The following is a 72,089-nucleotide window of genomic DNA, read 5'->3' as shown; positions in this document are numbered from 1 at the left end:
TCAATGAGTTCACCTAAGAAGGTGCCATTGGCTATTACTCTGTAATTAGCTGAATCAGCCTGGTCGAGTCAATGTTTCTTCAAAATAGGTGTAGTAGATAACATGTTTTCAAATCCCTTGGAAATTTGCCAGTTCATAGGTAAGGGTTTATAATATGTCTCGGTGACATTGCAGGATAGTAATCAAGTGGAGCAGATTTGAAGATGTTTGGCAGCGAAGGATCACAGGAAAACTAACCATGTATGTGGTTTGAATTAGAATGGTGGTTTTGTTTGGAATTTGTAGACTGAATCAGCACAGTATGGTGAAGGACAGCCTTTGTGCTTAGCTTTCAAGAAGAAGTAAACCTCGAGGTTAGCAAATTTCCTGATGAAGTGGTTTGCTAAAAGCGATTTAGGTTTATTGAGGTACTAGTAAAGTTGCATATTTTATCAACAATTTTAAAGAGCCGTTTGTTTGGACATGTATATTCCAACAAGTTGAAACACATGTGATTGGACCACTTTACACTGTCTTAAAAAGTTTGGTAGATTCTATTTTGCCTTTGTAGCTGGTTCTTTTTGAGGGATCTGGTTTCTGATTTTCATAATTTTACATCTGAGTTGAACCAGCTAGCCTTTCTGTTAGGACATTGGTGTACGGTTTTTCAAATGGATCGCCATTTTAGAAGCTCCTGTTATCCTTGTGTAGAATTGTTTAGAGACATTTCCAGGCATGAATTTAGGCAAGTAGGAGGGGTTCTTGGAATGATTTTACATGACGTTTCGTCAAGGACTTGTAGCCATGTTTTTTTTGAGCCTGTGGAAGGTCTGGTTACCATGCGAATGTTCGGTGAAACATGCATGATGTGAGAATCACTCTATGAAGTCCAACCAGCTGGTGAGATCCTATAGTTTCCACGGCTACTTGTGAGTCATAATAATGTCTACTATCAAGTCCAGGAGAGTGCCTACGAAATCAGCTTATATGGGGGAGATTGACAGATGAATAGAAATGAGGCTAAGAAGGAGTAGATGGAGATCAGTAAACTAGCATTGATTCTCATTCTGAGACAGTGAAGTCCTTGATTTTGGATGCAAACAGGCCCTGGTTGTGGACCATTCTAGTTCACTGCCAGTGTTCCTATGAGGTTAATTTCTGAAGGCTGCTAGAAATTCATTGGGTGTTGCTTCATGTAGTACAGGACCTTTAGCTTCGCTTAGCCAAGTGATGAAAAGGATGTCAAGTTTGCAGTCTGCTAGTAGGTCGTAAATAAGATTCCACTTTTTTAATTTGATGGGCATGCAAGACAGGAGTTTAATGGTGTGTTGGCTGTTGTTACGGATATCTGTCTAAACTCATCCCACTAGATTTGAGCCAGCCTGAGACCGTCACAATAACCTGCAGCTTTCCTGTAACTGTTGGGACTCTTAGGGCAAGGCTGGCTCCACCAGACCTGCCTGCCAGCTGTGATAAGAACAGAAAGTTGGCCACCCAAGCCAACCTTAGACTCTGCTCTGGCAGAGTCTCCGCGCCACCCCAGATCTCATTAAAGCCACAGAAAACCCACTGGGCTCTATTCACAACGGTAAATTTACAGGTGTAGGTTTACTCATGTGGAAATTTAGTCTTGCACTTTTTCAGTATTCACCATTTCTGAGTATAGATTTGCACAGTAAGTGGAGACTTACAAGTCTCCATGTCCTCAGTTTAGGAGGTGAACACATCGACAGCACTAACAAGTATAAAGTTACTGTTTGAAGTTTTCACACGTAGGCAGAGATCTCCACCTCCGGTCCAGTATTCTCTCTGGGGCAAAGCATAGGGAATAAAAAAATAATTAAAATAATTAAAATATTTCAATGTAAAATACAATGAAAGGTAATTTAAAATAAGGGTTATTGACCAAAAAAAAATAAAGTAAAACACTACAGCACATTAACTCATTAAATTAAATGTTTATTAAATACTTTTTTTAATATATCAATTACATTTATAAATATAACTTAAATCAACATTAAAACAACACCCCTATTAGCATGTTAATATTTGTTACATTTAATTAATAGTTATGTGTTTTGTTTTAATGAAAAAATAATTTTAGATTTTTAAGAAACATTTCAAAGTTTATTTTAATTCTTTTTAAAATAAGTTAATGGTAAATTTTTTAAATGATACAATACGTACGTTTTCATTTAAGATATCTTTTCAGCACAAAATGCAATCTTTAGTGTTGTATTGAGGCACATATGCAGTCTGCTAGCATGACTGGGAGTGATATCGATAGAAGGGTGTGTGTACGTGTTATGTGGTGTACAGGGGTAGTGCCCCTCAGAACCTGGGTGTACAAGAATGCGGTGAATGTTGGTTCTGTCAGGTACTACAGGAGGTGGGCATGAAACAAGGGAAGTGAAAGAAAACGGCATCCCGTGGAGAAAACCATGCTCAAAGACGGGAGGGGGGCTGAGATGGTCTTTTCTTGTTTTTTTAAAAAAAAAGTTCCGGGGGGGCGGAGGGCGGGAACCGTTGCTGTCGCACGTTTACAGTACATTGACGGGGGGAGGGGGGCGGGGGGGTGGAGGGGGGGACAGGGCCGGGCGGGAGGCCATGTAGCACAGACAATCTTAGCCTGGTGGCAGCACTCTTTTTCTTCTCACCTCTTTCCTATATCCACACACAACTCCCCATCCCATCCCACACCCCAGGGGGGCACCAATGACGGGAGTCAGTTAGCAAGTGAGCAAAAAACTAAGAGAAGAAACATAGATCCCTTGCAAGCAACAGCGACAGAACTATCACACCATGACGACACCTGACATTAGGGGCCAAGCGCAGATAGTCTCGGACATAAAAATAGTGTCACTCAATGTCAAGGGCCTCAACCACCCCGTCAAACGACGGAAAACACTAGACTACCTAAATAGACTGAAGGCTGATATATACGTCCTCCAAGAAACTAGAGTGTCCTTAGAGGACGCTAACAGGCTCAAAGCCAACTGGATAGGCGAGGTGCTATGCTCACCGGCAGTCAACAAAAAGGGAGGGGTCATCACCATAATCAGTAAGAAAGGGAATTTCCAGGTACACAACAATGTCGCAGACAATAAAGGGAGGAGGCTGCTCACATCTATCAAAAGGGGCGACGAAACAATACACATAGCAAACATCTACGGGCCAAGAGCGGTGGACAAGGAATTCTGGGAGGAGCTAGAGAGTGAGCTAAGCAGGATCCCACTGGGCGAGCTACTAATCACGGCAGGAGACATGAACCTAGTGATGGATAATGCCACAGACAGACACCCACACAGACCCAGCCACACCTCACAAGAACAGAACACACTCAAAAACCTATGCACCAAACTCGCACTAGCGGACCCGTGGAAGTTACAAAACCCTAGTGCCAGAGAATACACCTTCTATTCGCACCCCCACAACTCATATAGCAGGATAGACTACATACTCATGTCCGCCACACACACACACCTGACAGACAAAACAGAGATAGGACCCATAACAGTCTCAGACCATGCACACATATCCCTCTCCTTAAGTGGCAAACACAACGAAACACCAAGCAGGAGATGGCGCCTCAACAGTGGCATACTCGAGAACCCCGCTAACATTATAGAAATAGAGGTAGCGATCAAAGAATATCTCCAGTACAACGATACAGCAGACACAGAGGCAGCAACACTATGGGACGCGCTTAAAGCAACAATAAGAGGGAAACTCATGAATATCAAAGCACGCATGAACAGAGGTAGGAACAAAAAAATCAAAGAACTGGAGGAGCAGATTAAGGAGTTAGAAAGGAACCACACGGCCAACTTAATGGACAGGAACACACTCACAACACTCACAAAGAAAAAATATGAGCTAAACAGAATCCTAAGCGAGAGAGCATCCACTTGGATCAATAAATATAAATCCATAAACTTATGCTCGGCTAATAAAGCAGGGAAAGCCTTGGCGGGCTACCTGAAAGCCAAGCAAAGGCAGCACTCAGTCGCGGCAATTACAGACGCTGACGGCAAGACACACACAGCGAATAAACAAATCCTCGAAACATTCAGGAAGTTCTACAAAGACCTATACACTGGCGATACATCGCTGGGGGCAGACGGCGGGGCAAGCCTGCTAGAGAAGCTCGACTTACCCAAAATGAGCGACGAACAGAGAGAGGCCCTAGATCAAAACATTACCAAGGCGGAGGTAGGGAGGGCCATAGACTCACTAAAACCAAACAAGGCCCCAGGTCCGGACGGCTTCACAGCTACCTTCTATAAACAATTCCAACCGTTACTCAAAGACACGCTAGTCAGAATATTCCAAGCGTGTGCGGAGAAAGGCAATATGACAGACTCAATGGCAGAGGCAAACATTATCGTTATCCCCAAGGAAGGGAAAGACCCCCAGTTCCCACACAACTACAGACCAATTTCTTTAATTAACGTGGACTGCAAAATCTACGCTAAAATCATAGCAGCAAGACTAAACGCACATCTCCCCTCTCTCATACACAAATCTCAGGTGGGCTACCTGGAAAACAGACTCTCGCAGGACAACACCAGACTGCTATGCCATCTAATCAACCGCACAGCCAACAGTGAGGAAAAGGCTGTCATGATCGCATTGGATGCAGAAAAAGCCTTCGATAGAGTCTCATGGCCCTTCCTTAACCAATGCATGCTCAAGTTTGGACTTGGTGAGAAATATAAGGGCATGGTCATGGCCCTCTACAAAAACCCCCGGGCCCGAGTGGTGGTGAACGCAGCTACATCGGACACACTCGCACTAGGTAGAGGGACAAGGCAGGGATGCCCCCTCTCACCGGGACTATTCCTGCTGACCCTAGAACCACTCCTCCACATGATCAGGTCAAACCCCCGGATCAAGGGGGTGCAGATAGAAGGTCAAGCTTTCAAACTAGCTGCATACGCGGATGACATTCTGATCACCACAAACAACCCACAAGAGTCAATTGAGGCACTCGTGCAAACAATAGAAGAATATGCACATGTCTCAGGATACAAACTTAATAGGGAGAAATCCGAATGCAAACCTATGAACTGCCACACCACCAAGGCTGTCCTGGGCACGTCCGGCCTGGCATGGCAAACGAAACCCCTGAAATACCTAGGCCTCCTCTTCGGTAGGGACCTAAGATCAACACTAGACCACAATGAAGAAGCGATGTTAAAAAAAATTAAGTCCAAGCTAGACACGTGGGGCCCCAAATTCATAAGCTGGTGGGGAAGAATTGAGACAATAAAGATGATGGTCACCCCCATGCTAAACTACCTGCTCTCCATGCTGCCTCTCACACTCACAACAGATTTCCACAAACACATAGACAAAAGCATCAACACGTTCCTCTGGGGAGGGAAAAAACCAAGAATCAGCTTAGCGAAACTCAGACTTAAAAAAGAACAGGGCGGACTGAACCTCACAAACTACAAGGCCTTCCAGACGGCATGCCTTGCCAAACAGGGTATCCACTGGATAGCCCCCACACCAGAATACATGCCGGTATGGCTGGACCTGGAACGGAGTATTTTAGGTGGTGCAGACCCAATTATGGCCCTCACGGCACACAAGCACCCAGAGGCCAAAAACGCAATAATCCGCAACACAAAGACAGCACTGCTGAAAGTAGACAGGGAAATGGCAGTAAGTATCAAAGGCACCAAATGGGAATCACTGTGGCATAACACCAAAGTCACATACAAGGGAAAAACACTAGACAGCAAAGAATGGTATAGCAGAGGCATCACAACGCCGTCACAACTAGAAGCAGGTAACAATCCACTCACCTACAAGGCACTACAGCAAACAACCTCCCTACCAAACAAGGAGTTCTACGAATTCCTAAAAATCAAAGCAGCTATCACCAAAGCAAACCTCTCGAAACTGACACCCACCATCATACAATACGCACAAAACTTAAACAAGACAGGCCACCAAACAGCGCAAATTTACAAGCTAATCACTCCACGCACCACAACTCTAAACAATAAGACACTGGCCTTTTGGGAGGAGACCATACATAGACCGCTAAACGAGGATGAAAGAGCCAGACTATGGACGACAGCGTCCAAAAACAAAATCACGCCACAACTAGCACAAACAAAATACTGGTTACTCCACAGGCTGCACTGGACACCAGCGAAACTAGGGAGAGTGGGAGCTAGCGAGAGCAACACATGCTGGAACTGTCAGAGGGCAACAGGAGATCTTTCTCACATGTTATACGAATGTCCCAAAGTCAAAACATTCTGGAACAAGGTCTATAACGTCATAGACACAGTCACAGGAAGTAACACACATAGAGGACTAGCGGGGATAGCCACTGCCTTCCTAGCAACAGAACTTCAGTCCAAAGAAATGCGAGACCTGGTCGATTTACTTCTGACGGCTGCGGTGAAAACGATCTTGGGTAACTGGAAGGACACCAGCAAAGCCACCTTCAAACGCTGGTTCAATTGGGTAACCTTCCTCCGGGGGGCAGACAACATCACTGCCAAGCAAACAAGCACTGGCGTTGCCAATAGGTCTCGCAGTAGGAAAGTTGGAGCTATTGGTTTTGTAAATGACAAAGCCCTTTATGTTTTTTAAATGAAAACAAAAATAAAAGGCATTGTTATTTGCAATTGTAATAGCTCCAACTTTCCTAATGCGAGACCTATTGGCAACGCCAGTGCTTGCAATGCAATAGGTCTCGCATTAGGAAAGTGTGAGCCATTGGTATTGTAAATGACACTTTTTTTTTTAATATGTGTCAGCTTTGAAAATATATAAATTAATAGCATTGTTATTCACAAAGCCAATAGCTTACAATTTCCTAATGCGAGTCCTATTGGCTATGGCAATGCTTGTTGGTAGCAAGCAAGGACAGTACTGTTGTGGTGCTGAGTGATGTGGTGGTGCCGCTGAGTGATGTGGTGGTGCCCCCGAGTGATGTGGTGGTGCCCCCGAGTGATGTGGTGGTGCCCCCGAGTGATGTGGTGCTGCCCCCGAGTGATGTGGTGCTGCCCCCGAGTGATGTGGTGGTGCTCCCGATTGATGTGGTGCTGCCCCCGAGTGATGTGGTGGTGTCCCCGAGTGATGTGGTGGTGCCCCTGAGTGATGGAGGGTGGAGTTGGAGGGTGGAGTTGGAGGGTGGAGTTGGAGGGTGGAGTTGTCGTTGGAGGGTGGAGTTGGAGTTGGTGGGGGGAGTTGGAGTTGGAGGGGGGAGTTGGAGTTGGAAGGGGGAGTTGGAGTTGGAAGGGGGAGTTGGAGGGTAGAATTGGAGGGTAGAGTTGGAGGGTGGAGGGTGGAGTTGGAGTCGGAGGGTGGAGTTGGAGTTGGAGGGTGGAGTTGGAGGGTGAAGTTGGAGTTGGAGGGGGGAGTTGGAGTTGGAGGGGGGAGTTGGAGTTGGAAGGGTGAGTTGGAGGGTAGAGTTGGAGGGTGGAGGGTGGAGTTGGAGTTGGAGGGTGGAGTTGGAGTTGGAGGGTGGAGTAGGAGTTGGAGGGGGGAGTTGGAGGGTGGAGTTGGAGGGTGGAGTTGGAGTTGGAAGGGGGAGTTGGAGGGTAGAGTTGGAGGGTGGAGTTGGAGTTGGAGGGTGGAGTTGGAGTTGGAGGGTGGAGTTGGAGGGTGGAGTTGGAGTTGGAGGGTGGAGTTGGAGTTGGAGTTGGAGTTGGAGGGTGGAGTTGGAGGGTGGAGTTGGAGGGTGGAGTTGGAGGGTGGAGTTGGAGGGTGGAGTTGGAATTGGAGGGTGGAGTTGGAGTTGGAGGGTGGAGTTGGAGGGTAGAGTTGGAGGGTGGAGGGTAGAGGGTAGAGTTGGAGAGTGGAGGGTGGAGGTGGAGTTGGAGGGTGGAGTTGGAGGGTGGAGTTGGAGGGTGGAGTTGGAGTTGAAGGGTGGAGTTGGAGGGTGGAGTTGGAGTTGGAGGGTGGAGTTGGAGGGTGGAGTTGGAGGGTGGAGTTGGTGTTGGAGGGTGGAGTTGGATGATGGAGTTGGAGGGTGGAGTTGGTGTTGGAGGGTGGAGTTGGAGGGTGGGGTTGTAGTTGGAGGGTGGAGTTGGAGGGTGGTGTTGGTTGAATTTTGTTATGGTCCTAGTCTGCTACTAACAGCAAGAGGAACCCAAGATTGTATTGAAAACGAAATTTACATTTGTATTATAATGATACAATACATTGCAAAGTGCACATTTCGTGCCAACTTAATCTTCCTGCTTTGCTGCCTCATAGCCCTGCCTCTTACAGAAAAGCGCTAGCGGCTGTAAGGAGATCGTGCCTCGCTGCCTCTTCAAGAAGCACTAGCTCTGATCTGTTGACTGTGAATGGACGGTGCTTTGTCACTTCCCAACGTCTCCTCCTTACGCGCTCCTTCGACCCCTGGAAAGCAGCGCCTTTCTCGTTCATGTGCCTGCGAACAAGCGCTAGCTCTGTTCTTTCACTTGAAAGTGAATGGACCTCGCTGCCTCCTGATACCTAATGCTGCGGTCAATCTTCACTTCTAGCGCCTTGAAAGCAGCGCCTTCCATGTGCGTGCTAACAAAGGCTAGTTCTGTCTGTTACTTGTAAGTGAATAGGACCTCTCTACCTCCTGACATCTCATGCTCGCCCATTTTACTGTCAGAGCCTTGAAACTAGCGCCTTTGCGATCCAATTGTAATGAACGAACAGTAGCTGTAATCTGTCAGTGTGTGAGTAAACCGTGTCTTGCTTCCTCCCTTCACCACCCCCTATGGTCGGAGGTCTGTAAATGGAGAGGAACTCAGCGCTGCGCCATAACTTTTCTCGAAGCCCGCATCCACAGCGCCTTAAAAATAACCCCTTTCCAGTTTGTGATCATGCGAAGAAGCGCTAGGTGTGATCTGTTGGTTGTAAATAAATATGCCGTCTCTTCCTACTACCTCCAAAGCCCACCTCCCCTGCCAATGGCAGCTGAAAGCAGTGCCTTTCCTGTACAGATTCTTCTGAGCACGAGCTAGATCCGATATGTCAGCGGGCAGGGTACTGTTCATAGCGCTACCTCTCTACCCGCTACCTCTGGTCCGAGGTTGTAAGTGGGTGTAGTACCTCGCGGCCTCCTAACACCTTATTCCTACCCAATGCCAATGCTTAACGGCTTGAAAGTAGCTCCTTTACGGTCCATTTTTTGTGACCAAACGCCATCTCTGTTCTTGTGGCTGTAAGTGGTTAACTCCCCAACACATCTTAGCGCTATTGCTTGCGAAAACCTCTAGCGTGGACCTGTCAAAGACCACCTCCGCGCCTTTAAAGTAGCTCCTTTCTAGTACATGTTTTTTCTTGAAGAAGCGGTAGCACTGATCTGTCGATCGGAAGTGTATAGCGCCTTTCAGCCTCTTGTGAAGAAGCGCCAGCACTGATCTGTGGATTATACGTGGATATCGCCTTGCAGCCGCCCTGCTCATTATTGTTATTATCCATACATTCCTCTACCTGTCTATGCCAGCAACCCACCATTCATGTATTCCTTCATTCAGGGAGTGTATGTATAATTGGAGCGTAGCGCGTCCCTTCTGAACTTATCAGAAAATCCTATTTCATACGTTTTAAATTAAGGTCCCCTTTCTAAATTCATGTATGTTCAAATTTTGTATTGCTCTATATGTGATGTTGAGCTATGTGGGGCGAGAGAGAGAGAGGGGGTAGAGGGAGTGGGGTGTGTGGCGAGATAGGAAAGAGGGCGATGGCGTGAGAGACAGGGCAAGACAGTCAGATAGAAACACGGGAGAGGTAAAGCGGGACGAGGCAGAGAAAGCAGATGCCTTTGTGAGAGAGAGAGAGGTGCTGTTCCTTAGTTATGCGTTGGCTGCGTCTATTCTTCTGGGACCCCGGAGCATATGCCTGTAAATCTCTCACGCTCTTATTACCTGTCAGACATTGGCTTATCTGGCATTGTGAAGATGGAAGGTAAACGCTACGGCGGTAGGACACTTGCGAGGGCATACGCCACCTACGAGGGTTACTATTACTTTTTTTTTGGCTGACCAAATATCGATGCTACAACAAACACGGCCGCGAAAGTGAAAGCGACCACGATACTGAACAGTAGTCCTGCACAGCCATCTGCTGAGCGAGAGCACGCACTTCTAACAAGAGGAGGGAAAGAATCAAATAGATAGAGCAAAGAAGGACAGCAAGAGAAAGACAAGAGGCCTCGAGAAGGAGACGAGAGAGGGGGAGGAGTGAATAGGGAGGAAACGAAAGAGCGAGAGAACCAGGAGGAAGAGAGATAATAACAAGCAGAAACACGAGAGACGGCCTGCGGCCGTCAAAGTGAAGTGGACACGGCGGGCAGGGGAGGGGGCGGAGCGGGGAGAGCGGCATGAGGGTGTGAAGCAGCCGGGGCCTGAGACGAGGCCGCCTTGCCTTTGATGTGGTAATGCGAGGCAAGCGGCTGGTGGCATTGTGCACGCGCTTTCACGTGCACTGGAAGAAATCGCCTGGGAATCGCCTGATCTCGGTAAGCTCTGTTTAAGCCGCAATAGATCGAGCTCCCGCTCTCAATGCGCATGCGCATTGAGATAGGTCGCTCGACCTAAAAACGGCGAACCACACTGCCAAAGACAACATGTGGGAAGCTCTCGACACCTATATGGAGCAGTGACCCCCCCCCCTCCTTTTTCTTTCTCTCTTCCTTTCTTCTCTCTCTCTTGGCCCCACCAGGCCGCAACATTGCAAGAACAGTACAAGTACTACGAATGTTTTGCCTTTGTATATGGAAAAATTTACTTTCAATAAAATATTTTGAGATAAAAAAAAAGAAAAAGGTTAGTGGCATGCTACTGCATTGCACACACCAAACCACAAACTCAGTGAGTGATAGTGGAAGATATGCATCATATTTGGACCGGCAAGCAACAATTGCACTGTCAGCTCGCCTTTCTTGATAATATGCCCCCAAGTTAGGTTCCAATTCAAACTGCACAGCCACATCCGTGCCGATTGCGACTATATCTATGAACATGAATTGTTAGACTAACTCATGAGGAAATGGAAATGTGCATGTTTTATTCCAAAATGGTGTGAACTATTATGATGGCAATCACTGATTATGCGCAAGTATTTTATGGGACATTGGGGAGTTTGGGAACAAATATTATCAAGTGGGACAGGTTGTCTGGGGAAAGTTAGTATTTGTCTCCCGATAATGCCTAACACTTCAAGTTCGTTGTTGAGCGCATTTTTTTTTCACAAACCCATAAGTTGAATGAGAAAAGTTTGCTGGGAAATGTAGTAGTGACTTATTTGTAGTGAAAATAAGGATTAAAGACACATTTTTGAAGTCCATTGTCGAGTCTGGTTGGTTGTTTAACGAGCACACATGATAGATCACCTGCGGGGAGTTATGAGGGGTGATTAATAACCAAGCAGGTTCACAAGAGCCGGTTCAGCTTGTGCCGTGGCACTCCTGAGAAACAGTAAAGAGATGATATAGGAGGTACCATGGTTCTGGAAACAAGCTGGACACTGTGTGAGGCTGGGTCCTCAACAAAGAGTATAGTTACATACGTGTCACGGTGAGCTCACTGATAACTACGGTAAAGGGGAAGGTGGTGAAACTGTGAGGGTAGACTCGGGGAGGTTGTCATTTTGGCAAGGGTAAATTTTAACTGGGGACATGTGTTGGTTTAAAAAGTTCTGGGTATTATATAAGAGTTTGAGTCTATGAACAACCCACGATATAGAAATATAGCTGGGCAGAGACGTGTTGTTTTGGTATGCAGCATTTACTAGTTTAATGTATTTGGAGCACAGCAGATGGATCAGGGTTATTAACTGAGATAGATGTGCAATAATATATCCTGATGGTGGTGTTTATGAATTTGTGTATTTTAGATATGCCTGACGAAGGGATAATTCCGAGAATGCATTGGGTAATTTTAAATAAACTTGTGACATTTGGAAACATTCACGTTTACTGCGCTTTTCTAAAACTTTTCGCATGGTATTAGAATAAATAAAATGAAAAGAAGCAATTGGAGAAACATGAAAAAGAAAGGGAGTAAATTGATGGTCAAAGAGAAGATTTAAAATGAGAATTTGATTTATTGGATTCATTCAGGCACGGATGTGGCTGTGCAGTTTGAAATGGAACCTAACTTGGTTCCTTCATGTTCGTTGAGTCTGCAGTGCAGTTGGGCAGAGCGCGGAGCAAGCTTGCACGCCTAGAGCAGTCCTGTAGAAGTCAAGCATAAAAAGCAAGGAGTACACTGGTGTGCATTTCACCACTTCTTATGTATATTGTACTCCTTTAAGCATGCCTGGTTGTCGATTTATCCAGTGTGGATCCATCCTCAATATTGAACTGCATGGGTCTTCTTCTTTCTTGATTTAGAAATTGATACACACAATTATTGTGACATTCTGATCCAGATTACTCTGGTTAGGTAAGACATTATTGTTTTCTGTGTATGTTTAGGATATGATATCATTGACTGTGTACTCCACTCTGTAGATTGCTACCAGTAATTTGTCCTGATGAAGACCATAGGTGATTATTCGTAAGGGTGGGGAAACATTGACATTCAATGGACTACCCTTATCTTTCATTAAAAAACGTTCAAACTCTAATGCCCATATCATTGGGTGTGTCATTGATATGTTCATGTATCCTATGGGTAATGACTCAGTGTGTATGTTGTATGGCTCAATGTACTGCACTTGCACTGTGCAGTCACTTGACGAACCTACGTTTGATTGCATTCTGATGATCAGTTTATATCCTGGCAATAGATTATTGAAATACATATCAATCATCATTATTTATGTTGCTAATTGTCCTCCTTTCTACCTGACATATATTCATATGTGTTGAGATTGACCTATTGGGAGACATAGTCCTCCAAACAATTGCTGGCAGAACACTTTTAAATATGTAGGGCTATGTCTGTAACATCAGCTGACTTGCAACTATTTGTATTTTTTAAGGGCAGGTTTAGTAGTTCTACCCAGAATTGAACTAAGAACCACAATAAGTTCTGGCAAAAATGTTCAAATCAATCCTTCCACGGGGTCTAGCGGATCACTCGCCGGTGGCCCTCACCTTACAGGTGGGTCGGGCGCGTCAGTCTTTTCGGTGGCGCCTCTCGGCCTGGAACCTACAGAAAGGTAACTATAGGGAGCATATGGAGGGTGCGATTGATCAATACCCGACACTTAACATAGGTTCAGCGGATGGGGCTGAGTCTCTGTGGGAAGCAATGAAGCCCACAATACGTGGTGTGGATATTTCTTCTGCACGGCAGCTTGCAGAGCGCGTAGGGAAACCCTTGTACAACATGAGGCTAAGATTCTCAATCTGGAGAACCACAGTAGGGATGGCGGGGGCAAGCAGGTCCGTCAAGAATTGCTGTTGGCACAACAGGAATATACAGATCTCCTGCTGGATGAGGCCCGCCAGGCTTGGTTAGCGACCCGTAGCAGGATTTACCAGTGGGGAGATAAATCCAATAAGCTGCTCCACAGATTGTGTCAGGGGACACTATACCCCCAGGCCCTCCCTGGTGTTGTGGGCCCAGTTGGGGTGCCCCTTACAGATTCCTCTGCAATCGAGGAAAGCTTTGCTGCGTATTATGCAGAGTTATATGCCCCCACAGAATGTTTGCATGCAGAGGTGATAGGCTGCTTCGTGGATGATCTCCCGCCTAAGGCATTATCTGACGAGGCGAGTGCGGCGCTGGATCTCCCACTCACGGAGGAAGTATTGGGTGCCGCTTTAGGGGACATGCATACGGAAAAGGCCCCAGGGCTGAATGGCTTTCCATGTGAATTCTTTTAACGATATTTTTTGCAGCTAGGGCCCCATTGCATTAGGGTGGTGGAGGGGGCTAAGGAGCGGGACCTTATGGCTCGAGATTGGAGACCCACAGAAGTGGTGGTGTGTCCACAAGCCTGGTAGAACTGCCGATCAACAAGCGTCATACCCCCCTATTTCTCTCCTGAAAGTGGAGGCCCCCAGCGGGCGGCTTGTCACAACATTCGTCGTGCACATGTTGCTGTTGCGACCCTTCAGGGGTTAGGAGAACGAGCAGCGTTGTTACTGGCAGATATGGATAGGGCATTTTACTCCCTTAGTTAGGTATACCTATTCGCGCTCCTACGTAGGCTGAATATTGGATCTCACTTCCTGTCCTATCTGACATTGCTCTATACTGACCTCACCACGTCTGTGCGTGGCGGGCTCTATCTCCTCCAGGTTTTCTATTGGACGAGGCACCAGGCAGGGTTGCCCATTGTCTCCATACCTGTTCGCATTAGCTATGTAACCCTTAGCTTCCTGGGTGCGGATCAATGCTCAAGTGAGTGGGTTTTGAATGGGCACATGGACTGTCGGACCGAATTGCTGTATACGCCGACGATGTGCTATTCTTCCTCACCAATTTAGATAGGACGGGATCAAGGCTGCTTCGCAACATGCATATTTTCTGAGAGAACTCTGGCTTGTACATGAACTCTCGAAAATCTACTCTCTGGGTTCTCGGGGATGTGGCGGGTCTTGGTTCCTGGGCATCCTCCATTCAGGTAGTTTCTGGGGGAATGAAATAAAAATTTGGCTCCAGAATGAGACCGTGTGCGGGAAGATCTTAAGACTTGGTCTCATATGCCTTCATCTATATATGGCAGGTCGGCCATCTTCAAGATGGTCTCGCTTCCACGCCTACTCTATCATCTGCAAAATCATCTCTATCCGATCCCTCCCAGATGGTTCCGACAGGTAACATATACAAACGCCATCTTATGCTGCTAGGGTTCACTTTGGCTAAAAGAGATATTGCCAGGGCTTGGAAGGCACCGGTGGCGCCCTCAGTGTTGCATGGAAGAACAGAATGTACTTCTGCATGGGTTTGGAGATGCCCATCTTCACGGCAAGGGGGTGCCCGCTTAAACACTTTAAAATCTGGAAGCGTTGGGCGGAATAACTGTGGATTGGAGCTGGAGCCCGTTTCGATGGCGGGACCCCCTTGACCCGGCTTAACTGTCTACTTGGCTGGTACAGGACATAGTCTCTTGTGCGACGACAGACCATGCTTTTCGTAAACGATGCCTTTGCTTTTAATGTGCTGCTCTGGAGTGAACGTTAGTGTGATGGTGGTGGGTTTGTGGGGTTATGGTTCTTCTGTTGATCACTTATTTGTATTGCTCTCTATTTCTCCTTGCTTTGCTCATGTAAACAGTCAAAGTCAGAATGATGTACGTTCCTTATGCAGAAGTTTCTGGGGTACAGAGCTCTGCTCTATATGTGCGATTTGACAAATAAAATCTGTTTAAAAAATTTTTTTCAAACCAGCCACGCACTCTTGTTGGTCAAAACTAGAAAGGAGAAAAGGGGCTTTTCATGACTGGGTCATAGCAGCATATCCAGCTCTGAAAGCAGCCCTCTAGTCTGCGGTCCAATGCGGAAATGCCATTGTGATAGAATAGGCAGTGCTGCCCTGGTCCTATGTGGTAGCAGAAAAATGGTTCTCGCTGCTACTCAGGGCTGCCAGTGGAGGCAGATGGAACGTCACAGCTAGACAGCCTTTTACCATTTGAAACCTCCCCTGAACACCCTGTCACCAGCATGTTCCCATTTATCTGATACGCGATGAGGATGCCCACCAAACAGTTCTGTCACAGGATGTCCTACCGTCCATTGCCAGTACATCTTGTGGCTGGAAATTATCACCCTCTTTAAATTTCGCCTTGGGTGAAGTTGGTCAAAGTGAGGAAACGTTCCACTTCTGAGCACCACTACCAAGGACCTGAACTTGCCTACAATAAATGCTCACCTTGCAATGTTTTACTCTGTTTGCAATGTGTGTACTTACTTGGTGTCCTTTGAATCCCATAAATCACTTAAGTATTAGCTTACTAGTAGATAAACACCCTAATGCTGCTCTTTGAGGGGTTGAGTGACTCATCGATCAAAATTGGAGTGTGTGTACGTGTGTGTGTTTGGGGGGGTTGTTTGTGGGTTCTGTGTGTATATGTGGTGAGTGTGGGGGCTGGTGTATGTGTAACTGTACAAGCCTGAGTTACATTTCTGTGAATGTGTTACCTACTCCAGGGCCATCATTCTCGCGCAAGGACGTATCCTTGGGTTACAATGGTTCCTATCTGAGTGTGTCGCTTTCTATAGAAGACTCTCTTCATCTAGTTAGTATAGACACTCATCTATTTAAGCTCTTCTTCCCTTTCCCCATATCCCATCTACTAGAAGAACCTTTTATGAAGAATTGGTTTTCTGATTGTCTGGCTTGGCGCTGGTATCAACTTCCAAATGATGTTTAGCAGTCAGTGTTCAGTATAGGCTGATTTGGAAGGACGTGTACCTCCGGTGTGGTCTAGAGCTTGCTACAGTCTCCCAATAAATTAATATATATTGCGTTCCTTGGTTCAGCACTCTGAAACATTTTTTATCTTAAACTTGGTCTGTTGGAGCTGTGCGGTTGCTTCCTATATCTTGGAGTGTCCAGCAAACAATCCCTCCAGCTAGAAACAGCGTGAACCACCTGGAGGAGTAGAGGGAACCACAGTAAGAGGGGCACTAAGAATCCCAGAATCACCTGGTTTCTCTGTGCAGGGATGATGCTTGAATGGGGACAAGGAATGTTGGTGGTTCATTATCCTTCTGGGAGGACATATGGAGACATTGAAACAACTGCCTAAACATAAAAGGTCATGGCCGAAAGGCTCTCCCTTAGCACTGAATGATCAGTAAGCACCTTTGCCACAGTATCCAGAAAATGTGTCTTAAAGAGGTTACATGTGCTTATTGGGACACACTGGAAAGACACATATTGGCCAATAACTTGTGATGCTCCAGATATAAACCTCAGGTTCTTGAAATATATATATATATATATATATTGGAGATGATAGATATTTAAGACACAGGCCTGTGAAGATACTAGTACTAGGAGGGTACCGAATGGAAAAAAGTAATTCTTATCAGCCAGTTCAGGGTCGCTGTTACTTTAGGCTCCTGGTCGCCCACTGATTGAGCTCCACTGACCAGACACCACAGCTCTTTCATCAACTTTATCTTCCTAGTAGGTTGACACACAGAACATGTTGACACAAACTCATTCACGGGATACCAACCATGTAAAGCACCTTGATATCAGGCACTTAAAGAGAGTTTTCATCAATTTGTCTACTGTTGTAATGTTAATAGATCTGAGTCCTACTGAGGTGCTCGGAATTGAGCGCACAGACTACACTGATTTCTGTTTAGCCACGGAAAAGACACTGGATTGTTTTGAAGCCATATCTCAAAAGCTCTAAATGAAGGCAACAGTATCGGAACGCTGGAACAGCGAAGAGAAATCATAGTACCAAACACTGATACTGTCCAGTACTGTCCACCTATCTAAGGACCTTCATAGAAGGCTTGATATTCATAGTTGGTGGTGAGGACCTACATCACAGACTTCAAGAAACACATTTACGATTTTTGGTACAGTCCCAGTATATGCCTATTGAGGGTGTCAACATGGACACAGTGCGAAGAATATGGGATGCCTTAATGAGAATGATTAATTTATTTCAAAAACTGATGCAGCACTGCAGCATTTTACAATTGGTGAAGGACAATGTATACAATGAAATAGACTACGCAGAACCCTGCAACGCACAAAAGGTACTTTTGCTGGTCCCACAAATGTCTTAAACATTGACCATTTTAGTGCAGCAGAACAGACCGAGGCATAATAACAAGCTTTATACAACTATTTGGAGTGACTTGAAAAAAAATGGAATTAAAGGTGAAACAGAAAGGGAAATTTGATTTTGAAACATCATTTACTACCATCGAATGGACGAGGCATTATCATTGATTCGTAAAGCTTCTTAGCAATGCTAGATTTAGGTGACATTACATAGGACTAATGCAACCCCTCTCAATGTTACATAAGTTAAACCCAATCAAGGACTATATCCACCCAAAGTGTAGATCTAGTGATATTTTGTTTGCCAGATAAAGAACAAGAAGTAGATCGCCGGATCAACGGCACTGAGGAATGCACACTGGCTGAGTAAATTGTATGAAGACGTATACAACTGATGGGTGATTGTCCAAACGTTTGACAGTTTTAAAGGAATTTGTTAATCAACAAGCATTAATAGAGTGTAGTAGATGTTGTAGTATTTCTTCTTTGTTACATCCTCGTGCCGTGTTGTGGCACCAGGATGTTTTCTTACATTCTTCATCATTCGTAATTGGTTCTTTGTTCTGTGGCGGAATGCTGCATGTCAGGATTCTAGCAACGTTATTCCGTTGGTAGAGATCCTGGTATGCGGTGTGAGGTCCAGTTGTGGGTGCAGCATACTCTGAATTAAACAGCTGGAATTAGCTACAAAACTGTGTTCCGGCTCTTATTACATTTGGCGACAAGGAACTTACCCTTCAGCTGCACCCACCAACGTAATTTTCGCGTGCATTTACATTTTCATGTAATAACTACCCCTTTCCATCTAGATAGATTCATGTTCTATTCTAGCTTAGCATCAGCCAATTAAATGGTTCAGTTGTTATTGGTTTTCAGACATTTATTGTCACCTCCTTCCTCTCCTCTGCAACTATCCCCTTCTTCTAAATTTCATCTTTCCCTAGAGGTGGGGCATCTCCACATAAGATCAGATTTCACCACATGTGGTCTATATCGAGAATGATACCTTATAATATGGGTCAATGTATTAAACATGATAAAACTATGAGATAGTTTTTCACTCTCCGAAGGCAAGCACAGAACTAAAGGTCACCAGTGGTTATCTATGAAATAGACATAAAAATGTATATAACAATAGAAAATGTGCCGTTATGAACAAACAAGAATAATGTGATTGGTATAAACCGTGCCAGAATAAATCTAGCTTCTTACCGTATCCATGTGTATATGTATAAAAAAATTTATTCCATTAAGGTGACCTAGACCTAGGTTTTTAAGAACTAGATATGTATACTGCAATATTATAATTTAGGTTGTGACAAAAAAATTTTTTTTGTTTTCTAGTGTGTATTTATTATTTTTTTGTCCTGTTGCAAATGACGGACTCCTGAGGAAGGCAATAGCCGAAACGCGCGTTGAGTTTACATCTACCGCTTTGCTAACTTCATCAGCCCACCAATTACAATCAATAGTCATTTGATGTTCTCTTCTGTTTTTGCATATATCTTTTGCACTGTGATATTATTTGTTCCTTATGTATTTGTTTTTCATGTATTTCACATTTGTATTACATGTTTAACTATATAAGATTATCCACTCAAAACAAAAAGATAAAAAAACAAATAAATTCTTAAAAAATATGTTTTGATATTTGAATCAGTTTTGGTCTCAGTCCATCACAGTTTCATGTCACTTTGTATGTAAATTGAAGTGTGTTTCCTAGGTTTTTGGCACTTAACTTAACAGTTTTCACTACTTTCCTTTTCAAAATGAAACATCATTTACTACCATCGAATGGACGAGGCATTATCATTGATTCGTAAAGCTTCTTAGCAATGCTAGATTTAGGTGACATTACATAGGACTAATGCAACCCCTCTCAATGTTACATAAGTTAAACCCAATCAAGGACTATATCCACCCAAAGTGTAGATCTAGTGATATTTTGTTTGCCAGATAAAGAACAAGAAGTAGATCGCCGGATCAACGGCACTGAGGAATGCACACTGGCCGAGTAAAATTGTATGAAGACGTATACAACTGATGGGTGATTGTCCAAACGTTTGACAGTTTTAAAGGAATTTGTTAATCAACAAGCATTAATAGAGTGTACTAGATGTTGTAGTATTTCTTCTTTGTTACATCCTCGTGCCGTGTTGTGGCACCAGGATGTTTTCTTACATTCTTCATCATTCGTAATTGGTTCTTTGTTCTGTGGCGGAATGCTGCATGTCAGGATTCTAGCAACGTTATTCTGTTGGTAGAGATCCTGGTATGCGGTGTGAGGTCCAGTTGTGGGTGCAGCATACTCTGAATTAAACAGCTGGAATTAGCTACAAAACTGTGTTCCGGCTCTTATTACATTTGGCGACAAGGACCTTACCCTTCAGCTGCACCCACCAACGTCATTTTCGCGTGCATTTACAGATTTCTTCTTGATTTCCGAACTAACGGAAGACTTTCACCCGCCTGATTTGTTGGCCTTCCTCCTGCTCCAGCCTGTTGTGTTTGTATTTCCTGGGGCTTTAAAGGAAGTTTCCGCTGTTTTTCTTCGGTGGCTGCATCATGATACTACGTCATTTTACGCCCTTTACGACCGTCGTATCCAGGTGACGCTTCTGTGGCGGTGATCCTACGTCACGATACTACGTCACTCTACGCCCTTGGTAACCGGTGTATCCTGGTGCCGCTTAGACGCCTGTTCACGTTGCTGCGACGCAAGCGTGCCTGCGTCAAGCGTACAAGGTGGCCATCTTGGCGTGTTTGGTTTCCAGGGTTACACGCCACTTTTAGGTGATTTCTTCACTCCGGAGCGGATTTCTTCGGATCGAAGGTACTTTTAAACCCGCTTTTCTTCACGAGCAGACTTCTTCCAATTCAAGGTACTATTTAGCCCGCATTTCTCTCACGGTGACGGGCACACCTTTCACTTTATGTTTTTAGCCTGCATTTCTCTCACGGTGACGGGCACACCTTTCACCTTATTTACCTGTGATCTCTTCGTTTGTGTTTCATGCCCGCACTTTTCCGGTGACAGGTACACCTATTGCATTCTGGAATTGCACTGTGGTATTTCATTTATTCCAATTTTACATTTGTACTCTAAATGCATTTTTCTTCTATTTGTTTTGATTTTGATATAATTGTCTAGTTTATTTTGCTAGTATTTTTCCAGCCTTTGCTTTTACTCTTGGATATTTTGAGACATGGCTTCTTCTCAACAGTTTACCCAACCACCTCCTTTCTTGCAACGTCCTGGTAAGCCCAGCATTCCTTGGCGGCAATGGGTAAAGGCCTTTGAAAATCATATTGTGGCCATTGATGCTGTTGATTTTTCTTCTGAACGCAAAGTTGCAATCTTTTATGGTTGCCTTGGTCTTGCAGCTCAACATGTTTTTGAGAACCTACCTAAGTTTCCTACTCCTCCTGGTGAAAGTGGTGATGCTGATCATTGGAACTCATACAAAGAGGCTTTGTCACGTCTCGCTAGACATTATGACCAAAAACCTAATATAATTCTAGAACGGCATAATTTTTTCAAAAGGAAACAGCGAGAAGGTGAGTCTGTGGAGGAATATATCGCGGAATTGCGTGTGTTAGCATCGACTTGTGAATTTGAAGCAGATCCTGAAATTTATATTCGAGATCAATTTGTGTTTGCTTGCTTTTCTAGGAAGATTCAGGAACGACTGCTTAGTTGTAGGAAACAGTCTCTTCAAGATACAATTGACATTGCCAAGCGTATAGAAAGATCCATTGTTACATCTAAAGTTCTTCAGCAAGAACACCCTTTGAATATGGTTAAGGTCCCCTACACACGATCTTAACTCTGTTAATGTTGTTTCCACTCAGAGATCTACTAAACAATTTGTAAAGAAAAGTACTTATTGTTTTAGATGTGGTTCTAAATCACATTTAAGCAATTACCCCAGTTGTCCTGCAATTGGCAAAAAATGTATTCTTTGCAAGAAGATTGGTCACTTTCAAGGCTTTTGTAGGTCTTCTACGAAAACCACCAGAGTCAATAGCATTGACTTTTCTGACTCAGTTAATGATTGCTTTGACCATTTTCAGGACATGGTTGTTTCGATTGGATGTAATTCCATCTCTACTTCCCAATGTGTCAAGGGTCCTTTGGGTACTGCATTCTTTGGTCATATTGAAATTCCTATCATGGCTGATTCTGGTTCTCCATTGACCATTCTTTCTGATGTCATGTTTCATGACGAATGGCATGGTTCTATTTCCTTATCTCCAACGGATGTCAACCCAAAGGCTTTTGGCGAGATTGACATTGACATGCTAGGTTTCTTTAATTACAGGCTTGAATGTCTTGGAAGATCTATTTTCACGAAGATTTATGTTGCTCTCAAAGGACGCAACATCATAGGTTGGCAGGATCTCGCGAAAATGGGTTTCGTCTTATACCAGGTTCTGATAATCCCATTTCTTTAGGTGATCCTCCTCAAGGTTATGTTCCTGCTGGCTCTAGAGGTGATGTTTTACCCAATACAGAGAGTTTATCCCTCATGGATCATTCAGCAGAAATTGAAAAGGTTTTGAATACATTTCCAAATTTGTTTTCTAAAAAGTTGGGTACTGTTAAAGGTTTCCAACATCCAATTAGATTGAAATCTGATGCCCAGCCCATTGTTCATAAAGTTCGTCCGGTTCCTGTCAGTGCCAAGGATGAGCTTAAGTCTGTTCTTAAAACTTTATGTGTAGAGGGTGTTATTGCTCCTTCTGACTCTTCCGAATGGGTTTCTCCCATCGTGATTGTTCGAAAAAAGAATGGGGAGGTCAGGTTATGCGCGGATTTGCGCACTTTGAACAAGAACATTCTCATCGATTGCCACCCCCTTCCCAAAATTCACGAACTGCTTGCTAATTTGGGAGGGGCAAAGTTTTTTTCACTTATTGACCTTTGGTCAGCTTATCACCAGGTTCCCCTGACAGTTGATTCTCAAGAATTCACCACATCCGTTACGCCTTTTGGTGTTTTCAAATACCTTAAGTTACCCTTTGGCCTGGCTTCGGCAGCCATCGTTTTTCAGAAGATTATGGATAATCGTTTTAAAAACATGTCAGGGGTTCAGGTGTATCAAGATGACATCTTGGTGTATGCTGATGATTGGGAATCTCATTTGAACAATTTACATTCGGTGCTCTGCAGGCTGAATGATGCAGGTATTACGATCAGACTTGATAAATGCAAATTTGGCACATTTGGAATATTTGGGTCATACGATTTCCTCTGAGGGTATCAAGCCAAAAGTTTCCTTGATTAAAGCCATTAGTCATGCTACCCCTCCCAAAGATAAAGACTCTCTGTGATCTTTTCTTGGGCTTGCAGAATATTACGCACGTTTCGTGAAAGGGTATGCTCTGACAGTGGAACCTTTGCAGGCCCTTTTACGCAAAGGTTCCAGGTTTAACTGGTCCGAAGAAGTTGCTTCTTTTTTTGCCCAGGTAAAGAATCTCATCATCAATGCACCTGCTCTTCACCCTTTTCATGACTCTTCTAAATGTTTTATTATGGTGGACGCAAGTCTCACTGGTTTGGGTTCAGTTCTTGGTCAGTGGGTTTCAGACAAGGAACACACCATAGCTTTTTCTTCGAGAATATTGAAGCCTTCTGAAACTCACTATAGCACTATTGAACGTGAGGCTCTTGCCTGCGTCTGGGCTATCGAGAAGTTCAGGAATTATATTTGGGGTCGTGAATTCGAACTTTTCACAGATCATAAGCCTCTTACTCAACTGTTAGCTGGTAATGGTTTGGGTAAAACCTCAGCGAGGTTAGTTAGGCTTCTTTCCAAACTTCAAGAGTTTCATTTTGTCATAAAGCATATTTCTGGGGGAAGCAATTTCAGAGCTGACTGCCTTTTGCGAATGGCTTTGCATGATTCTTCAGAAAATGAGAGTTCAGTGGGCACAGAATGTGTTATTGCAACTCTTGATGCCATTAATTCTGTCTCTAGCATCACTGAGGAGTCCTGGTTAAGTGCACAGGCGAAGGATAAGAATCTCAAACTAGTTTCGAGTTATATTATTAAAGGTTGGCCTGAGGTTAGGAAACTTCCTAATGAGTTGAAAGCTTTTGCAATGATGGCTTCGGAACTATCCCTTGTCAACAATATGATCATGAGACATGATTTGTTCGTTCCACCTTCTGATATCAGGAATGAAATTATTAAATTTGCCCATCAGGGTCATTTAGGGATATCCAAAACTTCTCAACTCATTAAGACTTATTATTGGTGGCCATCTTTGGATTCTCAAGTGAAATTTTATATTGACTCTTGTCCTGAGTGTTTATTGTCGGACAAAAAATGGAAACTCATTAACACTCCCTTACACCCAGTATCTTTTCCTGCTAAGCCTTGGGACAAAGTTGGTTTGGATTTCTCTGGACCCTATGACTTATTACCTCATGATCTGAGGTACATCATTTTTCTGATTGACTACCACTCTAAGTGGATTTATCACATGTTTTGTGATGCCCCCACTTCTTCTAATGCCATAAAATGTTTGAGAAAAGTATTTTCTGTAGAAGGATTTCCTTCTGTGTTAGTGTCAGACAATGGCACCCATTTTATTTCCCAAAAATTCACTTCATTTCTTTCTGATTGTGACATGAAACACTTTAGAGTTGCTCTTTATTCTCCAACCTCTAATGGCCTTGTTGAGAGAGCTAACAGACTTGTGAAAGATGCAATTCAAGCTGCTGTTTCCTCCCGACATGAAGTTGATGTGTTTTTGGAATCCAAACTTTGGTCATACAATATTTCTCCACATTGCACTACAGGTGTTTCCCCATTTTCCTTGTTGAGAGGCAGAACTCCTCATACTAATTTATTTCCGAATTGGTAATAAGCAGTCCTATATGAAATCTTTTCATGACGCCGGCAGACGTTTCAGTTCCACATTGCTCAAGGTTGGGAATTGGTTCTCATTAAAAATCCCAAAAAGGTTATTAAGGGATTTTCAAAATTCTCTCCACCTGTACAAGTTACTGGTGTCAGCAGAAGTTCAGCTCTTCTTCGGAACAGGGGCTGGTGGAATCAAAGATCACTTGTCTTGCTCTCTGACTCCCAAGCTGATTCTTTGATTAAGCACTATAGTCGTGATTTAGAAGATTCTGATTGGATTCATTTTGTTCATGACACTATTCCTGGTTATGTAAATGCTTCTTCTGTTCCTGTTTCAGATTCCACTCAGGAAGGTGTTTCTGACACCATTTCTGTTGCAACGAATAATAGTGCTCAAGTTCCTTCAACTGATTTGAAAATTCGAAGCAGAAGGTTACCTTCAAGATTTAATGATTATGTGATGTCTTAATATCTGGTATTTGTGATTTTACAATTTTGTTCGTTTGAAATGTTATTTAATTGTACTCAACACAATTGTTTTCTTTTCATTATAAGGGGGAAGGTGTTGTAGTAGATGTTGTAGTATTTCTTCTTTGTTACATCCTCGTGCCGTGTTGTGGCATGAGGATGTTTTTTTACATTCTGCATCCATTCTGCATCATTCGTAATGTGTTCTTTGTTCTGTGGCGGAACGCTGCATGTCAGGATTCTAGCAACGCTATTCTGTTGGTGGAGATCCTGGTATGCGGTGTGAGGTCCGGTTGTGGGTGCAGCATACTCTGAATTAAACAGCTGGAATTATCTACAAAACTGTGTTCCGGCTCTTATTACATAGAGCCTGACATAACTGTCTTCAGAGCCACGAGACCAGAGGAACAGACAACAATGTTCTCATAAGAAGATGGAATATGGGGGTGGGCAGACTAAGCCGGAATACCTTCAGCCATTGGAATCAGGTGCAGTATTCCCAGCTCCTATGGAAATTACCTCATTCCAAAGGGGAAAATATGGGACCACTAGGTGCTCCTGTATCCCAATATTATATATACATACGATACCAGTTATTTTGTGAGTGGGAATGTGGCAATACCATTGTTGTATTCCAAGAAATCCACGCCTTAGTCTTCACAAAGCACAGGAAATTTCGGTCAGTTACTTTAAAGGTCCTTTTCTCCTCACAAACACACACCTTCAGGTGTCAGAAGACTTTAATGTGCAAATATTAACCTGTGACAATTTCAGATCAAGAGCAGAAGTTAGTTATGTTGGGAGTCTATGGGGCACACAGGAGTGGTGAAACTATACCTAGGCCCAGATTTACGAGATTTTCACACAGCGCAGTGCAGCAGCAAATGCTGCAAAGCGCTCCATGAGAAGGGAAGCGCAGAAGAGCGCCAGATTTACAGAAATAGCACTCTCCTCCCCCCTCATTAGCGCCAGTGCAGAAATGTGCTGCAGTGTACCACGGACACACCTTGGCACCATAGGACAAAATACTAATCCTAGACTAATTTTAAACCTTTTCCCACTTTGTGTGCTGCACAGTGCAGCACACATGCAAAGTCGAAAAACAAAAGGAGAAATAAAAGCATTTTTCCATGATACTCTTCCGTGTGGTATAAGTAGGTTCCAGTAGCACCATACGCATGGGACCCACGTCTGGGCACACCCTTGGCCACTGAGGGCACTGCATAAAAACATGCCAAGGTGATGGGAGGAATGCTTACAAGAAGTATAAGGCGGGCCTTTGTCTAGAGTGGTATGGTGGGCAAAACGTGATGGACTGGAACGCAGCAGCGAGTGATTGCCAGTACTGGTATTAATTGAAGCATCTATCCATCACCTTGTTTCAGTTTATGTTTTAAGTGTAATGGTATGCCAAATATAGGTCCTGATCTCGCTGTGCCATAGGGCTCAAACTATACCTCACTTATGAGAGCTAACTAGGTCGAAACTAGTCTGCTGTTGCTTGTGATCCCTCTGGAGGGGGCCTTGCCTGGCAGTTCAGGATGGACTGTTCCCATGAGGAGCAGGGTCGGTACTGACTTGGATAAGGTGGGCCTTTGTCTAGAGTGCCATGGTGGGGAAAAACAATGGAATGGAATGCGGCCTAAGTGACGGTCCGTGCCTGAGATTAATCCAAGCATTCCATCCGTCACCTTGTTGTTGTTGTTACAATAATTTTGCACTCTGGCACCATCATTTTACCTCTTGTAGTAGCGCTCAAAGGAAGCTGCCTACAGGGCACCAGCGGGCCTATTTCCAATCAAGGGTGAGAGCTACCCTCATAAGATCTGGCAAACACATTTTCACAGCCCAAGTCAAAATTTCCCATTGGGGTTCGCCTTCTCCTTTAACACAAGGGAACTCATTAGGCCATTTATTGAAATCTGGGGCCCTCTTCTGATAGTGACCTAAGGCATCTGACTTGATGTTGCATCAATCCGGATCATCTGCTTGTAGGCCCCATTCCAACCAAGGTGCGAGGACAACCTTCACCAGTAAGCCATGCACTCGTTTTGTTGTAGGATCATCTTTACCTGTTCCTGGTAGAAGCGATTAGTGGGGTCATCACGTCATGGGTGGGATTTGCTTTAACTAGTTGATGCATCTGAAAGTGGAGTGGTAAAGCTGCCAGCAGACCAGTTTAGAGGCTTTGAGCACTTGCCCAGGAAGACGGATAGTGGTTTACTTGCAACACGCAACTATGGAAGGCTCTATAAAAGGTATTACTTAATTTCGGAGAGTTGCGTAAAATTGATTTGATAATTGGTCTGTTTGAAGGACTAGAGAGACTGTGAAGGAAGGAAGGAAATATTCTATTGGCAGTCCTTGATGATTTGTTAACTTATTTGATGCTCCTTAGTAAAAGCTTCTCATCAGCCAATCATCCGTCTACATGCAAGAAGGCTGTTATTACGCCAATTGAAGGTTTCAGTCCAAATCTGGGGACAAATTTACCTAGAAGTTGTAAAATAGTCATCTAGACACAGTGAATATAATCCTTTCAAAATCATCAGCAGTCAAAATGAAAGTCACTCAGCAATCTTCCCCTTGCATAGATCTTACGTAGTCTATGTGACTCCTTTAACCATATAATTCAGCCCCCAGCACTCTGAAATCTCCAAACAGCCAACAGCCAGTTGTATGAATTTCTTTCAAAACCTTCCACAGCACGTTTCTTTAGTAGAAAGGTCTTCTCTTTTATAGGTGTTCTTCTCCCTTCGTCGCCATTGTAAAATAGTCATCCAGACACAGTGAATATAATCCAATAGTACCTTTTTAATGGAGCTTGTAAATCAGCATCCACATTCATCTCAGTGCATCACTTGAATGCCTCCTGTGCATTCCTTTAGCCTTAGCATTCTTTTACAATTAACATTATGATGTCATTTATACATCATTACAGAAGTGAAGCAGCGCAGTGCCACAACCAAAGTTGCTGCGTTGCATCCAAAGGAGAGAGCAAAACAGAGCCCTATCTACTAAGATATGGCACTGTTGTTTGTCCCCACCTCCCATGCTGGGACACTTTTGCCTGCCTTTTGCCACACGTACACCCTTGCATTATAGGCAAGCGTGTGTGTGTGTGTGATATCTAGCATAGGTTTTATACTGGAATGTACCCTTCCAGTATAAATATTGTGCTTAGACATTGGCAAATATTTTTCCAAGTTTGTATGTTTACTGTACAGTACAGCATCTATGCAAAGTCAGACAAATGTGAAAAAAAGAAAACCTATCCCCAACTTTAGCCTTTGTGGTGCCATAATTTTTTTAAGCAAATCCCTGTCCACTAATGTCAATAGTTAGGGGTTTGCGTCAAAACCTATAAACAGTTACACAGGAACGCCTATGGTTTATTTATGGAACGCCCCCTTGACATAAAGTAACACAAAGTAGCACATACCCACCAGGCCTGGTGGCTCAGTGGACTAATGTGTCCACTGCAGGGACCTGTGTTCGACCTCATGGTCACAGGTTCATATCTTGGCAGGTCCAATCAATCTTTCATCCATCTGAGGTTGATAACAATGAGTACCATTGAGTTGGGTCACAATACACATCTGTTATTCAGTGCCACATGTGCTTTACAAATACCCGTTATGTTACAACACTTTGTGCTGTTACGCAATCGCAGCGTTAAGAGTAAGTAAATCTGGGTCCTGGTATATTTGACTTAAGCTTCTGCTGCAAAAGACCACATTAATTAGCAGGCATGCTATGAGAGAGAAACAAAAACCATGTATAATTAATAACAGTGCAGGACTTTTGCAGCGCTATGTGTGGGAAGGTCGGAGGGGGCAGCATGTGCCTGGAGGGGGTAGGACGAGGCGGGGCCACTGCACTGCACCTCTCTGCAGGCAGCTCAAGGACAGCAGCAGGTTAAGGGGGGTGTTTATACAGAGCATTGATCTGTTTTCACCATGGGTATGCTTTTTATTTGCACTTTGTGCAACAGTTACCAAACGTCAATTTGTTGGAACGTTTGCGACATTGCACAAAATCATTTGAAGATACATATTCACAGCAGAAATAACTGAAAAAGAGTCATGTGTACTGCCCATTGGCACTCTGTGTGCTGCAATGCCGTAAACTCTACTGTGCTTCCAACATTGTCTTGTGCTTACAGTAGGAACCCAGCCACTGCATTTAAAATGTATTGTTTCTTTGTACAACTACTTGCAACACTGATATTCATGCACTTTCTATTCTAAATACAGTTTTTGATGCTTTTCAGCTAAACTCAAACTATCCACTTAGCCCTCCAGGCACCATGTCCTCTTGGAAACACTTTTAAGACTGGAATTTTGGTCACCATCCCTACAGGTCAAACTCTGCCATCTTTTCTGGCCACTTCTAGGAGTTGGCAATATTTGCCCTCTTACCTATTCTCCTCAACATCTTCGTGAGCCCCCTCATGACGAGCCTCAGATCAACTGGCCTCTCTGAGAATATTTCTAACTCTACCAGAAGAGCGCCTCCTCAGACAGGAGCGGCTCCTCCGTAACGGCGGAGGAGCGTCGCCCCACTGGTCAAAGTGAGTCATAGAAAAATAAAATGGTAATAAAACAATAATATCATTTTTTTTTCTGGGAATGACTAAGCTGATGCCAGTGTAGGGTGGGCCAGGACCCGCCATGGCAAGGGGAGGAAGCATGGGCACTGTAAAGTGCGCATGTCAGTTTGGCCAGCCAAACCAACATGCGCACTTCTATTTGGCCAACCGAGCTGTGTTGCACTGCTGAGTTGGAGAAACAGCACAGACTCCCATGCACTGCCTGAGAAGCAGATCAGGCTGCTCAGACCAATCCTGGCGCTGCTCTCATGCTAATGAGAACAGGGTCTTGATTGGGCAGGATGCCGGTGCTTTTGCAGTGACCACTGGGAGCAGAGAACCACAGAGTAATCTGTTGGCATTAGCGACAGATAATCTTTTTTTTTTTAAATGTCATTCCCCTCTCCCCCCCGACTTCCCTACACTTTACTTTTGTGGCAGACAACCCTGTCCTTGGATTAGTCTCAAATGATCTTAGATGACCTGAGAGGAGTGGATTGGACAGAATGTTCTAAAACTGAACATTGGCAAGGATGTGATGCTTGGTGGGTCTTTGGCTTCGGCCCATAATTGTGGGGTGGGCAATTAACAGCAGTTAACTCCCTCTGCAAAGGGTGCTAACTGATCTTGATGGCCTGTGCACTGGGCAATAAGGTTTAAATATTCTGGAATGACGGGAGTGTCACTGCCTACAATGGAAGGCTCAAGGCCGAAGATGCCAAGAACAGTCCTACTTTAGCATTCTAGTGTTCCTTTCTGTTGTCCCTGTATAACTTACAAAAACAGTTCTTAACCTTTTAACTGCTGGGGATTCCCCACTGAATCACTATGGAACCTAGACCCCTGCCTAAGCAACTTTTACGATTTGAAACTGAAAGGAATACACAAAAATACAGAAACAATTATCAATCAAATTAAAATTATGAAATATTTTCTTTAATTTACAAACCCGAAAATATGCAAAATTCGAAATTTTAATGGGAGGGTTACATCTTTTCAAAATGTTGTTTAATTTCTAAAAGACGACGTGATATGCTAGACTTAAGAATATCACATTGTCTTTTTCGCTGCACGCTCTCTCTTTGTCAGTGCATGCCAGCACTTCAGTTGAGGCCACTAATGGTTAATATTCGATTCTGTTTGTTATTTACTTTATCAACTTAATCACCTTAAATGGCAACTTAATTTTTAGAATCCAATTGAAATTTTCTTCACATTTATGCAGCATTTTAAAATGTTCAAGTCTCAATTTTTCTGTATATATTCCTCAATAATCTACTTATACCAGTTGGGGACCCCTGAGCAGGCGTTGCGGACCCCGTAGACCCAGATTATTAACATCATTCGATCCACAATGGGTGAAATGTTCGAACCACACCCTAGCCTTTCAGCCTAGAGTTATATCAGTTGTTAAAGGCCCTTTCTTTTACAGTAGAGAGAGGGCCTTCAATAATGATTATACCCCTCAGCAGCAAGCAAGAGTGCTATGTTATTGCTTGCTTTGTGAGGCTGCTGTAGATACCAATTAAACAAGGCTATAGTACAGTACATCATCAAGTCTTTCCAAGAGCTAACAGAAGATTTTAGAAGGTCCTACACATTGGTAGCAAGAATAAGAAGGAAATTGCACAGCTTCCCCTAAAGAAAGTATAGTGAGGGCCTATCAAAGGAAGACCATGTTAGTGACTAGAGAAGTCTCACCATCTAAAGCGGTAACAAAGGGTGCTTTTTTTTAGCTCCACTGATTAATCCGGGTGCTGATAATTTCCCCCATACATCAGTAAAACTTATTTCTTGACTCATTGGTTGACTTCAAGCTGGACTATATGAAGGTGGACCACTGGGGCCTCCGTGAATACCACCCACAACAGAGGTGTTCAACATAGGTCTGGATCCATGCCTGATTTTCAGGATAACCAGACAGCTATGCTTGGGCATGTTGCCAAGTTAACTCACTTTGCTTTGTCCCAGGTAGACCAATCACACAAATCCAAACCCATAATCCCTCTCATTGACTTTCAAACGTGTTGACAGTCATTATGCACTCCTGACAAGTATTCCTAAACTCACTCTGGCTTCTGTAGAAGCCATTTTGCTGCAAACAAGGAAATTGAACTACAACGCGTCTTTCAAAATTGGCTTCATTTGGATGCACAAACAATATTCAGACTCAGATGATTGACCTTCAAAGCTTTCACCTGAAACTAACACTGTGCCTGAAAGATCTGAAGTGGATCCAAATCGTCAAGGAGCAAAGTACTGATCCGGTGGACATCTCAGGGTCCATCCCACATTCTGCCTGACTAAGCCACTTGTTTCTTTAAAAAAAAGCTTTTTCTTGAAATCCTACATCTTGACCAGGATGCTTCCAGGGCAATTTCTCCCAGAGGATTTACACTTTGTAGGTCTCGCCTACCAGACAGTGCCATCTGTGTGTTTGCAAAAAGGCCTGATGCCAGTTTACAGTGGGTTTAGAGCCTGCCCATTACTTACCACTGGTTGGCTTTATTCATTTGCTCTCATTGCTTGTTTTTTATTCGTTAGCTTGTGTGGGATTACCTTCCTTTTCTTGTGCCTGTCCCTCACCTGGAGCATAGCTCATTTTTTGTGTTCTTACACTCATTACTTTTTGGGCACCACTTTTTGTCTTTTTGGTTAAGCACTCCATGACAGTGCATGTGTTTTCCAGCTGTTTCCTTGGTTTACTTCTCTTTCTCCTCTGCCCGGCTCAATGTTGCCCTCTTGAGTTACTTTGGGTTTAAAGTCCATACTGAAGTGGCATAAACATAGACTCATGAATCCATGTAAGATTCTCAGGATTTCCACATTAGACATATCTTCCTACAGTGTATCTAAGTAGAACGCAATAACATTGTGGTAATATTGAAAATGTGATATGTATACAGCCTCCTGGATCTACACTGGACAACCTTGATCTAATGCAGGCTTCTCCAACGAGGAGCTTGTGAGCGACTGGTAGCTCCCGAGCGACCTGTAAGTAGCTCTCCTGTGTGCAGTCCAGAATATTAAATCAGAAGCTTTTGGGTGGATTAATGAATATATGTGTGCTAAAATTGAAGAGTATGTTTAGGATGAAAATGTGTGTATTTTTAGAACTGATAAGCTGATATTAGGCAAAAAAATTGTTGCATTTTCAAAAAATATATAAAGCTGATATTAACTGATAAATCATGTACTTATTACTAACATTATTACCATGGTGCCAGGGGCGCTGCAGCTATGGCTGTTACGTATTTCCCAAGGCAAGGTACTCCTTTTTTTAAATTTTAGATCAAGGTGTCACGTGGCTGGTAGCGTTTTAGGCAGGGCTTATTTTGGCAAGCCCTCCCATCACTCTCTTAGTAGGATTGAAATGGGTGTCTGGAGGAAGACAGTTGATATGGTCAAGGTGCACAAAAAGGGGCTTTATTGTAAGAGGTCGTCGCAGATGAGCAAATGCTAGGTGGTTGACTGAGACGTTTTCATGGTTTGAATTGGGTTTATTGTTGCTGTGATGGGCCAGGCAGTTTGAAAGGGCGAGGAGAGTAACTAGATGTCTTCAGAGGGCAGGAAGTTAAAGGTTTACAATTTTAGGAATTAAGTTAGTTCCGGATTTAGAGTAGCGTTATCGGTTACAGTCAGTTGAGTTGGGGGCTAATTGAGGGGCAATTAGGGGTGGAGAGTTATGACTATGTGGAGGGTTTATAGTTTTTTTTACCCACGGATATATATGGATTGTGATGTGCGCCTGTCTCATTAAAGCAGCCTTTTCTACACCTACAAAGTGTCAGTGGTCTGTGCTGTTCCTGTAACCCAAAGGCAATAGAATGGGCCTTCCCTTTCTTAATTTATAGCTTAAACAGAACACAAAGTAGTGATAATATTTTGAACCACGTGACTTACTTAGGACGAGGTATATTTAACTAAATGATTAACAGTAATGCTTGGGTGAGGTGAGAGGGGATGCACGTCAATAAGAGTTAGTTCAGGGGAGCAGATGGTTCTCCTGGTTTGCCCTTTACTAGTCCTGCATTCCCATTGCTCCACCTTGTCTTAGGAGTCGTGAGGGTTGGGCAGGATCAGAAAGTGACCAGGGTTTTGGAACCCAGCTTACTGTCTGTGCTTTACAATCTGTGCTCTTTTCCTAGCTCCTAGGCGTCAACCCCGTGATGTCTTCAAGGTAAACGGGATGCCATGTCGCTCCAGCTATCCATGGAATTTTGATGAAATGACGTCGATGAGAAAGGCTGGAGTAAGCGAACTAGTTTAATGAAACTAATTTGCTGGCGAGGAGTCAAGGAGTTTTTGACCAGGCAACTGATTGCTAAATAGGTTTACTTCAGTGGTTAGTTTGTGAAAAAAGAAGTGCCAGGGCACTCGTCGGGAGGCCGCTTGCACCAGCCCTTTTCTCATATTAGTGCTGCCTATTACAGAACTAACTACTAACCATGAAACCTTAAAAGTGGGGAGAGGATGTGGCGTGATGGCCAGAGCTGCCTTCTTTGGCACTGGGGAACCAGGTTTGGGTCTCGGCGAAGGTGCAACATCCTGCGATTCTGGGCAAGTCACTTAATCTTACAGTGCCTATTAATGTGTCCTTAACTGGTGCCCTGGAAAAGCGTTCCAAAACCTTCGAGTCGAGTTTGCGCTGTGTTGACGATTAAGTGCTGGTGCCAAGCAACGGAAACCACCGGCTCAAATTAAGCACTGGTTTGCTTGTATCAATTCTCTGCTTTCTCGAAAATGTAATCACTGTAATTAGGCATGGCAGGTACTAAATAGTTTAGTATTAAATTAATTATGTGTTTTTATCTACTCGTATTACTATTGTTAGTAGTATTAAGAAAATTGTAAATAATCTCCAAAGCCTTCTCCAGCCAGACCCAAGACGCTGCAGACAACAGGTGCAGTCACGGGTTAGTTAGCAGTGGTCTGCAGGCCTGGCCGACGGCCGCAGACGCTCGGAGGCGGCTGCAGACTCTGTGACCTCTATGGGACTTCACAGGTGATAAGGGAAGCCTCTAATTTAGGGGCTGCGCGGAGGTGTTAGAATGTTAAACATCCTGGCACTTATCTCCTGCGCGAGGCCCTATCTGGGCGCGCGCTCTTTAACTGCTAAACCGGGAGACGGCGTATCAGCCGGAATACTTGAGACGTGACAAGAGAGCCAATTAATACAAAGGGGTCCGAGGACGGTGAGCGCCAGCCCTAGCGCTGATGTCCCGTCATGGAATACAGCGGCGCTGGAACAGTGTTCAGCCTAGGGGTGCTACCCTCAGTGTATTCTTGGGTTTCTAAAAACTCCAAGGGCCAGATGTACGACCATTGGATTTAGCGCCTCGCAATTCGCCACAACTTGCGAGGCGCTAAATCCAATGTACAACAGTGTCAGAGACACTGATAGCGATTCCCAAACGGGGTCGCAAAATGCGAGGCTCATCAATATTCATGAGCCCCTTGCAATTTGTGACCCCATTGGGAATGGCCAGCCTCACAGTGATGGTGGCCTGCTGGGGTCAGCAGACCACCATGTCTGTGACTGCTTTTTAATAAAGTCGGTTTTGAAAAAGAAAAAATGAAACGTTTTCGTTTAATTTTTTTAAAGGCAGGGACCACTGCCTGCCCTTAAACAATATTTTCCCCTGCAATCACAAAGGGGAAGTGGTCCCCTGGGGACCCTTTCCAGTTTGCGAGTGCGTTACCACCCTTAACTGCGACTGTTTTGCGACCGCAATCGTGGTCACAAAAGAGTCAGACATACCTGGAGAACTCACTATTAGGAAGGGACGCCCTCGGAATGCCCCTTACCAATAGCCACTCGCTATTCCTATTTTGCGAGTCGCAAATAATTTACGACTTGCATAATAGGACAATACTACGTCACGTTGCACTGAATAGTCCATCAACAACAAACTAATGCAATAAGCCAGCTTATGAAAAAATTGACTTTGAAAGTCCAGTAGACCAATGAATTGATTTGTGGTCTTGAGAAATCTTTTTTGCTTTCTGAATTTTCGTTACACATTAGTTTGTTGTTGATGGACTATTCAGTGCAACGTGACGTAGTATTGTCATTGGTGTTATCAAATAACACCCTTCACAATTGTTGTTTGCTGATGAAAATTGACTAAGAATTGCCTTTTGTATTTATATGTACTGTGGAATTGGAGTGTATATATGTGGATTCGTAATGTATTTGTGTGTTAAAGTGTATAGTGTTTTTTCTTAGATATTGTTTAAAATGAAAATAATTAAAAAACAATGAAATAAAAAGGTATGAATAAAGTGTACCTTACAAACTTAACTGATATTAGTTTGTTTTGCTCAAATTTTGAGACATAAAAGAAATCGTGCAGTCGTTAATTTTGTGTTTTTGAATGTTTTTAAATATATAACCAAAGCATGGTTTGGTAGTGCACTGCAAAAAACACAGTTGATGGACAGAATGTAGAACAATGTCATACATTCACCCCAGTACAAGGATCTGGGCCTAAGTCCATCGTTTTTTTTTGCACTCCACACCACCCTGAGTTAGACACTGGCTATATGCAAATCAGCTCTGACCCTGTGCCTCATGGGAACAGTCCAGTCCGAACTACCAAGCCATGTCTTTCCCAGACCGGAATCAAGCATCCAAGGACCGGTTTCTGGCTATCAGCCTTCATTCAGCCTGGATAGCTTGACTCCAGTGGTGTGGAGAGCCTGGGACTCACGTCTGAGCATACCAAGCCCACTCGGGGTGAAAATTGCAAAAAACACAGTTGATGGACAGAATGTAGAACAATGTCATACATTCACCCCAGTACAAGGATCTGGGCCTAAATCCATCATTTTTTTGCACTCCACACCACCCTGGGTTAGACACTGGCTATATGCAAATCAGCTCTGGCCCTGTGCCTCATGGGAACAGTCCAGTCGAACTACCAAGCCATGTCTTTCCCAGACCGTAATCTAGCATCCAAGGACCGGTTTCTGGCTATCAGCCTTCATTCAGCCTGGATAGCTTGACTCCAGTGGTGTGGAGAGCCTGGGACTCACGTCTGAGCATACCCAGCCCACTCGGGGTGAAAATTGCAAAAAACACAGTTGATGGACAGAATGTAGAACAATGTCATACATTCACCCCAGTACAAGGATCTGGGCCTAAATCCATCGTTTTTTTGCACTCCACACCACCCTGGGTTAGACACTGGCTATATGCAAATCAGCTCTGACCCTGTGCCTCATCGGAACAGTCCAGTCCGAACTACCAAGCCATGTCTTTCCCAGACCGGAATCAACATCCAAGGACCGGTTCCTGGCTATCAGCCTTCATTCAGCCTGGATCGCTTGACTCCAGTGGTGTGGAGAGCCTGGGACTCACGTCTGAGCATTCCCAGCCCACTCGGGGTGAAAATTGCAGAAATCACAGTTGATGGACAGAATGTAGAACAATGTCATACATTCACCCCAGTACAAGGATCTGGGCCTAAATCCATCGTTTTTTTGCACTCCACACCACCCTGGGTTAGACCCTGGCTATATGCAAATCAGCTCTGACCCTGTGCCTCATGGGAACAGTCCAGTCCGAACTACCAAGCCATGTCTTTCCCAGACCGGAATCAAGCATCCAAGGACCGGTTTCTGGCTATCAGCCTTCATTCAGCCTGGATAGCTTGACTCCAGTGGTGTGGAGAGCCTGGGACTCACGTCTGAGCATACCCAGCCCACTCGGGGTGAAAATTGCAAAAAACACAGTTGATGGATAGAATGTAGAACAATGTCATACATTCACCCCAGTACAAGGATCTGGGCCTAAATCCATCATTTTGTTGCACTCCACACCACCCTGGGTTAGACACTGGCTATATGCAAATCAGCTCTGACCCTGTGCCTCATAGGAACAGTCCAGTTCGAACTACCAAGCCATGTCTTTCCCAGACCGGAATCAAGCATCCAAGGACCGGTTTCTGGCTATCAGCCTTCATTCAGCCTGGATAGCTTGACTCCAGTGGTGTGGAGAGCCTGGGACTCACGTCTGAGCATACCCAGCCCACTCGGGGTGAAAAGTGCAAAAAACACAGTTGATGGACAGAATGTAGAACAATGTCATACATTCACCCCAGTACAAGGATCTGGGCCTAAATCCATCGTTTTTTTGCACTCCACACCACCCTGGGTTAGACACTGGCTATATGCAAATCAGCTCTGACCCTGTGCCTCATGGGAACAGTCCAGTCCGAACTACCAAGCCATGTCTTTCCCAGACCGGAATCAAGCATCCAAGGACCGGTTTCTGGCTATCAGCCTTCATTCAGCCTGGATAGCTTGACTCCAGTGGTGTGGAGAGCCTGGGACTCACGTCAGAGCAGGGGGTGAGTGATTGATTTGCTCAAACGCTCCGTCCATCATCCCCTTTTGTATCGCTTTCTTCGCCCTAAGTGTGGCATAGTATGCTCAGACGTGAGTCCCTTGCTCACTTGGCCACTGGATTCAAGATAGCCTGGCTGATGAGGATTATGAATCCGAAACCGGTCCCAGGATGCTTGTTTCCGGTCCATGGAAGACATGGCTTGGCAGTTCGGGCTGGACTGTTCCCATGAGGCACAGGGTCAGACTGATTTGCATATAGCCATGTCTGAAATGGGGTGGCTGAGTGGGCTAAAGAATGGTGATGGATTAAACCCAGATCAGTTGACTGGGGGTGAGTGTTTGATTTGCTCAAACGCTCCCTCCATCATCCCCTTTTGTATTGGTAGTGCACTGACCTTTACAGAAAGCCAATTTTTATTGAAATAACCACTACATTTGTATAGATATACAGTTTTACTGATAAAAACTAAACAGCTCCAAAAAGATAATGGGTGTAAATTGAGTTTTAGCAAATCTTTGTCATTTGTGCTTCACCAAGTAAAGTGTCTTGATTTGTTTGGATTCTATTCAAATCTTTCTTTCCATCACTTTTCAGAATTCGGAAAAAAAGTGCTTCAAGTATGTTTCCCTGTCAATTTATTTTGGCATATTTGTACAGTTCAATTATAGGTATTTAAACTTTGTTGTGTGTTAGAAGAAAACCACATTAATCAGTTTTTTTATTTTTTTTATTAAACATTTTATTGAGCTTTTCTTCAAGTTACACAATACCACTTACATTGAAGTACAGTTCGTAAAGGTATACAGTTCGTACGGTCATGAACTTATCATTGCATTTCACGTACCACAATCTTGTTTATCAGAGTCTACACATATTCAGTCGGTTCCCCAAGTATCACGCAGAGGAGATGTCTATTCCCTCGCGGATGTTCCCTTCGCCTTACCGGTCTTAATTCTGTTCGCCCCTCAATCATTGACATCAACAGTTAAAGATTAGGTCCTCACATTCCCTTCCAATAATAACATATATTCAATACAATCGTAAGACGCTATGGCCCCCCCCTTATGGACTTGCTTCAGGGTCAGACATTTCTGGCGGGGGATCAGAGACGTGTCCTCGGTGTTCGTTCCATTTCCCCCAGATCTTGGACCATTTCTTGGGGCAACCCCTATGCACATATACAGCCTTTTCTGCAACCATAGCTGTGTCCATGTCGTTCTCCCACTGTGTTCGCGAGAGTACCACTCCAGAACCCCACTTTCTGGCGATGTTGCGCTTCGCCAGCGCGAGACCCAGTGTAGCCCACGTCTGTAATCCTCGGTTCATATCAGTCGGCGACCAAATATTTAACAAACAACATCTAGGTTCTCTCTACAGTCCCACCCCAGATGCCTCAGAGATTTCGGACAGAACTAGGTCCCAGTATCGCTGTATCCTTGGACAGTCCCATAAGATGTGAAAGAATGTACCTGGGGAGCCACATCCTCGCATGCAATTTGGGTCTGGGGTGCGGCCCAATTTATGTAAGAGTGTGCGGGAATAGTATATTCTGTGTACTATTTTCAGTTGGACTAGTTTAAGCCGTGATGGTATGGAGGCCTCTCTGGCTGATGCTAGGGCATGTAGCCAGTCTTCATCATCAAGGTCTCCCAATTCCACCTCCCATTTGCTACGGAGAACCACCGTGGGGTCCGGGAGATTGTTGATTAATTTCTGGTAAGTGAGCGATATCGCTTTCTTGTCTATGTGGTCCGTGAGGAGTCTGTCCTCCAGGGGGGAGGATTCTGCGAGTGTTGTACCTGTCGGGATGGCGCTCTGCAATGCGTGTTTGATTTGCATGTATCTATATCGCTGTGTGTCTGCCATCCCGTATTGTTCCTGAAGGGTGGGGAACGCGATGACTGCACCCCTTTTCCACAAGTCACCTATCTTAGAAATGCCAATAAGGTCCCATTGCCGGAAACCCTTAGTGTTTGCCAGGGTACCCAGACGACGTGTGTCCCAAAGCGGTGTGGCCAGTGTGAGCACTCCCTCCCAACCCAGGGCCCTCTGCGCTGCGTGCCATATCTTAACCGTGTGGGCTGTTGGGCCCGTAAGCGTGTGGCGTCGTTTGTTGGTATAGAGCGCCTTTAGAAGCTGATCTGGGGGCAGTACAGTCCTGTCAAGGCGAAAGGCTGGGTCTTGTTGTGGAGCATGTATCCACTGTAAGTAAGTAAGTAAATATTTTATTTGTATATGATTAATTAAAATCTTTACAAAATTGTAAAAACGTCCATAGTTGTTGTTATTTAAACATAATAAAAATAGGATGCATTAAAATTACAGAGTTATTAACAGTTTTATGGTTACCCTCGAGGGATTTAAAAAGTTCATCTAGCATGGTTAAGTCTCTTTCTTTTTAGGTCAAAAAACTTCACAACTTGACAGTTCAATTTGATGTCGCTAGTAGAGAAGCACAGTTTGGCTGCCTGTCTGCAGGTCCGACGGCATGTAGGTTAAAAAAGGACGTAAGAGATTGAACCTCAAGTCCTTTACGCTAGGGCAGATGCAAATCACATGAACTATGTCCTCCTTGCCGGTTTTGCACATGCGGCACATCATTGCTGTAGTGCAGGTCGGCAAGCATTTTTCTATTTTCAAACATCATGTCTGTCTGGTGTTTATTCCTGTTATATTTGCGAACGCGGCAAGAAGTCTGATATCTAAAAAATTACATGGTTTATCGAATTCAAACCGGCTCCTCCAGTAAAGACTCGTGTTTTTCTAAAACAAATCCTGTTGAGCTATATTTTTCTTCAAGGTCTGCTCATTTATAAAAAAGTGTGAAGTGCTATTATCATGGGCTTACAGCTACTTTTTCCAGGGAAGGACATACGTTAAGCATTTTTTTCTTTTCTGAAAGCAACGGCTAACCTTTATCAGTTTTAGACGATTTATCTTTAAAAACAAGGTCATCAGCTACAGTCTTTAAGATTTTCTGGGACGGCTGGTACAGAACTGGGACCATTCTGGAAAAACGGGGACGTTTCGGACATTCTATTTTTGTGCAATGGGCTGTGGTAATCCGAATGACGAGGGTGGTGTTACTAAAGCACTAAAACAAAAGCCACTGACATATAGTTCCCTTTTAAGGGTCAGATTAGGGGACATCAGTCGTCTTACCTGTCCTTTCTTTCTCAGCCAATTAAGTTCCATCATTTTACAGAAAGGAGAGGTAGTAATATGGCAAAAATACGATTGTTTTGTTTCTGTCAATTTGTTCAAACACTGTCTTGTCTAAAGCCAATTATACCTGTACCGGCGAGGTACAGTGTCGTCATTTATTCAAGAGGGAGCAAGGGAGCCCTCAGAGGGAGAGAGCGTCGTGCGCACCAAATAGGCTATTAGTACACGTACAACATAAAGAGAGAGAGAGAGGAAAAACGTGTATAATAATAGGCTATTCAGTGCACACACATATAGAACAGTATGGGTCAGTTTTACGTGTAAAAACACAAGCTGAGGGAAAACATAAATTCCTAGTTTACGTACATATGGATACCAGATAGGGCGCGACAGTACATACATCAAGTACGAAAACCTAAGACAAAACACAGAGCTATTTTGGGCAAAAGGACTTTTTCATGCGTGTTGCGTATTCTCAGTATTCCAATTAATTCATTTGGGGTTCGAGCTCTTTGTTCTCCTTCCTTCCTAATAGTAGACAATTTTTGTTGGTAACCTCGTTTCAAAAATACTTACTCCTTTTAATTGGTCGGACACTAGTCCAGTCGTGCTTGTACTCACGGTGGGGTCTTCCAACATCTAGCAAATGATGATGATAATGGGACAATTCCGATTTTTCCTATGAGGATGGAAGAAGAAGGGGTAAATCTAAAACATGACAATGTCCCTAATTTCTGGGCTGAGGGGGATTTTGGATGAACCCCGACCCGGGGTACTCTTAACTTCTCTTATTTAGTCAGCACATAAATTTGACTCACTGGTGCGCGTTATTACGGATATATATTTGGGGTATCGGTTGGGGTCGGGTTCGTTGCACTGCAATAACCCTTCAAGTTTCTGGTGTAGGCCACTCTCCCATTTACTAGCTCCAGAGAGAGAGTCGTCTCTAATTAAGGAATGTGCTATATTCTTACTCGTTTTTCACATGCAGGTACCATGTTCGGGCTTAATTTTCCTATCCCATTAACCGTTCGATCAACACCTCAGTCATACAAAAAGCATTCTTTTGTCAACCCAGACGTGCGCCACACATAAGCATTCATACGACACAAATCAGGGCCCATGCTCACATTCATACCATACAATTTTTTTTTTCTTTCTGCGTGGAACACGGTGCATTTTAGGTCTTCTCCATACTTCAGCTGAAATTCCGATATTAACCTGCAGAAAAAGAAAAGAGGGGGGGGGGCAGCGTTCAAGGCACATCAGCGCGCATAAACACGAAAATGTTTTTACGTACCTGACTTATCTTCTTTGGGATGCAGTACCTTGCATCTCGGCATTGAAGCCCAGAGGAGCTGGTCTAATGTCCTATTCATAGATATATCTAAATATCAGGATCTTTACCTATTGCTTATGCTGCAGGAATGTAAAATACGACAGATCCTGACTATTCTTTTCGCATTATTTCTGTGTACCATGTCTTTCTAATTTTTCATAACCAAAATTGCTTCATTTTACTTGCCCTTTATTTATTTGAGGATAGTAGCCTTTATTCGAGAGCCTACCAATCTAAGTGACTGTTATGAGGCTAGTTCCACATATTTAAAAAACTTTATTTGTGAAGATGTCAGCATTCAAATACGGGCCTCCAACCATGTAGCCAATAAACAACTAAGGGTTGGCTCTAATCAGTATGGCTGAGCCTTCATAGAACATAACAAAAGAGAAATTGCCAGTACTGATAACACCACAGTAACATAAATTCAAACACAGTACTTGAGAAAATATTCAAGACTGAATGCTAGTTAATAGCTTTTATTCTTATTTATGATTTCATCAAAAGATACTTTTTCATTTTGTGAGAACAAACATGTAAAAAAACAATTTACTGACCAAAATCACAACTGGGGATGAACATTCATCATATCACTCATATCACAACCATACGATAAACAATCATTCAAGGGGAGAAGGGGAGCACTGAATAAGAGAGCTACAACATTTATCAAAACATACAATATTTACAATATAATACACTACCATACAAAAACCAGAAAAGCCAGTGTCTGCAAAACACTTAGAAAATACTTTCTTCTGATACACAATCAATTTATAACGTACATTCCTCTAGTTAAGTATAAAAAAATACTTCTTGGATCTTTTTAGAAAAAGGATAATGTACAAAAATTAGTGATAAGCAACAATTATCATAACATTCAGGCTTATCACTAAAGCAGACAGTAAAATGGCTGGGGCCTACGCGTTTCGAATCCCAATGACTTGTGGGGATTCTCTTCAGGGCCTTTAGAATTTTCTACAAGAAAAAGAGAAAAAGAAAGGGGAAAAAAATTAGAAACAACTCAGACAGGTAAGGTTAATTATAGTCACAAGATCAACATCAGTCACCTACACTCAGTGTCCACCCAGAATTCCTCAGACAAGGCTGTACACTAACAGCTGACTAATGAAAGGTGTTTTAAAGAGTCTTAAAAATTCCGCAAGCGGAGTATTACTCACATTCTGTATTTTGGAGAATGAATAATCTCAAGGTGGGGATTGGTTGACACCGTTGAATGGTGGTTGACCTATAAGCGAAATTGAAATTTATTAAGGAAAGGGCGGGATTGTATATTAAATTTTGAAGTGCTGCCCATTTAGTAGAGAATCTCACCTAGTGAAATGATATACCAGTTTAGAGTACTTACTAATTTTAAACGAGTCGAGTTTTCCAAAAGGCAGCGTCCAAGACAGCACTATCCCGCGTCTCCTGCGCAGTAGCAGGCTCTGGTTAAACTGCTCTGCCTATATACCTGGCTGATGAGCATAGGAGCCGCCCATTCGGTGGCCAGGGTTACATGAAAATACTGGGCTGGATCCGAAAAGAACTACGGATCGGAATTTCAAAAATAAGACGCAGGAGACGCGGAGACGCGGGATAGTGCTGTCTTGGACGCTGCCTTTTGGAAAACTCGACTCGTTTAAAATTAGTAAGTACTCTAAACTGCTAAACCCGCTAAGTCACGCTCTGTGTAGACAGTTAAAATGGGTTTCTTACTCTGGCTTTTACTTATTTTTCCCTAGTTTAAAATCTACTGCTGACCGCGTTGAATAAAGATGTGCCGGTAAGCCCTGAGTTGTATTAATCCCTTATGCCACGCTATGTCTGAGCACAAATTAACTAACGCGTTCCACGCATTTGTCTACTGCGGCTCTGTTAGTGTAATTGACTCCTACACGCCTCTCTTTTTTTACTCTAGCCCGCAGGCGTCCTGAACTCAAAACAACCGTGTGCCGTACCTATCGTGGCCACACGTAGCTGACTTGTTGTGCCGGTAAGCTGCCGCCCCCGCTTTAATTTACTCCCTCACGGAGAAAGTGTGCTGGCGGTTAATGGTATTCACTGTTTTTTTAGATAAGCAACGCGTTGAAAGCCTCCCTGTTTTCAGACGGTTTCCGCGAACAAGTGCTACTTTATCTCTTCGTAGAACAACGCTTTTTGGTAATGAGTGATATCTGTTGTTTTTCGACCATGTTTTGTGATCATGCTAACGCTTGATAAGGTTATACTGAGTGTTGCGTTTCTTTATTTTCCCCAAGACACGTCCAGTGACAATAAACGGACAGCCTTTAGAGACGCGTTCTCCTATATCATTTCACTAGGTGAGATTCTCTACTAAACGGGCAGCACTTCAAAATTTAATATACAATCCCGCCCTTTCCTTAATAAATTTCAATTTCGCTTATAGGTCAACCACCATTCAACGGTGTCAACCAATCCCCACCTTGAGATTATTCATTCTCCAAAATACAGAATGTGAGTAATACTCCGCTTGCGGAATTTTTAAGACTCTTTAAAACACCTTGCATTAGTCAGCTGTTAGTGTACAGCCTTGTCTGAGGAATTCTGGATGGACACTGAGTGTAGGTGACTGATGTTGATCTTGTGACTATAATTAACCTTACCTGTCTGAGTTGTTTCTAATTTTTTTCCCCTTTCTTTTTCTCTTTTTAATCTTGTAGAAAATTCTAAAGGCCCTGAAGAGAATCCCCACAAGTCATTGGGATTCGAAACGCGTAGGCCCCAGCCATTTTACTGTCTGCTTTAGTGATAAGCCTGAATGTTATGATAATTGTTGCTTATCACTAATTTTTGTACATTATCCTTTTTCTAAAAAGATCCAAGAAGTATTTTTTTATACTTAACTAGAGGAATGTACGTTATAAATTGATTGTGTATCAGAAGAAAGTAAGTGTTTTGCAGACACTGGCTTTTCTGGTTTTTGTATGGTAGTGTATTATATTGTAAATATTGTATGTTTTGATAAATGTTGTAGCTCTCTTATTCAGTGCTCCCCTTCTCCCCTTGAATGATTGTTTATCGTATGGTTGTGATATGAGTGATATGATGAATGTTCATCCCCAGTTGTGATTTTGGTCAGTAAATTGTTTTTTTACATGTTTGTTCTCACAAAATGAAAAAGTATCTTTTGATGAAATCATAAATAAGAATAAAAGCTATTAACTAGCATTCAGTCTTGAATATTTTCTCAAGTACTGTGTTTGAATTTATGTTACTGTGGTGTTATCAGTACTGGCAATTTCTCTTTTGTTATGTTCCAACCATGTAGGCCGGTCACGGAGCAGACGGGAAACGCATGAGGTAAGGAGACATTACACTGTAGTATAGAAGTAAGTAAAGGACAAACCATTTAATTGAAAAACTAAACGTGACTAACGGTTGCAGGACCAGTGAAGGTTTATTTTATAGTTGGAAGTATAACAGGATCAGTTACAATAAAATCGTCCATACGCACACCATGGGCGAATATCATGAGTAACATTACTTCGAAGCTATAATAATACAATAATCAATAATGACTAAAAACCACATCAATAGGGTTGTCCGCATGCCCAGTCAGTACCCTTCCCCGCCCGCCGTGTGCACAAAGACCGCATACATATCCCATAACCTCAAGGCTTAAGCAACTAGAACGTCATAAGGAGTTGCAAGTCCCGCCTATACTGGCGCCATTTTGGTCGAGGCCGGGCGGGTCCAGAGTATAGTCCAAATGCCTCCAATAACTAGTGGTCGGACCAGAACCCCTTTCGGCAGTTCAAAAAAAATTCCGTTAACGCCAGCAGAATGGACAGGCGGCATGAACCGCGACTTAAAGGTGAGGAAGGCAAAATCTTCCCTACCGGGTCACGCTGAGGTCCCACCGGAGCTGATCGAGTTGGCAGTCTACAGCGTCTCTTAGTAATTCGGACAAAAGCTGGCGTCAGCATGAGAGCACCACCATCTTGTGACAACGTTGTGGCCACTCCAGGGAGCGGGACAGCAGGCGTGTCCCTCCACCGATGCGCTGAATCAGCCTTTCCTACAGCACCAGATGTGGATAAGGCGGTGGTCACCCGGGGCAGCGGCATATCCATGGGGGGATAGTCGAGCAACAGTGGCGGTTGCCCCCACCGGAAGCCCGCGGGAGTCGAGGGCCAATGATTCTCGTAGAATCTTTAAAACAGAGAGGACGTCTTCAAGAGTGGGGCTCATGCCCGAGCAGGCAAGCATCCGAGTTCCATGGTAGCCCAGAGCCATCCTAGTGGACCAGGCCCAAATCCGGGGAGCCGGCCGCCATCTTGAGAGTCCCACAGCAGCCGCCCTTCACCACGGCCACCGGAGCGGGTCCCCCGGCCAGTCAACCGCGGGGGCCCGTTGAGTGGAACGCTAATGGCAATCTTGGTGCAGGAGAGGAACCTCCACCTGGAGGAGGAGGGGGCCGTCCGCGCCGCCTCTCCGCGGGCGCCCCACGCCATCTCCTGGCGTAGATATGCAAAATGGCCGGACCCACGACCCTGAGTTTAAGAGTCTCATGCTCGATCGATTGAGCTAGCCGGGCCAGGCAAGAAAAAAGGGGGGGGGGTGAGGAGAGCCATCAGCAAGGCATCCCCCGCACACAACTTGCTGGACACCACCTCTGGACGTTCTGGGGACGGGCCTCAGCGCGTGGTGTTGCCTCCGGGCTATTCGCACAACGGTCCTCCACCCCAGGCCGCCACCGATGCTACCTCGCCGGCTGATGGCTTTTGTAGACTTTCTATAGCCCAAAGCCAACTAAAAAGTAGCCCAAAGTAGCCCAACATTGCTACTTTAAGGAAGGAGGGACAGGAACAGCGTCAAGCAGACGGCGAATGCATTGGGATTGATGTTGCCGCCGGCTGCCATGTAAATATTTGTATAATAAAACGTTTTAACATATTACTTTGCTGGAGTGTTGTATATATTTATAGTATTTGTATAGGGTTTGTCGTCATTTGGGCGGGGTGGGCGGCGGAGTCGAGCTGTCTTGCGGCCATCATGGCGTCGAGCTCGGCTCCTCTCACTAGTTTCATATTTCTCATGAGGAGTTGTTCCTAATGTTTCTATTTTAGCAAGGTCAAAAAAGAGATCCCATCAGTGGCCTACTGACTTCGCTCGATTCCTTTTGTTTTTCCTAGCGATTTTTATGTCATAGTTCGTTGCAAAGATACAGCGGCTAATCCGCATTTTATATACATGTCCTTTTTATTAGGGGTGCCCTCCAGTGGAGCCGGATGGTTCACCTCTAATAAGCGGTCCGGGCTGAACCAACTACCAACAAACGGGGCAAAGATAGGCATGACGGGTTACAATGGGGACAAAAGTCTGCACTACCTATCCTTCACTATTCACAAAGACTAAACAGAGTATTGCGACTCTGTGCTTATTTGTAAATAGAGAATGACCCAAAGAGAACCAATTCCGAACGATCAATGTTCGGACAAACAATCAATCAAATGAGGGATAAAAATAGGCACGACGGATTACAACGGGGGCAAAAGCCTGCGTTACCTATCCTTCGCTATCTGCAAAGACTAAACAGAGTGTTGCGACGCTGTGCTTGTTTGCAAATAGAGAATGATCCAAAGAGAACCAATTCCAAAACAGTAAATGCTTGGATAACAATCAATCAAATGGAGAGGGAAGCAGGCACGACGGATTACAACGGGGGCAAAAGCCTGCGTTACCTACCCTTCACTATCTGCAAAGAGAGAATACTCCTATTCTTCCCTGTTTGCAGACAGAGAATCTCTCAGAAACAATCAAATGAGTAATACTAGTATTTTCAAACAATCAATTCGCAATTCGTCGTGTTACACGACCTTACCCGGACCGCATGGACAGTTTCTTGTCTTCCGCTTCCAGCGCCTGATCGTCCTCTATTCTCCGTAATTGCTGTGGCACTCCTGATGGTTCCCAGTCAGGACCGTAGATCACTCGAGAGAGGTCTGCTCGGAACCGGTGAAGTTCGGATGATCGGCTGCCAGACGAGGGTCTATCGGGCAGGTGCACTTCCCGATCGTTGCAGTCGTTCCCTCTGTCGTTGGGACCTCTCCCACTGGATCCACGTGTCGCTGATGGGCCCCACGTTTGGGACGCCAATTGTAAAAAGGCAGGGCCGATGTCGACCAAGAACCTTCAGTGTTTGCCCGGCGATAGCCGCCTCTCATACCATTCAATATTACCAAACAAAGAGGCAGGTGCTGGATACAGGAAGGCAGGAAACAGGAGTTTATTCCGACGGAGCAGAACACGTCAAATCAGACAACAGGGTATCTTCTCGAGGTGCTCTAACCGCATCTCTGAGGCCTGGCCTCTTATACACAGGTTTATGGCTTTATTACATACATTGCATCCGTAATGTTTCTTTGAAGGCCAGAAAAGACATCCTCCGAATCCCCAGTCCAGGCCCGTTCCCACACACATCTACAGTAGAGTTCCCACCCCGATCTCAGCATGTGGTGGTTATCGCGCAGCTGGACATTCCGCTGGGAATGGGAAAGTGGGCGATCGGTCGGATCTGGAGGTGTGAGGGCATTGATTAACCCCCGCTCCTTTGATATGGGGTGAGTTCCTACTGTGGGGGCAATAAACTGCAGCTGCAAGGCTAGGTGGTGGCCTGGGAACGGTTCAGACAATGGACGAGGAGGGAGAGTTTATCAAAAGGGCCGCTCGCGTGAGAGAGATGAAAGGAGTGTGAGGGTTCCGCACGGGATGTGGCTCTGGGGCAGGGTCGCGCTGGAGGTGCGTTTATGGCCCAAGCAGGAGAGACCGGGGGCTGTCAGGGCGCGGGGGAATGCTTGCGAGGCCGGGGAATGAGGGGGAGAGACGCGCAGGCTATTGGCAGTGGGCAGAGAGGTCATGACACACAAAATGGCTGCCACCTACGTGCATGATGGGGCCTAAAAGGGACAAGATGGCGTGGCCACTGTTTCGCGATTTTCACTTTACTTTCAAAAGTGGCTGTGGTGAACATAAATGAACGCCGCTTATGTATACCTTATTTTAGTCATTTTCCACAGGAATGGCCATTCCACAAGGTCAAAGGCCATTGTCGCATCCAGTGACAGAATGGCCGCATCTTCCCGCAGCACATTAATCAGTTTTTGATGTCGTACCAGAAAGATGTCACATAATAGTTCCCTTTACAAAATCATCCCACTGCAGGCAGGAAAAGAAAACTCCAGTTCCCTTCTTAAAAGAATAAGTAGCAATTTGTCAGAAAAATGGACTGACATTTGACCTTTATGTTTGAACACAAAGGAAATGTTACAAGTTAACAAAAACATATAAAGTCTTCTTTAATGCTCATTAACCTTTGGGACTTCAGCATTGGTTATTTTGGGGGTGCTGCATCACCCCCACAGCCCTACTTCTAGTGCCTCTGTTGTAATACCCCTGCCACATTCCGCCTTATTGAGTGCGACATGATTACACTGTTTATGCCTTTCCTCTTTACTTGTCTCTCATCCCCACCCTCATATCCAAGCGTCAAACTCATTGTTCTAACCTCCAACCTATGACTTCTCTCCTTCATCCCCATGCCTCTTAAACTCAGTAATCCCATTGTGCCATGTCCTGTGTCCCATGCCCACTTCTCTCATGTACCGCTTTTGGCCACCATAAGTGTGGTAGGGTATGCTCAGACGTGAGTCCCTTGCTCACTTTGCCACTGGATTCAAGCAAGCCGGGCTGAAGACGGCTGGAATGCCAGAAACCGGTCCTCGGAAGCTTGTTTCCGTTCCAGGGAAGGCATGGCTTGGCAGTTCGGGCTGGACTGTTCCCATGAGGCACAGGGTCAGACTGATTTGCATATAGCCATGTCTGAACTGGGGTGGCAGAGTGGGCTAAAGAACGGTGATGGATTAAACCCAGATCTTTTGACTGGGTGTGAGTGTTTGATTGGTTCAGATGCTCCGTCCATCACCACTCCCTTTTGTACCACTCCTCTAATGCAGCCCAAGTCCCTTTAAGGCACTGTTGCATGTTCCACTAGTCTATGGTTTCTCTCCTTCATGCCATATCTCCTTAATCCCATTGTACATTTTCCTCTGTTCTGTGTCCCTTCATTCCATGCCCTCAGCTCCAGGTCCCTTCACCCTATGCCCCACTCTTTCTCTGCATATTCCCTTAAACCTAGTGTACTTTTCCCCTCCGTCTCATGAACTACCCTCTCCTCAATCCCATTTTGCTCAATATCGTACCATGCACATCCGCAGAATTCTCCTATAAATGCATTGTATCCAGCCCCTAGTTTTATGCCGCCCTGCCCCACCTCTCTCCTTTATCCTAAGCCTCATTAATGCCACTGCGCCACTACCCTCCGCACCATGCACCACCTCAGTCCTTTATTCCATGCCCACTTAATCCCAAATGTACCATATAATATCCTCTGATCCATACTTCCACCTCTCCAGTAGCCTTATCACTGTGCTACTAAAATACTGACATGGCATGTCTGTGCATTTATATATTTTGTCTACATTTTAATAGCCGCATGCAGCTTCTGCTTCCCTTTTACATAAGGTATGAGCCAAATGTTACAGTATCCAAATGACACACCACTTGGATGTAAACTGATAAGCAGGCCTTCAGGTGCGGTCAGCGAGTTTTTGTCTATTCTGGGGCCGACGATCAACAGCCTGCTGTCTGGATAAAGAGGTTTTAGAACTTAGGCATTAACACCTGTTGCCACAATGTACGAAATTGGATTGTTATTTGAGAAGAGTGACAACCTACCTCAAGGACCAATCCCAACCCCTATTTGGGAGAACCTTCAGAGTCACTAAATTTAACGTGATCTCAACCCCCTGGTAGCTATGGCCCAGAACCAACAGGCTTGACTTAGAGGCAATGTGCCAACTATGCTGTACCAAAACAGTAAAGCAGACATGGAAAACAATAAAAATCCCAAAATGAATTAGCAAAATGGGGTAACATTTAATAAACAAAATGTCACAGATAGAATAAAATCCAATAAGGGGAACTGAAAAGATGAATTTTTACATTTTTAGGTAAAAATAGTATAAAGGAAGCAGCACAAAGTTTCAATGACAGCCAATGATAGCCAATGGTCACGGTAAAACGGGACCTAGACACAAATTGGTGTTGACCAAGATGGAGCATGGGTCGGATACACAAACAAGATTTGTTCTGATCAAAGATTTTACCTTCTGGCTTGAGTCCAGTACACCACAGGAGTACACTTCTGAACCACCCAAGGACCGCAGGAGAGGAACTTAGGGATTAACAGGGTATCAAGCAGAGGCCAAACAACAGCTTCCGGTCCTAGGTCAGTTGCCACTGGTCAGCTGGCCAGTTGCATCTCTGCCCATTCAGGTCAGCCTGTTATTTGTTCCTCAGAAGCATTTCACACCCATTTACACATATTCAAATGCTAAATACTGACTGGCAGAAGTGGGAGAGCATTTGTAAATTGGCCTCCAGAGGCTTTAGGCAGGGAAAAGGTAACTTTCTTAAAATAATGTTTCCCTAATATATATCAAACATCCAACATGAAATTGGATTTAAAAAAAAACGTTTTCCTTATTTTGCCCACTGTCATGTTTGGACTCCTCTTATCTCTCTGTGCCGGAATGTGGAGACCCTCGAGAAGAGAGAAAGAATGGAGGTTCCCCACAAGAACAATGCTGTTTACACTTCCATCTCCTATTCACATATGAGGGCCATCTGAAGAACTCTGGAGAGGCCGGGACCAACAGCATATTTGGCTTAATCATTGGACCCATTTGTCTTCTCCCTCCAGTCTACCAATGCAGTCCAGATCTTATCTCTGCTTCTTGGGTCGCCCGCCATATCTGATTCACGTGTACATAATGTTCTTTAGACACTCAGTAAAAGTTGGGGGAGTTTCAGATTTCCAGAGCCTACATATCTCCAATCTCGCCAACACTATCACATAGAATATAAGCTTTGAACTAGGTACATTCAACCGATAGCCTTGAGTAAGTCCAAAGAATATTAGGCAGGGGCTTACCTTGATTGGTTTGGCGAGTATTACCTCCAAAAAGTTACATACCCTGGTCCAGTAAGATTACATTTTTGGACACTCCATAAACAGGTGCATATCATCTGCTGCGGTATGCTTACACCTTGGACAATTATATGTGCTACCTGCAACCTTTGATAACTTCTGAGGAAACCAGTAGACTCTGTAGGAAGTGTACAAATGATTCCTCTTCAGCGATGCAGGTTTTACCACTGTTCGCAGCATGCCAAAGGAGTCAAACCACAATTTCTTTATGTCTTCATCCCCAAGCTCCCTACCCCATAAGTTTATGATTTCAGTTCCTATGTTATCCTCTGCTTCCAAAAAGGCCCAATACCAAAAAGATGTTTTTTTATTCCACTTATCTGTTCTCATCACTTGGTCCAACTTTGAGTTCTCCTCCTCCTGGGACCAATCTTGTGTAGCCCACCAGAAGTGTAGCTAGTAATACTTAAACCTAGTAAGTCTTCCTCTAGTAAGGTTATTAAGCACATCCCAGCTCACTAAACTAGAGTCCTTTTTAAGATCTGCCTAGTAATATATACCTCCTGCTTTTAACAGCTGACTAAGTTGATCACTCAATCATTCAGGAGTGCCTGGAGATTCCCAATTTGGAGCCCGTGATGAATAGTGTGGAATTTTCAGTCTCTTTCTTATGTAAAACCAGGTTTTTAGCGCAGACCTTAAGATTTTCAGCCTTACTTTCTTAAAAAACTTTGGGTCACCATACTTATAAAGAAAATGGTGCTGGCCTTGGCAAACATCCCTAACATAGGTTCAAATAATAGCCCCACTGATGACTTATCGGTCTTTTTTGCCAACATGAGAACGTTTTTAAAATGAAAGGCATAACAATAAGTAAGCAGGTTCGGTAAAGCCAATCCTTCCGCCTCAAGCCCTCTTCTCAGCTTTTTCCATGCTATTCTTGGGCCCTTCGAGGACCAAATAAAACTACAAATTTTTCCCTGTAGCTTAGCTATGTCCTCCTTCCTAAGTGACAGAGGGATGGAATTATATAGGAAAGTAATTTTAGGAAGTATGATCATTTTTAAGAGATTTACCCTCCCATAGATGTTTAATGGTAGGTTCGCCCGTCGTAACAATAAACTTATTTCCTTACTACCTTTCTTCCAATTCCCTATAGGTATATCCTCTAATTTCTGAGATATCTGTACCCCCAGTTACCGCATTTGATTTTTGGCCCCCTGACTCCACACCCTAATTGGATTTTTAATAACTATTAAAATAGTTGTCTATTTATTTTTTTAGCTATTCTCTAGCAGACATTATCATTATTAAATATAGTAAAGTAACGCAGTGTTTTGCTATGGAACAGACTGCCTTGCTGCAGTGAAAACAGCAGTGGGGCTTTACACTGTATGGGCATGTTTAACAATAAATTCTTACATGCCCTACTTTTATGTTGAAAGGGGGAGCACGTCCCTTTATCACTGGTTAGTAGGGGAAAGTGCGCAGAGTTCTGCAGCCAGCAAAAATATAAGATCTAGCAACAGGCAAAAATTCCAGGGCACCCTGCGGAAAGGGTACATTTCCTACACACCACATTAAGAAACCCCAAGGCATTGTACCTTATTAACTGCATCATGTACATAGGATAGTGGTGAATGCTCGTATCTAGTCTTGCTTAGACTATGGAAACAGCATTTACCTAGCAGCCTCACACAAGACAGTGGTCACTTACAATTACTGACAGACAGGCTTATAAGAGGTTTGCATAACAATGATCATGTATCAGATACCGATAACAGAATATCAACATCAATATTGACATACCAAAATATCTTGTCGAATATATATATTTAAAAAAAATGTGTTTTACATACTTTACATGTAAACCACCTAAATATTGTGGCAATAATATTGTGGAACATAATATTGTCATAAAGGTGAGTATATATAATTTTTTTTATATATAGCATTATAAGTATTGCCAAACTGTGATATCCTCTTGATGTGGTGGTAAGGCCAGTGGCATAGCAAGGGATGGCTGAGGGGTGGTACGCCCCAGGTGGCACGAGTTTTGGGGGCGGCGACCTCCCCTCCCCGCTCTTACCTGTGGCCATCGCTCGCGGGGACGGCAAGCGCAGGAATCACCATCACCCCCTCAGCTCTTACATTCGGCCACCGGGCGGCAAACGCAGGGACCACCACGGCGGGACGGGGCCTAGCTACTCCACTGGGTAAGGCCCTTTGAGGCCTCATTCTCCAGCCCTTGAACAAAGGGGGGAGGTGTTGGCCTAACGGCTAGGGCGGTCAACCTCGAATCTGGGGAACTGGGCTTGAGTCTCGGCAATGACGCTGAACATCCTGTGATTCTGGGCAAATCACTTTATCTCCCTCTGCCTAACAAAAATGAATATTTCCTCCGGTAATGCAACTGGTGCTATGCTATGTAAAGCGCTCTGATAACCGATTTGAGTCAAGTTTGCGCTATATAGAACTCTGTAACACCGACCAACAAATCTCGCAGGTCTTGCTCAATTTACTAAATAGTTTGTGTTGAGCATATATATGTGTTAGTTTTACTATATTATTTGCTGGAAAAGAAGCTATGCACTTTACACGATTTGTATTCCACTAAGGGCAGCAGTGCCCTTTCTACAATCTGAATCGTCTCCAATTTTCCATTTCCTGGATTTCATTTAACTTAGCTATGCCTTCTCTGAGTTCTAGTATTTCTTTGTTTCCCTTCAACTAAGGGGACTCGGGTACCTAAAAACAATACTTTGTAACCAGAAAGCATAGAACTTTAAAAGTAAGGCCCGTCGAACAAGCATTAATATGGCAACCATGTATTCGAAGAGGGGTAGAATGTCTTTAAGGAGTATACATAGATCTCAAAACTCCCAGGTTCATATATGAGTTTATATGTGAGTGCCACATCCAACCCAGGTGGTTGCTGTGCAACCTGGGAATTGTAGTTCTGATTTTTTATTTAGTTTTATGGGTAAACAGGAAGGCAAGTCCTAGAATGAAAAATAAAAGCCTTGAGTGAATGAGATACCGACTGTGAGAACTGGGGTCACCAGTTCCACAGGGGGGTAGCTTGGCGCGAGCAGGTAGGCACCCGAAAGCTTAGGTGTAAAGTGACCATACAGCACACACACCCACTGAGGCATACAGCACACACACCCACTGAGGCAGGAAACGCACACAATAACTGACACCACACCAGCTGGTCTATTAAAATCAATACACTTTTATGTAGAGTAACTTCAGGCTTGGCAAGTCATTCAGGGTAATCAAATAATCAATTGCAGCATTAACTCATTAGACCATATTTCATTAAGGGGTAAAGTGAACATTTCATAAGGTAACTGTAGGCATTCCTTCAACATTTCATTAGGCATATATGACTCCTGTGCATGGGGACTCAGGTAACATTTCACTAAAGAAGCTGAGTAAACATTTCATCGTAGAAGCCTAGGTAAACCCTCTATGCAACGCTAGTCTCTTAAAATTCATTCAACACTTCATTAGGCCTATGTAACTCTTGGGCCCGGGGACTGAGTCAACATTTCTTAACAGAGGTTTTAATAGTAACGATCTAAAGCAATATCACTGGGTCAGCAGGACACACCAACACTGTTCTCCCTGCTCCTGCAGCCCAGACGTAACAGTCCCCTAGTTAGGGGTCAACTCCGATAACCAACGAGTATTTAGGGCCTAGGTAATGTTCTGGCCCAGTTCAGGGGTCTCCGGTATGCAACTAGGGCCAACGGGGCCCAATTATAGTTCTTCCGGGGGAGGGGCGATCGTGGGGCCTCCTCCTGGCTCCCTGGAGGCCCCGCGTCCACTCGAGCTTGCCGCCCTCCACCCCCAGGGGTTACCTGAAGTCTTCGGGCCTACTCGGGCCCCTTGCGGCGGTGATGGCAGGCTGGTGCGACACCCGGGGGGGGGGGCTTGTGCTCACTTTTAGCGTCCGCCGGCGGTGTCGGGGCCTCCTGGGGGTGTGGCGCCCCTCTGGGGTTTGTGCGGGCTGGTGGGGGCTCTGGCGCTCTCCCTGAGCCCCGCGCGTGGTTCTCTCCCGGTCCCAGGCCTCCAGGGGCTTCCCGGGTTCAGGACCAATCAAAGGCGGCTGAGGGGAGGCGCGCCCGCGGCTGCCAATAGTAGTGCGGCCTGCGGGGGCGTGTCCATCCTGTCTCCGGTCGCTGGGCAGCAAAGGCGGGGGCGCGGCCGATGCCGCGGCCGGGCACCCCAGTCACGTGGTGGTGATGGTGGTGGCTTCAGGGCCTAGCGCGGCCCACTCTGACTCCAGCGGCCCTCTCCTGGCACCGGGGGGCCGCCCCAACGATGCACACAGAGGGGGCCACCCCCACGCAAGCACCGGGCCGCGGCAGTGACGTCGGGGACATGAGGCTCCCGGGCAGGGCGAGGCAGCGCCAGTAATCGCCGGGCCGCGGCGGTGAGATCGGCAGCGCTCTCAAGGGTGCAACACTTCAGGACCACACAGATGACCGGCGCTGCTGCGGTGAGTCGGCCAGGCAGCGCGATTCGGGCACAGCGCTTTGGGGAGACACAGCGCTTCGAAGGCACAGCGCTTAGGCAGTTCTTAGGGTTCCAGCAAGCTGGGAGGCACAAAGGAAGTCTCAAGAGCCCCAGCGCTCCGGGGTAACACAGCAGGGGAGCGCTTTGGCAGGTCAGCTAGTTCAGCTAGTTCAGGCAGTTTAGGCAGACAACTGCGGCAGGACAGCACAGGGGGGCACAGGTTGAGCAGGGGAGCGCGTGAGTGGTACAGCGCTGGTACCTGGTTGATCCCCAGCAGTCCTTCTTGGAGATAGGTGCTTCTTCTTGGCGCTTGATGGCTCCTGCGCCCTTCTTAGGTAGTTTCTTGAAGGGGGGGGGGAGTTTGAGTTGGTGGCTTGAGGACAGGCTGGTTCCTGTAGCTCACTGCAGGTGGGTCCCTTGGTTCCCCCCACGCTGGGCCAGATCAGTGGGTTTGGTTAGAGTCCCTTACTCAACTTGGAAGGCAGTGCCTAGGCCCAGTCACTCCCAGTGGCATAGGTTCCTCCCCTAGGCCCTACCGCCTAAGACTCCTGCGTAGGTTCCCCCAGGTCAGTGATGCCCCAACTGACTAAAAATGTTCCCTCCTTTCCTTAAATATTCCCAGGTCAGGTGACCACTCTCTAAGGCGGCAAAAGAAGACCCCTCCCCTATTCCGGAAGGTTCCTGGAGCTTCCCTAGTACAGCTATGGGCAGAAAAGGCGGGCTGGTGTTGCAACAGTATCTTAGGGTCCCAGCCAGCTCCTGCCTGCTAGGGTGCTACTAAAAAGACCACTCCGCAGTAGCAGGGGCCTGTGGCAGCCATGTTGGTAGGAGAGAGCACCTGCACCTTAGCACTGATTAACAATGGTAAGGCGCCCGGAGACCTAGGTCCAACGAAAAAGAGGGTGGAAAAAACAAGGCAAGGGCGAAAAAAATGGGGAAAGACCACCCTAGGGCGGACAGGTCTAACACCCACATAGAATTTGGGAAACTTGAGTTATTTGTGTATGTTTTCTGTTAAAGAACCATAGGTAGTAGCAATGTGAGGCTTGTTTGGAGAAAGAGGATTTTGGCACTCACAGTGAGTGTGATATTAGTGTGCTGAAGACGGGTGCTGCATTTCTACTTTGTTTCATGTCAAATATGATAAACTACTCCCTTGCTCGAGGCACTGGGAATGCAAGTGACATTGTGTCTAAGTACTTAGAGACTGACAACACTTTAGAAGGCCAAGAAATCCTACAACACCCTGACTGCATGCACACTTGACTGCATGCACACTAGGCCCCAAGTGAAAGGCGCATGCACACTAGGTCCAGTGCTTAGTTTGTCAAACAAATAAGCGCCAGGGCTCTCGTCAGGAGGACACTGAAGCTAGCACCAAACATTGCCCCTACCATGCTGCTAATGATAATAACAACTACTAACCACCAAACTTCTACACGTGTGACAATTTTGACTATTTCAGGTCGCCAACGATATAAGAATGGCTTGGGTGGCAGGTACTAGTAATTTTTAATGAATATTAAACTGATAATTAACTGTTGATGTGGTCACTTCTAAATTAGCCAGACAGAGCCACCTTGTGGCAGACTGTCACAAGAACCGGTGTTGACAATGAAGTGGTGCGGAAACCACCGGCACAAATTAAGCACTGACCCTTCCAAGTGAAAGACAAGTGCATGGGGATAAGCATTGAAGGTCTGTTCCAAGTGAAAGACAAGTGCATGCGGACTGGCCGGGCTGGCATGCTGTGCACAAGCTTCACACTGACATGCGGTGCCCAAGCTACATAATGGAACTCATTATTTTCATCCCCGTTCTCAAATCTCATTAAATTGAAATAGCTGCTTTGTGGGACTTGCAATAAAGTGTCACTCAAAGCGTCACACCCAAGGCGCTGAAATGTCACACATACACAGCATAAAAAGATGAAAATGTCACACATAAGCACACTAAAACCATGCAGCGAGGTTACTGTGTAAACCTTTACGTGTAAGTTAGTCTACAGAATGCTTTGAAACATGTTTGCGAATACCCGAAAACTTACTAGACCGTCCTGAGATCCACGAAGGCGGTTGCTTCCCACGCTGCGCCAAGCCCTAACCTGGTATCGTAGCGCTGCTCGCACTGCTTCTGCTGCACTCGTTTGGGTTAAGCTGCTCTGCCACTGCCTAATTGGAGACTGCGCATTATTTCTAGATTAATTGGACATTGCTGCCTCTGCCTTCAATTTCATTGTCACGCTGTGCCGCTAGACTGCTCATTGTTTATTTATTAAATGCACATTGCTGCCTGTGCCTGCGTGCCGATTTCATTGCTGTTTCGACCGCCGATACCTTGAACTGTGCCCCAAGCTCGTTCTGGTCGCCTTTTGGCTTGCAGCCATTTTGCTGTTGTTGTTGTGACCCCCAGCCCGGCTCTCCGCCCCGCTCCCCGCCTCCCAGCTGATCCTCCCTCGCCCCTCCCCCTCCCACTATCCACATATGACAGATGCCTTTCCGCGCAGCGTTCACGCGCAGCGGGCGCGCCCCATGCACGCCGAAGGTGCGCCAAAGGTAAGCCCGTCTATGCCCGTCCGCGCCTGGACCGCGCCCAGTGCCAGACCCCCTGGTCCTCGCAATACCCACCCCACTCGCCTAACGTATGACGCCGCTACTCTCCTCGCCCTTAACCCCGGACGCACCCCACAATGCTGCGTAGCTACCCCAGGACACACCCACGGACCATTCGCATGCCACTCATGCAAGTTCGACTGCATCAGGACCCACACCAAATCATCCCCCTCCAAACACAGCCCCGACCCTAACCACCTGAAGTGCATCCTGCTGAACACCCGCTCGGTCCACAAACACGCCACCGAACTCTGGGACCTACTCGACACCACATCACCGGACGTCGCCTTCCTTACAGAAACCTGGATGAACGCATCATCAGCGCCCGACATCGCCATAGCCATCCCGGACGCTTACAAGATCATCCGAAAAGACCGCACCAACCAAACAGGAGGAGGTATTGCCATCGCCCATAAGAACACCATCCGAATCACGACCAGCTCCGACGATAACCTCGCAACTGCCGAACACCTTCATTCCAGATCCACACCGACCCCAGGACCACACTTAGAGGCACCCTCATCTACAGACCACCAGGAACCCGCACACAATTTAATGAAGACATCACTGACTTCATCAGCCCACATGCCCTCACCTCCGAGAACTACATCTTACTGGGAGACCTCAACTTCCACCTGGAAAAGAATAACAATAACAACACCACCACCCTCCTAGACAATCTGGCTAATCTCGGACTCAAACAACTTGTTGACACCCCCACCCACCTTGCCGGACACACGCTCAACCCTATCTTCACCTCCAGCAAACACATCTCCTTCGATCGCACCACGGCTCTCCATTGGACGGACCACAGCTGCGTTCACTTCAGCTACAAAGAAACCACAACCCACATCCCACCACAACCTATTTCTCGAAGAAACTGGAACAAAATCACCACCGACCAACTCTTCACATCGCTTAACCAAAACCCTCCCACCATATCATTCAAAGCGCTGACGAATTAGCACCCTTGAAAAACCACCAGATCAAACAAGGTAGCAAAAAGGCCCCTTGGTTCAACGATGACCTTAAGAAATCCAAGAAGCTATGTCGTACCCTCGAGAAAACTTGGAGAAAAAACCCAACCACTAACAAACTGACCACCTTCAAGGACGCCACCCGCAAACACCACCAACTGATCCGATCCACCAAGAAATCAGCATTCAAGGATCGACTCGACAACAACACCCACAACAGCAAAGAATTATTCAACATCGTCAGAGAATTTACCAACCCCACCGCCGGCACCAACGACATCACTCCCTCCCAAGACCTCTGCGACTCCCTATCCTCTTTCTTCCACAACAAAATCGCCGACATTCATAACAGCTTTGGAAACCTGTCCGAAGAACAAGCCACTCCACCCACCTCCGAACCAAAACAGCACTCTCACAACCTTTGCGCCTGGAACCCAATCACGATTGAAGACACCATCCGCCTGATGAACTCCCTCCACTCAGGATCACCAACCGACCCATGTCCCCACCACATTTTCAACAAAGCAGACTCCATCATCGCACCCTATCTTTGCGATGTCATCAACTGCTCCTTCAACACCGCTACCTTCCCAGAAAGCTGGAAACATGCCGAACTCAGCGCCCTTCTGAAGAAACCTACAGCGGACCCTTCTGAACTTAAGAACTACCGCCCCATCTCACTCCTCCCCTACCCGGCCAAAGTCATCGAGAAAGCCGTCAATAGTCAGCTTGCCGCATTCCTTGAATCCAACAATTCACTGGACCCCTCACAGTCCGGCTTCCGAGCCAAACACAGCACCGAAACCGCACTCATCGCTGCTACAGACGACATCCGAACGCTACTGGACAACGGAGAAACAGTTGCCCTCATCCTACTCGACCTCTCCGCCGCCTTCGACACAGTCTGTCATACCACCCTCATACAACGCCTCAGCAACATCGGAATACAAGGAAAAGCGTTGGACTGGATCATCTCGTTCCTCGCCGGAAGAACCCAGAGAGTCCGCCTCCCCCATTCAAATCAGAGGCAACCAAAGTCATCTGCAGCGTACCTCAAGGATCATCACTCAGTCCCACCCTCTTCAATGTGTACATGAGCCCCCTCGCATCCATTGCGCGACAACACAACCTCAACATAATCTCCTACGCTGACGACACCCAGCTGATCCTCTCCCTCACCAAAGATCCTAACACCGCCAAAACCAATCTACACGATGGAATGAAAGAAGTAGCCGAATGGATGAAGAACAGTCATTTAAAGCTAAACTCGGACAAAACGGAAGTCCTCATTTTAGGATCATCCCCCTCTGCATGGGACGACTCGTGGTGGCCACCTGCTCTGGGCACAGCACCCATACCTACAGATCACGCACGTAACCTGAGCTTCATCCTAGACTCCTCCCTATCGATGAGCAGACAAGTCAACGCCGTCTCTTCATCATGCTTCAACATCCTACGCATGCTCAAAAAAATCTTCCGCTGGATCCCCACCGAAACAAGAAAGACAGTCACCCACGCACTAGTCACTAGCCGACTAGATTATGGAAACACCCTCTACGCCGGAACCACTGCCAAACTACAGAAAAAACTCCAACGCATCCAAAACGCCTCAGCCAGACTCATACTGGACATCCCCCGTCAAGCTCACATTTCCGGTCATCTGAAAGATCTCCACTGGCTTCCCATCAACAAAAGAATAACGTTCCGTCTCCTCACCCACGCACACAAGGCCCTCTACGTCCTAGGACCCGAATGCCTCAACAAACGACTATCCTTCTACACACCCACCCGCCAACTACGTTCATCCAATCAAGCCCTCGCCACTATCCCGCGCATCAATAGATCCACCATGGGAGGAAGATCTTTCTCCTATTTAGCGGCCAAGACCTGGAATTCTCTCCCCACTCACCTCCGCCTCACACAGAACCACCTCTCCTTCAGAAAGCAGCTAAAAACCTGGCTATTCGAAAAATGATGCACCCACCCTCACTCAAGCGCCTTGAGACCCTCTGGGTGAGTAGTGCGCTATACAAATTACTGAACTTGAACTTGAACTACTACTGTGTGGGGATGTAAGTTACCTGCGTCGCCTTCCTACAAACACCTACTTCTAATTCAAGTACAAAATTGCTCGAGTGTAACCTACACATTAGAAACAAACATCATGCACACATAGCCTACACCCCTGCACACTGAAGTATTTTAGTGAATCACACATATTTATGTTTATAGAAAGGACGACTTTTTACAGGCATGACTTACACGTGTGCCTGGAAAAAGCCATATGACTCATCCTGTCCGTAATTATTTCTGGATGTCGTCAAGCTGGTGGGAATTGGTCAAGGGTAGGAGTGTTTACCTTGCAGTCCAGTAAGTTCATAACCTCTGTATCCGTTCCGGGTGGGGGAGGAGCGGGGGTTTGCATCAAGCTCAGATGTGGGTCACAATGCCCCTAAAGCAGGAATGATGCACAAATTCGCAACACCTAAACAAATTAGAATTCTGGCAGCTGAAATGCTCCCTTACACTGAAAGGAGCGATTTTTGGAGCCGTTTTCAGTAATTTGGCACTTGTAAAACGTGGTAACCTAATGCAGGTGACGTAGTGCCTAATGGAAGCACCAGTCATGCTCTGAAGTGGTATATTCCTTATTTTTTTTATTAACATCAACATTCCAATGGTAGAGGCCTTGGTTCCCTTAAATACTTCAGGGCAGATTTACAAGAAAGTGACGCATCTGTAGAGATGTGTCACTTTCCCTGCACCACCCTGAGAAACCCTTGCACCACCATGGATGTGATGTATTTACAATATGGCGCACCATGATGCAAGAATTGAGAGATGTGTCAGAAATTCTGGCGCATCTGTTGGCGCAAAAGTCACGCATTGCTGGAGTCGTGTCGCAAATACTACGCAACTCTAGCACTACATGAGGAGGCCTATCCTCATTGTGCTGCGTCACTCCTTATGCCTGCTCCAAGCAGGCGTAAGGTTTTGACGCAGTGGGGTCCTAGAAGTGGCGGTGTGAATTCTTGTAGATTTCACTGCGTCACCTGTACGAGGCGTTTTTGCGAGGGAACGCCCACCCTGCATACATTATACCTGACACAAGTATAATGTGATGCAGGGCTTTACAACATGACTCATCTCCCTAGATGCGTCACATTTTAAATGGGCCGCATTTTTACGCCGCCGCTGTGTCACAAAAAGTTACGCAAGGGCAGCCAAAAATAATGCAAGGGGCGCCCCTTCATTCTTTCATGTTTCAAGACCTGGGAAAAACTTCACGCCTTCGGCTGCATGTTTTAACCTGTCGTTCTAGTTCGATTTGGGGCAATTAGTGGTCAGCGCTCCATCGTGGAGACGTGTTCAGGCTTTGCTGGACCTTCATCTTAAATGAGGAAGAATCTACATACCTACCTGTGTCTAGTGCTTGAAATGGAAATATAGAAGTGCAGGTACTCTGTACCAGAGTACCTGCTTGTTTCTGAGAAGTAACAGTACTCTCCAATTAAAAGTATTACATTTCTCTCGAGAAGTGCTGGTACTCTCCCTATCAAAATAAAAAAGTGCTGGTACTCAGTACCGGCCCATTTAAACCACTGTCTGTGTCCTATCATTTCATCTCAATAACAACCATAATGAATCCTCCATTGATCCTTAAATGATGCCTCTGTGCGCCATTTACTATACTACAGAACGCTGGTTATCAGCTTCATGCTTCCTCCTGTGGGCACAGTGGGTCTAAAGACTCAGGAGAAGGCTCCTATGAAAAACAAGCATTGGAAATGTAATGGGTCTCGCATTCGTTTAAGTTAGAGCTCATCGCATTGTAAATGGCAATGTCTTTTACCTATGTGTTATTGAGTTTATGTATGTGGTGTGTAGTGGAATTATGTGGCTTGTATTGGTTTAGTTAATTGTGGCATTGTGCAGTGTGGAATTGTGTGGTGTAGAGTGGATTTGTGTAGTAGAATTATGTGGCATGGTGTGCTGTGGAATTACGTGGATAGAAATTATGTGACATTGAGTGTACTGAAATTATGTGGAGTGGGATTGTGTGTTATGGAGTGCAGTTTCTGCCTGCAGCAACTTGCAGTAGCTCTGCCAACCGTCACGTATCTGGCTATTAATTGGTCATGCATATTTAAATTAAACCACATTATGTCTGGTAGTGCTGTGCTGCTATTTTCCCTCCGCCGAATGGGCCACACACTCTAGTGATCGATGGATCCAACGGTCACAATGGCCAATCAGAGTAAAGCTTTGGTGCACTATGCAGCTGAAGAGCTCCGGACTGGGTCATCTTTAGGTCCACCTGGTGCCATCGTATCTTGACTGTGCCCTCTTGTCTCTTACAGACACTGCAAACAGTGGACAATGCTTGTGACTAACGCGACCTGCCACTGGCTGTCATAGTAAATACCTGAGGTTAGAGAGCCTGTCACCTTAGGTGTAGCCAGATCGTTTGAAGGCTTGTCAGGTCCCTGGTGGCTCTGATGGTCTCGGGACAGGCAGGAAGCAGCCCAGTAACAGTGGATGAGGGAGATGCAGTTCGAAACTGAAAGCACCTAGGTTGAGCTGTTGGAAGCTCGAACCCCTCAATCTATCACAGCCAGCATGACCTCCAAGCTGCAAGTCCAACTGCCTGATGCTGGGGCTGCCACCCACAGCATCCAAGGACCCAAATATTCTGAGACCGACACAGGCAGAGCAGCACACCAACACCACCGCCAGCAGCACCTGCTCCCTGCCATCTCTTATGGCATCAGTCCGAGCATCCAGGCCTGCTAAAACAATGGAGAAGAAAGGAGAGAAGGGAATAGGGGAATAGATAAAAGGAAATAGCGGAAGAGGGAGGACGAACTACAGGAGAGGAAGAGAGAGAGGAGAAAGAGGGAGAAATATAGAGTCTAGAAGAACAAATCGAGATGGGAAAAAGAGCGAGCGGATGAAAACAACAGTCAAAAAGAGGGAGAGACGGAGAGATAGATAAAGGAAAAGGGAAAGATGGACATAAAAATATGCGGAGGCTCAGGAAGAGACAGGAAAAGAGGCTGGGTCAAGCGGGAGAGCTAAATAGACAGACAGGTGGGACAGAGATGGGCTGATGACAGAGTGGGAGAAAGTAGGAGAGCCATAAATATGTGAGAAAGAGAGACAGTGATAGAGAGAAAGTCCTGGAAACTGCCTGCCGTAGTCGGGACAAGAGCTTGACTCTAAGCCTAAGGGCTACAGCTGCTTCAGCCCCGGGGGCGGGATGGCTGGGCCAGTATCGCTCACAAGATTGGCAGCTGCAAATTGTACAACAATGTCTGGGTTCAAAATATCATCATGTGGTGAAAGGTCAACCGTCACCATGGGACCCTAGGCTAAAAAGACAACAATAATAAACATTCAAACACTGTGAAATCCTGCCACCTTCCTCCCGTTTTGTCTGCTGAATCCTCCTGCATTCACCAAAATATAATTCCATGTAAAAATTGATGCAAAAACACTGCATTCTAAAAGTAATAGCAAAAAATAATTCTTTAAATATTTAAAATGACACAAATGTGATAATAGAACTTTGCATAAGTAACAAAGGATTTTTTCAGCTAATTCTGAACGAATTCTGACATTTTAGCCAGTCACCAATGCAAAATGCAAAACTACAAATCCCAGAATTCGATGTGCTGTGGGCTTTAAAAAGAGGTAGTGGCTAGAGTTACGTTATTGATGGGGCATGTGCTATTTCTGGCAGCCAAACTGGAAAACGACTTTTTCTGGTTCCAAACATGTGGATGAGGAAGCTACAGCAACTGAGTATAAAATGACTTGCACTGCAACAAGTAGGTCACACATGTCTGTTTCTTGTGTAATTGATACCTTTGGCTACACCTGGCTTTTAGGGAAGACTGAGCACTTTGCATTCTAGGAATAGTGCTTCACTTTTGACAGTGGTGCACTGGCTCTTTGTCTTACACGACCATTGTGTTATCAAATTGATTACATGTTGTTGATAATAGACCACAAATATTTTCAATATGATCATGTTAGAAAAAGATTTAGGTGAGTGGTGCAGTATAAAGACTATAAGGAGTGTATCAGCCCCTTTTTGTAACAAAGGTGCTACTTTTAACGAGTGACACTGCACCTCATTTCAGCCACAGGCATGTGCAACTACAGCACAGAGGGCAGCATCATGTCCTGGTCCAAGCAGCCATAACGTGGTTTTTGTAGTCAAGATATGCCGTTCCTCTCAGCAAAAGTTTGCTGTATGCTTCACACTGCCCAGAACACTGGCTATGGGTTGGGGCAGTACGTCCCTTCAACTCCCAAAAATAACCATAATCGTTATTCCCTTTTCCTGCTGTTTTCGCAGATAGTGTTTTTTTGTAGAACACTTTAGATGTTATGGTTTTAAACACACATAAACACAGCAACAGGCAAACGTTATATACAAATTACGTTATATATAAATTACCATTTACAGTTTGAGTGGTAAACATGATTAATCTACTGGGTTTGCTCCAAGATTGCTATGAATTTGGGCCAATACACTAGAAAACCATGGCATGCAGTATCACAATGGTGCTTGTCAGGCTCCAGCCCCTGTGACGTAATTTGCTACCACTTCCTAGCGGTCCCTGGGACACTCCTGTAGCATTTAAGAGCACCAATCCATGACCCCCCCCCCCCGTCTAACATGGTTTTTACAAGCTTTCCTACTCACAAACAGCTTTAGGTCAGTCTGTAACTAACCCCCAATGTTGAGAGTTCACTAACTCATTCTTATTCTGTTTAGTTACCCTTCACTTGCCACCCATGCACTTCTGGTAGATTCTATACCATCCCAACATGGCGACTGTGTATACGGGTGAACGTGGGCTAGAAATCCCAATAGTAGAAGTAGACACAGAAGAGAGGTGCGTTTTGCTCTGGCAGCTTCAGTCCCTGCGTTGGAGTCACTCAACCGTCATCCGCAATGGAAAGAGGACACAGTGACGAGGCGGTGTCTTGGGGTTTCCAATTTCTTGCCTTCAAATGCGCCCCAAGGGCAGTGCACGCTCTGGATGGTCCACATAATGGCTGGTCCTATTGGCTACAGCTGCAGCATGCTCAATCTTGCAGGACAGCTTGCAATTTACTGCAAGTATACCCATAACTACATTGGAGGCACCGGCAAGCACCCAGTAGTCACTAGCGCCTAAAAAAACAAGTTAGCGATGTGGCATAACAAACAGAGTTGACGACTTTGGGCCTGGGCAACCAGGCTCGAGTCTCAGCGTGGGCTCTACAAAAAAACATGCTGATGGTAAAAAAATACATTTAAACTCATAACAAATATAATTAAACAATGGTTAAACAGGTGCAATTACAGGATCAGGTGCACTAACATTTCAGGAGCAAAAGGAAACAAGCAAGAGGGGGGAGTGCATGGAACAGGCGCCTCGGACCGCATCTGATGAGCAGGAAAAAAATAAATGGAAATGCTGTGTGTGTTTGGTAGCTTTAAAGCCAATGCAGGAGGAGGAAGTGCACAGAACCCGTGCCCCCGGACCGCATCTGATGAGCAGGAAACATGGAAATGCAAATGATGTGTGTGTTTTTCTCTCTATTGCACCTGCAGAGTTCAAATTAATTCAAGTGTTTTATCTTCCTGTATACAGATTCAATTCTGTTTTCAGTTTTTCAAGCAATCTAATCTTATAATCCTTATACATGTGTTGTGGTGACTATTCTAGACGGATACCAGTTTTTCCACTTGAATGTTCTACCATTGCCCTGCCATAGTTGGCTATAAAGGTGGATCATCTTTTAAATTAAGCATAAACTTTCTATTCTTAATAAGTTTTCTGACAAGGTAACGAGAAGGTTTAATAGTTAACGTTTAAAGTCTTCCACAGCCAAATGTCTGGAGCAGACAGTGTGCATATATTGTTTGTAGTACACAGATCTGCATTTTTCAAACAGATAGTTTTTTCTTTATCTGGTAAATGTATACAACATATAATATGTTGCAGTATAAAAGCCTCAAAAAATTTATAATGAGTCTTTTGGCTTCTCAATTACCAGAAACATAAAGCCTCCTCATGAAGTGCTAATTGTAGTCCTTTCATTGACAAATCTATGTTGTGTTGTCCTGACACTGGCAAATAAGTAATAATTTATTAATTTGTTGAAATCTTAAAGACAGGCAATTCAGTGAATATTCTGAAAGACATAATGGAACTTTCAGACTATTATTCTCATTAATTCTCAACCATTACCCTAAAGAAAAGTTTACATTTTTCATATCTTGAAAAGCTAATGTTAGTCTCAGAAACTCAATACGAATTTAGCTTGTGGGTTGCTAACATTTTGAGGCAGCTGAGGCCACACCTCTCCCAACCTGCAGCATCTAGAGATCCCATGGGGATATTTTTACCCACTGCAGAGGACATTTCATCCAAAGTGCTCCAACCAGCATGGTGGGAGTACTTGTGTCAAAAATGACATGTCGGCCAGCTGCTATGCCAAGGAGGATGGCCGTATTAATTTTAATATTGAGAAAATACCCCAAAAGCATGGGGTTGTTTCTGAAAATCAAATAAAAAATTAACCTGACTACTGTAATCCTGCACCTCTTCCGGGCGGGATTTCCAATATGACGCCCAGGGCCAACGCCAGGAAGAAGAGGTCGGTGCTCTAGAGTCTACGCGGGACGTGATGCAGGCATGTCAAAAGAAGGGAGGCAAGGACGAAGAATACAACAAGGAGCGAAAGAGAAACGCAAAGTCGCATGATGGAGGAACCGAGTGCGGAGATCAGCTGCGAGTCCCGGGGATAGGAGGAGAGGTATCGGCATTCCAGGAGACAGGACGGTCACCAAAGGGGCAAGGAGAAGACGCTGAAGAAGATGAAGCGACAAAGTAACAAGAAGTACCACCTAGGGGCAATGCCAGAAGGTCTAACCGACCCGGAGAGGAGGAGGGCGGTGAGACTCCCCTGCCACAACCCAGGAGGGATGTGGGCATACAAACCTGATTATTGTTTGTTTTATTTTCGAGGGTCGCACCCATACTTCTCCTCCTCCTTTCTCCTGGCGGAACGACAGGAAGAACCAAAGGCGACTCCAGCACCAGTCCAAGACCCTAGAGAGATAGAGGATTATCCAGATGGACATTGACTGAACTGGCATCAACGACCCTACTGTTTTTTTTGTGTTGTTGAGACCGGACTCTATCTTGTAATCTTTTCTTTTAACCATTAAACCTGTGACAACCCCACTTCCGCCTAGGTGTCTTATATGACCAGGTGACCACAGTGGTGTCAGAAGTGGGATCCGGTCATTTAAGACTGTCATGACCCAAGCCATCAGTATGGAAGCCATGGTCATCCAGTTAGCAGTAGGTCAGAGGCACCTACAGCTGGTTTTAGAGTACCAAAACCAGGCTGCGCAGGAAGAGAGAAAGGTGTTCCAAAACGCCCTAAAAGCACTGGCTGCCTTCCTAACTATTAACCAACAAATCAAAGACACCACCATCCTGCGCCTCACTGACACTATATCCACTCCCGGGTCCACCCAAACATCCCCAGCTCAGTGCTACAGAAGTTCCAGGAAAGGGACCATCCCGATTATTTTTTTATTAATTTCGAAAGGGTAGCCACGACTGCCACCTAGCCTCCTGAACGATGGGGCCAGTATATAGCGTCCCTCCTGTCCTGCGAGTTGCAGGCCACCTATCGGGCCGCTAACCCTGTCGGTCTTACACCCTACCCTTAAATCAAGAAAACCATTCTCGAAAATCAGGGGCATGACACAGAGTACTATAGGGCAAAGATCCGTAAAGAGAGGTGGGTTGCGGGCGATAACACCAGGGCACTCTATTAACGTGTCAGAGACCTAGGGGAAAGGTGGTTACAACCTAACCTATCCTCTATGGAGGAAGTCACTGAAAAAGTTTATCTAGAGCAGTACTTGGAGCTCTCCCCATCAACACACGTTCCTGGATAAAGCAACACCCTCATTTGACAGTACAAACCGCGGTGGAGTTGGCATGTGCCTACCATAGGTCACCAGATTTTAGGGCACAGTCCATAAAAGCGCCCCTGATACCCCAGAAGATGTATTCCAGGCCAAGCAAGAATAAAAACACCGAACTAGGTAGAGTGTTGATGAGGCCGCCTACAAACCCCTTTCCTACCCCGACAGGGCCGCAGTGCTTTAAATGTTCATAGTGTGGTCATATTGCCAGAAACTGCCCGGTTAAGAGCGAAGGGGTAGAATCCATGGAGGTCGGGTTGTCCCAGGTAAAGGTGCTTGCCACAGGAGGTACCCAGACATGCTATAGGAAGGCCATCCGTCTCAACGGCCGAACCATAGATGCGCTGTTGGACACAGGGTGTCATCACACTATGATATCTCAGGAGTTGGTTCCTATAATCCAGATTACAGACGAGGTCCCGATACAGATGTCCTGTGTTCATTGGGATGTTCATTTATATTCATTAGCTGACATCCTGATAGAAATAGAAGGAGACCCACAAGTACGAAAAGTGGGAGTGGTACCGGCTCTCCCAGAAAACGGACCTGCCGAGCTTTGATGAGTATCTATAAAGAGCCATGAGACAGAAGGGCTACAGGAGGCACCCTTCTCTGCCTCCGAGATACTACGGACTGAAATAAAAGTTCCAAACACAAGGTCAGAGAAAAGGAAAGAACACGCAGCATACAAATTGGCTTTACTTTCTCCTGTCACTTGTCTTCTTTCCTCCCCAGAGAATAGAGGTTGACTGACCCGAAGTTTTTGGACCGCGCAACTGGATGACAGCACCCTGACAAATGCATGGAACCAGGCACAAGAAGAAGACCCCAATAAGGTAGGGGCCGTACTTTTGTGTTAAAAAGGGGCTCCATTATAGGGTCAGTTGGGCCCCCTGGCATCATAAAGAGCAACTGCTCATACCCATGGCATTCCATGAACAGGCACTGCACATAGCACATAGTCAGGCTGGGGGTGGACATTATGGTCAGGAACACACACTAAGAAACATGTTAGAAAGATTCTATTGCCCCGGTATATACAAGGAAGTCGCCAGGTTCTGTGCCTCTTGCCCCTGGTGCCAACTGGTCAACCCTTCCACAGAGGAAAAAGCACCCTTACGCCCCTTGCCTATAATCGATAACCCTTTCCAGCGGGTGGGAATTGACTTGGTAGGACTCCTTCTGTCCTCAGCTAAGGGCCACCAATATATACTAGTATTGGTGGACTACACTACGCGCTATCCAGAGGCGCTACCACTGACGAGCATGACCACTCTTACGGTAGCTCAAGCTATGATCTCTTTCTTTTCAGGGGTTGGGTTTCCTTCAGAAATCTTAACCGACCAAGGGACTCCCTTTATGTCCCGGTAAATGAAGGAGATCTACACTCTCCTTGGGGTTCGCCAGATCCGAACGGCGGTGTATCATCCCCAGATGGACAGGTTGGTGGAACGCTACAACCGGACCATAAAGACAATATTGAGGAAGTGTATTACTGATACCGGGAAAGAAGGGGATTGCAAGC

Source organism: Lissotriton helveticus, chromosome 3_1, assembly GCF_964261635.1.
Source record: "Lissotriton helveticus chromosome 3_1, aLisHel1.1, whole genome shotgun sequence".
NCBI lineage: Eukaryota > Metazoa > Chordata > Amphibia > Caudata > Salamandridae > Lissotriton > Lissotriton helveticus.
This window is presented reverse-complemented; position numbering follows the sequence as displayed.